This window comes from Phoenix dactylifera, unplaced genomic scaffold, assembly GCF_009389715.1.
Source record: "Phoenix dactylifera cultivar Barhee BC4 unplaced genomic scaffold, palm_55x_up_171113_PBpolish2nd_filt_p 000300F, whole genome shotgun sequence".
Taxonomy (NCBI): domain Eukaryota; kingdom Viridiplantae; phylum Streptophyta; class Magnoliopsida; order Arecales; family Arecaceae; genus Phoenix; species Phoenix dactylifera.
In genome coordinates, this window is record NW_024067777.1 from 403344 (window position 1) to 475432 (window position 72089).

Here is a 72089-nt window from a genome sequence, read left to right on the forward strand (position 1 = left end):
CGTCCGAGGATAGCATTGTAGGCCGAAGACAGGCGGACCACGAGAAAGTCCATCCTCATAGTACTTTCTCAGGGGGCGAGACCAACCGTGACTAGAAGGCTGACCTCACCCTCAACCGAGACTGAGTCCCCGGTGAATCCGACCAACGGGGCATTTATTTTCCGAAGCTGACTTTCCGCTAAACCCATTTTTTGGTAGGCTTGGTAATACAAAATATTTGCTAAGCTTCCATTATCAACTAAGACCTGCTTTACATGAAACTTGTTTACAACCATGGATATGACCACAGCGTCGTCGTGAGGAGTCTCAACTCCTTCTAAGTCCTCCTCCGAGAACGAGATGGCTTCGAAGGTGCGTGGGCGCTTCAGAGGGGTCCTTTCCTCGGTTAATTCTCCAGCCGAGCCTCCTCCTCCAATGACATTGATGGTTCCGGCGATGGGCCTGTTGTCATTTGGATTTTCGGGCGGCACGGCATTTTCCACCAGCCTCCTTTCCTCATGTCGGTTCCTTACAAACCGATTGAGTACCCCACGGTGAATAAGCACCTCGATCTCATCTCGGAGTTGGAAATAGTCTTCCGTGTCGTGGCCGTGGTCCCGATGGAAGCGGCAATACTTCCTGGGGTTGCGCGGGACTCCTAAATCCCGCATTGGAGCCAGAGGTCGGAAAAAGTTCCGACCCTCAATCTCCATTAGGATCTCGGTCCGAGGTGCGTTGATGGGTGTGTAGTTCTCGTACCTTTTCGAGTGCATTCGGGGGCCGCGGCGGGGACCTCGGTCAGGGCGGGGACCTTGGTCGAAGCTGTCCCCGCTGTCGGGGCGGACTTCTCAGCCGAGGGAGATTCTTCTCCCAGCGGGGGGATCGGCTCCTCTGGCGGCCACGCTCCTCGCGGCGCTTCTTTTGCTTCTTTGAGCCTGCTCGGTCGCACCCCGCCTGGAGGCGACTGCCTCCTCGGCCTTTGCATACTTCCGAGCCCGGCCAGTATTTCGGTGAAGTCAGCCGAAAAGCTCTTTTCAATTGAGAAAAGAAATCTGTAGGAGCGAGCCCCAGTCTTTAACGCCGACATGGCTATCGACTGGTCGAGCTCACGTATTTCCCAAGTTGCGGCGGTTAAAGCGGTCGAAATACTCTCTAAGAGATTTCCCCTCTTTCTACTTAACATCCAGGAGGGAGTCCGATGTTCACCGTTGGCGTCGGCTGGCAGCGAAATTGGTGGCGAACTGCCTGCCGAGCTGCTCGAAAGAGGATACCGTGCTCGGTTTCAGCCCAGAAAACCAAAGCCGAGCTGTCCCCCGGAGAGTCGCTGGGAAGGCTTTGCAGAGCACAGCCTCCGAGGACCTTTGTAGTGCCATGAGAGCTCGGTAACTCTCCAAATAATAGAGGGGTCGGTGGTCCCATTGTAGGGCTCCACTTGGGGCATTTTGAACCTTGGAGGAATCGGCTCGTCCTCGATCTGGCGAGAAAGGGGACTTGGTGGTAAACTCAAAGTCACCCACGCGCCTCGCCTTCCTGCTCTGAAGCGCCTCAATCTGGCGCTCGAGGTTCTTGACCTTCCTGTCGAGCTCCCCAGCCTGGGGAATTATTATAGTGGTTTACTCCGGTTCGTGGCGGTCTGGGGCCGACTCAATTTTAGAAGGCTGCAGCCTTCGGTCTATGCTTCTCCCCGGCATTTCTCTCCGGGGAGACGTCCGGATCGAGCCTTGGCGACAGCTCCGTTCCTCGTCATTAGCCCCCGAGGGCCGTGGGGATTCCGGCCCTAGGGCATCGGCCCATTTGGAGGATGCACTGGCTGAGCTTGGGCCTACAGAGGCGGTCCAGGCGCAGCTCCCTCATGTTGCAGGTCTTGGACGGCTGCGGCCAAGGCCTGGACCTGCTGTACCAGGATGTTGAACTGTTCCAGGTGAACTTGGGGGATCCGGTCAGCTAGAGGCGGCGAGTTCTGGACTGAGTGTCCAGGACTTGGTGGAAGATGCTGGGAAGCATTGGAGGCTCCCTTACTTCTCAACTTCATAGCCGCAACTCGGGCCCTTCCTCTAGCGCCAATTGTTGCTGGAATATGGACCCGGGGGCGACCACTGGGCCAAGAAGGTGGGGCTCCGATGAGAATCGGCGAGCTTCGGGTGGCGGCGGTCCGTCGGCGGGCGGCGTCCTCCGTAGGACCTACAAGAAACCGGTGGCTGGGGTTTACGGCGCCGGCTCTCCGATGCTTAAGTCAGAGGGAAGAAAAATAAGTAGAAGCAATAATCTGTCCAGAGTTTTCGCCCCCTCCTTTATGGTAGAGGGGTTCCCCTTTTATAGTGCTGGGTTACCTGTGATGCGACGGGACCAGGCTGCCGTATGGCTGAGCACGTCGCATGAATTAGCACACGATCATGTGAATTAATGCCTTGCCGTAGAGGATGAGGTCGGGGTCAGGGAGTTGTCGCGCTGACTAAATGCGGTCGAGCTGACTTACCGTGGAGGATTGGAGATCCGCAGACAGCGGGAGCCATGCGCATTAATTGTTGAGTAAGCCGGAGATCTGCAGAGACCATACGCATTAATTGTTGAGTAAGCTGGAGGTCTGCAGAGACCATGCGCATTAATTGTTGAGTAAGCTGGAGGTCTGCAGAGACCATGCGCATTAATTGTTGCGTAAGCCGCCCAAGGCGTGGTTCCGAACTGGGCCGTAGGAGGATGTGACAGTAGCGGGCAGTTGGTGAGGTCTGACTTCTAGGGATCGGATGCCTTCCGAGATCGGGCGCTTTTTAGGTCGGGCGTTCCGAGGTTGAGAGTCCAGGGTTGGGCGCCTGGTAGGGCGTCAGGTGGTCCGAGGTCGGGCGCTAGGTCGGTCGTCCGAGGTCGGGCGCTAGGCCGGTCGTCCGAGGTCGGTTGTCCGAGCTCGGGCGACCAGGTCGGTCGCCCGAGGTCAGTCGTTCGGATTAGGGCACTTCCGATCACGTGCTAGCGACGCGCCCATGTACTTGGGGGACTTGTATTTTCCCCAACACATCACAATATGCATAACAAAACCAATCCAAATGCATCTTTAACCCCATGACTGCACTCCTCCAACCTCAACCTTTCTTCATCATCCTAAAAGCTTAATCATAAGATAAAGATAATAACAAAAGAATGATTTTGATTGCATAGGAACAAAAACAATCACTACGTTCTTCAATCTACATAATAATAAATGCAAATAGTATGAGAGAAAATTATACGAGGGGTTCTAAAAATGTACCTCCTCCACCCAGGGCAGCATCATGCCATAAAGGATGGAAGAAGAGACGTTAAAACTCTGACACCCGAAACCTTTCCTTCTTAACATTTCTCTTCTTCTGTTTCTTAACGGAGTACAGGGTGGATTTTTTTGTCCTCCCATAAAATCTCAGGGCTAAATTTACCAACCGGTTGGCGGGCTAAACTACCACTACATTGTTCCCCAAATAACATCACCGATTTTGTGCTGCGGCCTCCGATTTGGGGGAAAACGGGTTGAGGGTATTTTGGGCATAGACTGGTTCCTCACCGTCTCGCAGTGGGTGACGCGTTCAACCGGCTGGAGAGCAGGGCTTGACGGTAACGGGTCACGGGCAACTCTGGAGACGTTACGGATCCCCGTTAGGCGAGGGTTTTTCAGTTACGGTTACCGTTACGTCTTCGATTTTGAATGTGCTGTAAATAGAAAGAGGTCTAAATTTTAATTATTGGGGTAATAAAAGGAAATAATTGGCGGGACTATTTATTTGATAATCACATCAGCTCTTTCAATTAATGCACGAGAGAAAAATTCATGATTCAACACATGACATGTGTCTCTCTCTTGCCATGTGGGTTAGCCTATCCACTCATAAAATTATGTTAATGCTAACAAGTTGCCACTAATATTGTATTAGAACATGGTTAGACAAAACTAAGGTTTTGTTGTTAGATATGATAACTGGTCAAGATACTTGTCGTTAGATATAATAATGGCAAATTAAAATTATAGCTATATTGTAAATAATGATGTCTATTTGGTTCATGGCGAATTCATATGCATTGATTATTATTATATAAATTGAGAACTAATTTGAACCAAAAATTATTAAAACTTTTGCTATTGTTGTTTTAATTGTACGTGCGAATTTCCACTGTTGGATTGACAATTTCCAGCCAAAAATTAAGAAATGATTTAGATTAAAAATCCAACAGTTTTTTTTTTGTTGTTTTTTAAAATTGAGTAAGCAATAACCAATCCAAACCAATCTAATTTGGCTTGGGTCGAGTTACCAAAAATTGGAGTCAACTCAAATTAAGAAAATCATGAAAAATTTATTACCTTTTTCAAAATTTCTTGGTAACTTGAGAATCAACCCAAACTAACCTAATCTGACTTCAATCAAGTTGATTCATGGTAAAAAAATTGAGAACCAATTGGGATTCAAGGAAAATCATGGTTCTCATTTTTTTAATATTTTTGTAATAAATAATTGGCCTGAACCAATCATATATTGATTTTAGTTTATTTCAACTACGAATTGTGGTTTCCAAATTTGAGAATCAATAGGACTTATATAAAAATAAAGAATCTTGATTGGTAAACCAAGAACCAGTTTGAACTAATCTAATCTTGATTGGTTTCGACTAAATTGGTTTCTCCTCATTAATCCGAATGCGATTCAAAAATTGAATTGGTTGGGATTAAAAAATGATCAAAAATCTTTTACTATTATTTTTGTTAATAATTGGGTAACCAAGAACCCATCCCAAGTCATCTTTGTTGTTTTCTCACTATGATGTGATCCAATTGCGGTTCCAAAAATTGAGAATAAATTACAATTATCAAAAATATCAGCAAATATCTATATCTAATATTTGGGGAAACTAGAAAGTTCAAAAAGAGATCAAATTTAAATGGTTAACCTAATTCACTTCTCCCCTCCTAACTTTCCCTATTTGTTAACAATGGATAAGTCTAAGAATGTTCTATATCACAAATATGTCCGTATCTTGGAAAGTCCAATAGCACATACATATAAGTATTTGTTGAAGTGAACACTCTTCATTGGAAACCAAGTTACAAAGGGAGTTTATTAACTTCAATTTTAAGTACCCATTCTACGATAGCTATTATACATATCATAATTACTCTTGGGCTTATAACAATAACATAGTTTTTTTTTATTAATTTGTAACATAGTTTAGATAATCTAAAATACATATTGAACAAGGTAGAATGAACAAAGGTATCTCAAATATATCTCAGGAACAACCAAATAATGATTTTCCATGAGATACTTAAGTAACCAAACCACATCCTATTATAGTTTATTTCCCTAAATTCAGTCATCAACTATTATTTGTGATTCATATATTCATTGATTGCATATCATGAGATAGTTTAGTACTAGAATATATGGAAATGTTAGTTGAAACCAATTTTAAGTTCCATACACTATATTATATTGATATGTTTATTTCTATGTAGGTGATAAAGCAATTGTTGGAAGAATTTACGGTTGATAAGGACTCTTTAAAAGCTAGGTATACTATTATTTCACCATAACAATTTAAAATAGCAATTAAATTATATGCATGTAAAATAGTTAGTAAATATATATAAGTAATTGTAATAATACACCTTCTTATATTACAATCATTTATAGTTGGAGATCCATGGAGGGGGATTCCACATATAGCATAGAGCAAACCAAATTAAGTTACATATATCATAACTTCATGAGGTAGGATCATTTAGAAAGCAACTTCTTGTATATATATAAGGTAGCTGTATTACTTTTTTTCCATTGTGTTATTGCATATTTAATAGATCCTATATAACACATGTACGATTACTTGTTTCATAGATGGTAAAATTTAAATATAAAAATTATTATGCTAGTTTTGAATTTCATATTTCTACTGGGATGAGGTAGCGTAAGTATCTTTTCATTTGCAACATAAAAGAATATTGGAGTGATAATTAGAGGATTTGTTATCTTAATTCTTGCCATGTCCACATATCACCAAATGTGGTATCTTTGGTAACATTTGAAAGATTGTGTTTATGGATAAAGGAGGTAAAAAATATACTTTAACAATTTCGATGAATAAGTGACTCTATGATTTCCTATATCTATATTTTTTTCATAAATAAGGGCTTGGAAATTTAAGCTTTTGTCATAACGACAATTTGCATAGATTTGAGTGCTTACAAAATGGAGAATTATATTGGATTCAAGAATGTTGTTGCAAATTAATGTAGAGTAAAGAAATGGAATTGTTGATAACAATTTTCAATTAAAAATTGAAAACCCAATATCCAAGTCATCAATACCAAAAGCAGATGAATTAAGTATTTAGCTTACAAAAATAATTTTGTGTCACTTTCTTCTTTAGCTACTTCATAGATTAAGATATAAATTTGATAAACAATTTCAATATAATAATGCTTTCATAATTTTGTAAAAAAAAAGAGAAAGTTTGCACAACCTTTGAATGCATGATAGCTATTACCATAATGTTCTTGGACTAGTCATACATGTTGGTGGAACAACCTCAACAGCTCTAGGCAAACTAAAAGAGATATCATTGTTTTTATGAAGGTATGATATCAAAAATATTTATATATCATTGTTTTATAAAAAGTATGATATCAAAAATATTTATATTCATAAATTTAAAGATATCATTAATAATGTCAAATATTCTTGTAACTTTTGCAACTTTATTCAATGACTATTACCTTATGGCATCATTTCAAATGCAGCTTCGAAAATACACTACAACTATGATAACCAACATACCAATCTTGCTAGGATTGTGTTAAAGGCAACAAAATATACAGGTATTACATTGATAATGAGATAATTGTTTTATAGAAAGTCAAAATATTAAACGTTGAAACATTTCTTTTCCAAGGGTGGTTTGTCAACAATTGACATCAAGAACTTGCAAGTAAACCCCTACATTAGCGAGTATTATGGACATTAGTCGTGGTAACTATTAATATACCAAATTCATTTTGTAAACATATTTTCTTATTTTAGTAAATCTACTTTTGATGTTTTATTTCAAACTGATAGTGGTTAGATAATTTATGGATTGCCGGCCAATATTTTGGCACGTGCAAAAATAATTACTCTATGGTCAATTCATAGTATACCTAACACATTCTCCATGTAACTAAACATTTCTCCTTATTTGCAGAGGATTGGGCTGAAAAGTTTCCTTTAGAGGAGAGATTGTGGTTTTATATATAGAGGGAGAGAGTGACATGCAAAGTTGAAAAGAGATTGGTGGAGACATTCTTTTGTGGTAAGGGAAGATAATTTTTTTTTATATGTGGAGCCTCTTTTGCGAGCGTCTTTGAGAGTGGAAGCCAAATCTATTGTTTGACCTTTGTTTTCTCTTAAATAAATTTATTTTCTCTCCAAATTTTTCCTCCACTATTATTTTCTCCTTGCAATTCTTTGTCAATATTTGTTTGGTGTTTGTTTGGATCTTCAGTCAGTATGGTCAATCTACTCTGGGGTAGCGATGCTGTTCTGCATGGTATTTAAAGCGAGATTGGAGAGTGTCAAATGGTTTGCGGCTTCGATCAGATTTAATTTGGAGCCACAATTTTTGGAGCGGCGACTTAATTTTTGGTGGTCATATGTTCGTAGCTCAATATGGTTTAAAAAGCTTTCAATAATTTCCTATGCAGTTGTGCAAGCATGTGGATTCTTGTTTTAATGATTTAAGAGCGTGAATCTTATAGCTGATGCTACTACCTTTTCCTCTCATAGGTTCCATATGCCTAACCTTACCAACATCAATATGGCTGCTTTTGCCACTATCGCTTTTCTCTATAAGTTGAACCATGCCCATTATCCAATTTGGAAGACTACTATCAAATCTTATTTGATCAGACAAGATTCATGGGATATTTTGGATGAGTCAAAGATGATACCAATAGATACTCTTGACGACGAGGTTGCAAGAAAAAAATCTGAAATATAGAAATGTGATGTGGATTATTCAAGTTTTTGTTGCTAGAAAAAATTATTTTTGTATCCAGGATATAAAGAGCCGAAGAAAGTATGGGATATTCTTGCAACCATCCACTCAAGTTCTAGCAAGGTAAACATAAGTAACCTGAAGAGTGGATCTTTGCGTTCTTAGGAACCTGAAAGAAAAATAGAATTGGTTTAAAGATAATTTGAATCAGTGAGAGCTTGATCAATTAGATATTGGTTCAACTTTGAAGACTCAAAGGATAGCAAAAATTGATCAACTCAAAAATCTACCAAGTCTAGAAGAAAATCTGGAGTAGAAGGTGCTTGATTAGGTGGATATTGTATCAAGTTTAAACGAGAGCATGATTGACGAACCAATTGATTCTGAAGTTTCTCAAGAAGAGTCAAAAATACTACAAACTAATCCAGTCGTAGAAATTTATATGATGAATCAAATCACACAAAAGAGTCTTAAATCGAAGCTATCCAAGATATAGTTGTAGATATTTAGTCAACTATGAGGATGAAAAGCTAACTAATTTGGAAGTAGTTTCCGAGATCAAGTAGGAAAAAGACATGCTTAGCGAAGATGATACATGTTGTGTATTGTATTCAATAAGTTTGTTGGTACATCAATCAATTTTTGAAGCTTCTCTAAAGTTCGAGCTGTTAGAAGATTCTTGGCATGAAGATTTGATTCCAAATGTAGGAGCAAGCTATATGCAAATGCTTGAAGCTACTCAAGTGGAGGCATTATGAATATAGCCAAAGTTTTACTGCTGATTTTATAGGTGTGCAAGTAATGAGTTAATGCGGCCTCTAAGTAAGCAATGATTATAGCAAGCAACTTGATGTTTGAAGATATGAGTTATATGCTCAACAAAATCTTGACATAGTAACATAGAGTCAATGCTGAGGAGAAGTGTAGAGAACATTATCGATTTCAACATACTCATTGAAAAGGACGAGCCAGCAAAGTAGTTATTTTCAAGCCAATGAAAGAGTTATACAATTCAATTGTTGGTTTGACAAGTTATTACATGTTGCTATTACTAGGCAAATATATTGGCAATGGTTAGTATCGCTTTTCACAATATCGACAAGTCCAATATGTCGACATGGACTTCATAATAAGGGGGAGTGTTGCCAAGGTGACAACCCAAGAGGAGGGTGAATTGGATTTTCTAAGAATTATGACCCCAAATTAACTTATAGATAAGTGCGCAATTAACCTATGTGAAAGGTATAAATGCAGTGGAAGCGAATGTAATTAAGCTCTAGGCAATCACAAGTAAATCAGTAAGAAATTAAGCTAGAGCAACTACACAATGCAAGGAGAAAAGTAAAGCAAGAAGCACAAAAGAACACAATGCAAACATAAGCAAGTATAGTGGTTTGGTGCACTCCAAGGCACTTACGTCTACTCCCCAAGCATCCCCTTGGAAATTCACTATAATCCTGCAAATTATAGTTGGATTGTTTTAACCGAACTCACAATCCAAAAATTCACACAGTTGGTTTTTCCAAGCTCACCAACAAAACCCTCACAGTTGGTTTTTTGGGCTACCAACAAAACCCTCACGGTTGGTTTTTAGGCTCACCATCAAAACAGAGAATAAGTAATTCAAAATTTAAAGCTCCTTAAATGAATAAACAAACAACTATGCACTAAAGAAAGAGAAAGAGAATTGATATCACTTGGAAGGCACTTTTTTTTTCTTCGCTGAGATTGCTTCACTCTTTAATGGGTTGGTTGAGCTCTTGAAAGCACTTAGGATTTCTGCTCAACACTCTTCTTTTGGGTTCGAACTAAAGCAATGAATGAACTCTCTTAGTTTTGCTCTTTCTCTTGAATGCATATCTAAATTCTCACAAGATGGTTTTTCTGATGAATAGTAGCTCTTAAATACTTCTCCAACCTCCAAATAGTAGTTACTAGCCGTTGGATTGAAGAAACTAGTCATTGGAGCCTTCAAAAGTACTTCAACAACTAGCCGTTAGGCTGTCGGTTGAGCTGGGGTCGACTCGAGCAGATCTGGGTTGACTCGAGTGGATCTGGGTCGACTCGAATCCATAATCCAACTTGTTTTACTGGTGTGTCATTCTTTTTTTTAAACCAAATATTGATGCAATTTGAAAACTAGACATTGCGAACAGCAATTATAAGATGGAATTTAATATCATACTACAATCTATACTTTATTAGAAAGTGCATTTGTTTGGATTTTTCAAATTCATCCACGAATAAAATATTTATTGGTTGATGAACAAAATTCAATTACAATGATCTATATTGGTAGTATTGAAAACAAAACAAGAACAAAAATTAATCTTTTTTGTATCCTAATCCTACATTCAATAGATGTTTCTACTCCAAATTTCCTTCTATCAATAATAAGCACTCTTAAATAATTTTATTTTTCATCTAACTCTATATCCGTCTCTAGCATTCTCATCCATCTTGAATCTCCATCTCACATTTTAATTTTTAATTTTAATTTTTATTTAATATTATTTTTAAATTTTTGTTACTAAATGTGTATTGTATGTACTTGTATTGTGTTGTAGTTGTTGTGAAAGTTAAAAAAGCATCTAATACAACATTTTCAGATAAAGTGTAAAATTCACTTAGATTAGTATACTTAAGAGAAGATTCACCTCGGTTACATAGTACATTAAATTGGGGGGGGGGGGGGGGGCGCCTGTTCATGTGTGTGTTATTTATGACTTTATGTAATGTAATGTTTATATAAGAGTAGGAGCTGAAAATTAATAAAAAAGAATAATGGATGCTTTTGCTAGATTGAAAATCAATGTTTGAAGCTCCTGAAGTGACATACATGTATATCTTATTTCCATCAAATTAAATATATATAGTTCATATATGGAACAGTAGCAATATGCTAATGAATAATCATTAGGATTGCGTTGGCTAATTTTTAAGAATTTTTTTCAGATTTTGTTTATAAGAATACAATTTATTATGATGAACATATAGTCGTACAAGAATGTAGCCTATGCTAGAGGAAGATAAAGATACACAAGATGCCCAAATAGAGACAGTTGCATGGTAAATATTTGGTGTGTAAAATGTTCATGATTAGAAACATGAATGGTTGTGATGAGAGTTGGAATTATATTGAATGTGACAAGCAAATGTCATTCAGATCCATTAGAATGGAAACCTGTTGTTCTTATAGCCAACTATATATTTAACCTTTCCCTCTGAGTAAATAAAGTGAATTATATTCTCTTACTATAGATATAAGCCTTCATTTGACTTTCTGAGAAAGGCATCAAGATTAAACAAGCAAACTCTATGATAGACTCCCTTCCCTAAATAACAAGTCAGACATTGATTGGCCTCTCGATCTATCTAAGAGGAAACATAGCATCTAGTGGAATGTTCAAAAGTATAGATCCTGTGGATAAGAAACTTGACCAATAGTCTAGATGCTTTTATATAACAAAAATCATGCCTAAAGGCCCTTTTTCCATCAAAACCCTATATCCATGCCTCTTATCTATGATGTCAGCATGTTGTAATGCTGGCATTATTGGTCAGACTGGCCGATCGAATTGGTTCAATCAGTGAACCGCTGAATCGACGAGGCACTGAGTCACCTTTTGGTTCGTTTTATAATTCCTTGGACTTCTCAATAGCCACCACAACATTTTCACAATTTGGACCCAAGAATCAAAAATATTCTCAAGGCAATTTGATCCTCACCATTTCTTTTCATTTGGCTTAATTGTCAAAATTATGGTTTTTTCAATTACAATCCCTAGTGATCTTAAACCTAAGCTCTGATACCACCAAAATGTCACGCTTTGATCCCGGAGCGCGGCAGACCCGCACGCCCGCCACGCGACCGCACATGTGTGCAAGGCAGCTTCATATCGAAGCAATACAAATACTTAAAATTGACATAAATAATAAAAATTCAAAGCAATCTTATAAAGTTTCAAATAACAAAACAACATAATTCAAATGTCCAAGCTAATCTAAATGTAATAACTAATAAATCATCAGAAAATCTAACGCACTCCCCAATCCCGTGCGATCAAGCCTCTAGATTGGGATCGACGGAGCGGCGATCCGACTCAGGCTTAGTCCGGCGGTCAAGCGCGGACGATGCTTCTGGCAAAGAAAGGGGATGATCTCGAACAGGAGAACGGAGAAACCAAAATCCAAAGAAAGAAGATGACCCAGGGTGGAGAAGCCGGTGGGGTGGCGCACGCAGTCACCGGAGGAGAAGAGGAGAAAAGGGAGGAGAGGGTCAGTGGTGATCTCAGGAATGGGTTTTTTTATCACCCCATTGTAACGGCTCTCCACTGCGGGAATCGCGCGTCGAGCGAAATCCGCAGCCATGGATTGGCTGCAGATTGCCTGGAGGAGGTGCCGTGGTATGCCTGTGCCTTCGCCGCGATGCCCCCAGAGGGATGAAGAGGATCGCAATCACGATCCTCTGTTCCGACTCCTTCCAAAATAGAATGTGAAGTCAGCCGGGCAAACTGACTTCAGCCCCGTATCTCACAAAAGTTTGGCGCGAACTTCTTTTAACCTTTTCTACTCACTTGAAGTTTGAAGAATCCAATGCTTTCTTGGAGTGTGGCATTAGCCACCTTCTCAAACATGTCATCATCCATGCCTTGCTGGATGATTAAAAACATTTTGATCCTTCTTTCTATTCCTCTCCAAGGCACTCTTTTTGGCTGATTTAACAAGCTTTATCTTGAGGGCTCTTTATAGTCTTTGCCGATAACTTCCATGTCCTCTTTATCTAAGTAAGCTACATTCGAATTGCCCAGTCATCAAATTTCATTGGTGAGTGTGAGTATTGGAATGGAAGTCTACTCTTTGTATATCTATCTTCTCCACCAAACTCACAAGCTCTAGTACCACTTGTTGGAAATGTCGTAGGCTCTACTTGCACGTGGAATAATGAAGCGGATACTGCAACTCACAAATGCTTTAATGGGATCAGAGTACTACAGAGATACTTGTAGAGCATTTTTATATTCATAAAATAAAACCCATGTTTTAATTCCATTTTATGACTATTTAATTCCCATACATGTATGAAAATGAAACGTGAAGAGACAAACAAGATTCTGGAACTTCATGAACCTGTATTTACCCAGAATTAATATAAAATTCATGATTATATTCCAACAGAAAAGCCCATCAAAACAAAAAAAGAATCATCAAGCATGCATCGAAGGATGAAAGATCAACTTATGGCAAGAGACTGAAGCATCACCAATGATTATAGCTAATGACAGAATAACAGATCTGTGTGAAGCTGGGAATGAGGTAGGACCGCAGGCCACCATAGGCTCAACCATGACTGAGACATCATGAGCTTTAGATCAGCATACCACCTTGTCCATCTATTCCATTTGCTGTTTGGTATCTATTCACGTCAACAAGTATTGTGATCCAAACGTCGACTTACGAACTTCAGCCCTTGGACTCAACTTGCTGAAGAAAAGCCGCATCCCTGCTGGTGGTAGGCTGTTCAACAGAATCCCACTCCTTTCAAGCAGATTCGCATCATCTCGGTCTTTATCAGACATTCATGTGTCACGCCCCCGGCCCGAGATCCGAGCCGGGGTCGCGCCAACCGCCGCCACACCTGTAGGAAAACTCTCCCCCACAAGCATGCAAGGCATCTAAACAAAACACCTCATTATGAAATTCTAAAATATTTAACTGAATAAATCATCTTATTTCCATTGACTAACTCAAGTCATAAGGTCTCACAAGTCTAAATACGCAGCGATAATCATTTACCAACATGCAGAAATCTAGTTCTTAAAATAACAAAAGTCACTAATTATAATAAATGTCCATAATAAAAATCAACTTAAATAACCCTAATCTAAGATAACTTTGTGCCACAATCCTTCTAGTCCTCTCCCATTTTGAATCCCAATAGACTAGTTCTCGAAATCTGTAAAACAACAAAAGATGGTATATAGCTAGACAACCCAGTAAGTAATGAACATTCTAGCTAGATAAATCAACAATAATATGTGGAAAATAAATAATATGCAGTTCCAAGTATAAGTCAAATATTTTTAAATTCATAAGATTCTTTTCCGGTTTCAATTTTTCATATTCAATTCATCTTGTCGATCCTGACTATGACCACATGTTCCTGTGCAGGTCATCAACACCGACTAATCTTCTTACGGTGAGTCCTCAGGACAGTCAATTGCCAACGTATCTGCCCCATGGCAGGGTCCTCAACATAGCCAGGTCGAAGTTTAGTTTGTTCTCTATTTCATATTTCAGTTATATAAAAAAAATATACAGTGTCAAAACCAAATGTCGTTCATATCTTAATTCTTTCAATTATTAATTCAACTCAACAGCCAGAACTATGACCACATGTCCCTGTGGTAGGTCATATCCTCCGACTATTCTTCTTGCGTACCAATGATACCACCATGTAGGTCCTCAACATAGCCCAGACTGCAAGTCTGATCTATTTCAATCATAATCTTTTCTTATATTATGTTCGATGATTCCAATCGAAAAGGTATTAATATCCGAGCAATTAAATACAATTCAAATCAGAAGCAAATACGTTCAATCAGAATCATACAATATTCTAAATATAATATATATATAATCCATGCATCAAATTCGAAATCATGAATAATTCGATTCGCAAAATAATATTTCGATCAAGCCTACATACACCAAACCGACCCTGTTATGAAGGTGCAACTCTATTTCCTTAAATCCCACCAAAGCAGCGCCACGAGTCGACTCTCGACCAAGGCCTCGCCCAACCCCGGACTCCGACCTGGCCTCGCATGGTTCAGGACCCCTCAGATAACCCACCTACTAAACCAGGCCATCGCCTTGGGCAGCGCAGACATCTGACATGACCCCTCCCTTGCTGCTCAGGACCCGCGTGTATGGCCCGCACACACGCGAGTATGTCCAACATTCCCCCCCCAACGCGATGCCTGGTTTCGAAACTCGAGACCTCTGCCTGATACCAGTTTCAGGATTCAAGCCTACCATTACACCAAAACCGACGGTGAGTGAGCAACTCTATTCCTTAAACCCCACCAAAGGCAGCGCCACGAGTCGACTCCGACCAAGGCCTCGCCCAAACCCCGGACTCCGACCTGCCTCGCCATGGGTTCAGGGACCCCTCAGGTATAACCACCTACTAACCAGGCCATCGCCGTTGGTAGGCGCAGACATCTGACAGTGACCCTCCCTGTGCTGCTCAGGGACCCCGGTATGCCCGCACAGCGGCGAGTATGTCCAACAGATATATAGTTTGCCGATAAATCTAGAAAAGATTTTACATCACTTACCTTGCGAGACGCGATCCACAACAAATCCAATTTAATTCCGCAAATCCCTCGCAGAACCTAATATTTAAAAACCATATTCTTCTTTTAAAATTCATTCATAATATATATATATATAAAGACTTAAATTTTTAGTATCCTCCCATGGTTGGCCCTGCTGGAGTGCCTAGCACTCCGAGTTTGGGTTCATGGCCCGTAAACCACCTCCTCTCTTTATTATATTATATTATTATTATTCTTTTTTTTCTTTCTTCTTTTCTCTTTTCTTTTCTTCTTTCTTCTTTTCTCTTTCCGACTCCCTTCTTCTCCTTCGGTGAAACAGGGGACCCCATGACCCCCTGTCGCCGCCCCCTCTTCTCTCCTCTCGATCGAACCCAAGGCGGCCGCGGTGGCCGGCCTTGGCAGCGGCAGGCAGGTGGCGGAGCAAGCCCCGGCCACCTCCGGCGACTGGCGGCGGCGAACACGCCGACGGCTAGAGCAAGCCGTTTTGGATCCAAATCCGGCGATCGGCCGGCTCAAAAACCCCCATACACCAAGGCTAAACATCAAAAAGAGGAGGAGAAGAAGGCGAGGACTCTTACCTCAGCCCCGACGAAGACCGGTGGTTCTCCCCCTCTTCGACGGCAATGAAGAAGAAGACCCCTGTACGAACTCCAATAGCCCTCTCTCTCCTCTCACTTTCGGCGGCAACGCGAAGAAGACCCTCCCCCTTTCTTCCTTGCATGCGGCGGCTCTCTTCGGTGGGCTCAAAGGAGAAGGAGAAGGAGAAGGAAGCCCTAAAACATGGCTCTTCCTTCTTCTTCGGGATGGAAAGAATCCATCCCGTTGCTGCCTCACGTGTGTTGCACGTGAGGCCAAGTATTGAGATTGGGCCGGTCAAGTGGACCGGGCCAGTTCCAGGGTCTCACATTCCCCCATCCTAAAAGAAATTTCTTCTCCGAAATTTTCGTACCTATAGTTTCAAAAAGTTGAGGGTATTTCTGCTTCATCTCATCTTCCAGTTTCCAGGTAGCTTCTCTTCCTGAAATGATGGCTCCATTGCACCTTGACATAAGGTATGACACGGTGTCTCAAAACTTGATCTTTTCTGTCCACTATCCGCACTGGATGATCCTTATATGATAGATCTTCTCTAACTTGTAAAGGCTCAAGCTCCGTGACATTACTTGGGTCTGGTATATATTTCTTCAACATTGAGATATGGAAAACATCGTGTACACCAGCCAGAGAAGGCGGCAAGGCAAGTTTATAAGCCACCTTACCAATTCTTTCTAAGATCTCGAACGGACCAACAAATCTGGGATTCAATTTTTCTCGAATACCAAATCTTGCAACTCCCTTTGTAGGTGATATTTTAAGAAATACATGGTCACCAACTTGAAATTCTAATTCTCGTCTTCTATTATCTGCATAATTTTTCGGTCTACTTTGTGCAGTCCGAAGGCGGTCTCTGATTAGCTGAATTTTCTCAACTATTTGTTGTACAAGTTCAGGGCCCAACAATCTTCGTTCACCAATATCATCCCAACAAATTGGCGAACGACATTTTCTTCCGTATAAAGCTTCATAAGGCGGCCATCTGTACGCTACTCTGATAACTGTTATTATATGCAAATTCTATCAGAGGTAGATACTCATCCCAAGAACCCTTCATATCTATGACGCAAGCTCTCAACATGTCCTCGAGTATCTGAATGGTCCTCTCAGACTGACCATCGGTCTGAGGGTGAAAGGCAGTACTAAAACATAACTTTGTCCCCAAAGCCTTATGCAAGCTTTTCCAAAATTGTGATACAAATCTAGTATCTCGATCAGACACAATGGATACTGGAATACCGTGCAGTCTCACAATCTTTTAATATATAATTTAGCTAGCCTTTCCAGACGAACCCAACTTTGATAGGCAAAAAGTGTGCCGATTTGGTTAGCCTATCCACTATCACCCACACGGTATCGTTAGAACTGGGAGTCTTTGGCAAGTCCTGTTACAAAGTCCATGAAAATTTGTTCCACTTCCATATTGGAATGTCAAAAGGCTGAAGTGGCCCTGCTGGTCTTTGGTGTTCGGCCTTAATCTGCTGACATACTAGACATTGTGCCACGAATTGAGCAATTTCCTTTTTTATGTTGTTCCACCAATACAATTCCTTTAAATCTCTACATATCTTAGTTCCTCCCGGGTGGCACTGTATATCCAGACTGATGAGCTTTTTTAAGAATTTTCTGTTTAATTTCCAAATCCATAGGTACACAAATTCTATTCCGATACCTCAAAGATCCATCCTCTTGTATCCCGAATCAGATATATCTCCTGCTCTACTGACTCCCGAATCTTCCATAACTGCTGGTCATTACCCTGAGCTGTCTTGATCCTCTCTATGAGTGTCGGCTGAACATGCATATAAGCCAATTGAGTCCCCGAGCCAAGTACTCGGATCTCTAATTCAAGTTTCCTCACATCTTTCAAAATATGTCGTTGGCTAGTAATCAAAGTGGCCATATTTACTATTGACTTTCTGCTTAAAGCATCTGCAAACAACATTAGCTTTTCCAGGGTGATAATTAATCATTAGATCATAGTCCTTCAACAATTCCAGCCATCATCTTTGTCTCAAATTTAGTTCCTTCTGGATAAATATATATTTCAAACTCTTGTGATCTGTAAACACCTCGCATCGTACTCCGTAAAGATGATGTCTCCAAATCTTGAGAGCAAAAATCACAGTTGCTAACTCCAAATCATGAGTAGATAATTTTGCTCATAAGATTTTAATTGTCTAGAAGCATAGGCTACTACTTTACCATGCTGCATCAAAACACAGCCAAGTTCCTTCCTTGAAGCATCACTATAAATTATGAATCCATCATCACCTGTAGGTATAGTAAGAATAGGTGTTGTAACCAATCGCCTCTTTAATTCCTGAAAGCCTCGTTCACAATCTTCAGTCCATTCAAACTTAACTCCTTTTTGAGTTAAGCGAGTCAAAGGTATAGCTATAGAGAAAAATCCTTCCATAAATCGTCTGTAATAGCCTGCCATTCCTAGAAAGCTGCGAATCTCAGGAACATTAGTTGGCCTGTTCCATTGCACTACAGCTTCCACTTTTGCTGGATCCACAGAAATCCCATCTCCGGATATGATATGCCCCAAAAACGATATCTCATTCAACCAAAACTCATATTTCTTTAATTTAGCATAGAGCTTCTCCCTCCTTAAGAGTGGAAGTACGCATCGTAAATGTCCTCATGTTCTTCTTTTCCTTTTGAATAAATTAAAATATCATCAATGAATACCACCACAAATCGATCTAGAAAGGATTTAAATATTCTGTTCATTAAGTCCATAAAAGCTGCTGGGGCATTCGTCAATCCAAAAGGCATCACCAAGAATTCATAATGTCCATAATGAGTTCTGAATGCAGTCTTGGGTAATCTTCCGCTTTGATCTTTAGCTGATGATATCCTGTGCGAAGATCAATCTTAGAGAAAACATGTGCCCCTTGCAACTGGTCAAATAAATCATCTATTCGAGGCAAAGGGTACTTGTTCTTTATAGTGACTTTATTCAATTCTCTATAGTCAATGCAGAGTCTCATGCTTCCATCTTTCTTTTTCACAAAGAGCACTGGAGCTCCCCAAGGTGACACACTAGGTCGTATAAAACCTTTGTCCAGTAAATCTTGCAACTGATCTTTCAATTCTTTTAATTCAGCTGGGGTCATTCAATAAGGAGTTTTAGAAATCGGACCTGAACCAGGTACAAGATCAATAGTGAATTCAATTTCTCTGTCCGGTGGCAATCCTGATAACTCCTCGGAAAAAGACGTCCGAAAATTCATTCACTATAGGAATATCCTCTATCTTTAGTTCATCTTGTTGTATATCAATTACTGAGGCCAGATAACTTGTACATCCTTTCCTTAACATTCGTCCAGCTTGCAAAGCCGAGATAATATGAGGAAAAGCAGTTCCCTGGTTTCCACAGAAATTGAATGCCGGTTCCACCGAAATTTAAAAGTTTACCCTCTTGCCATGACAGTCTACTGAGGCATGATAGGTAGCAAGCCAATTCATCCCAGAATGACATCAAAATCATGCATATCAAGTACAATCAGATCTATAGGTAACTCCCTATCTATTATTTCAATTTTACATGACTTGCATATAACATTAGTGCTCAACATACCGCCTACTGGTGTCTCCACATAGAACTTAGTGGTCATGGATTCACACAATATGTCATGTATTTTGACAAAGTTTGAGGATATGAATGAATATGTGGCACCAGGATTAAATAAGACATAAGCATAAATATCAGATACAGGAATAGTACCTGTCACCACTGCATTAGAAGCTTGTATATCTTGCTGTGTAAGTGCAAATACTCTTCCTTGAGTCTTTGGCCTCTGGCTTCCTTCCATTGCCTGCGTAGATTTATTCTCGTTTCTTTGTGGGCAGTCTGCAATTTTATGACCTTTCTGTCCGCAATGAAAACAAGAATCTGTAACCTAGGGACAACTTGCAAATTCATGATTACCGCCACATCTTGAACACTTCCCACTCTCATTTTTGAGATTTCTATCTTTATTTGGCTTCTGAGCTGGATTCTTGAAATTCTTGTTTCCCCCTTTAAATTCAGCAGGTCTGTTTCTTTTCTTTTGGTTTCTTTCCCTTTTAGCAAAAGCTTCGTTGACTTTCCTTTCAATGATTAAAGCTTTATTCACTACAGCAGCGTAGGTAGTCAACTCATAGGGTACCACTTGCTTCCTAATTTCAGTCTTCAATCCCATTTCAAACTTGTGCACTCGGTCTTGCTCATCCTCTACCAATTTCGGAACAAATTTGGCTAGTTCTGTGAATTTGGCTTCATATTCGGCCACTGTCATGCCCTTTGCTTCAAATGGATAAATTCTTGTTCCTTCTGTGTCCTTACACTCCGAGGAAAATATTTATCATAGAATGCTTTTTGAAATTTATCCCAAGTGAGAGGTTCCCCATCATGCTCAAATTTATGCTCCAACATCTGTCACCAATTAAATGCTTCTCCCTGCAACATGTATGATGCAAACAGAAGTTTTTCATTGTCCGGGCATCTTAAGACAGCAAATATTTTTTCCATCTCTGTAAGTCAATTGTCTGCTTCCAAAGGTTCTGTAGTCCCCTGAAAAGCTGGAGGAGCCAGCCTCTTAAATTCAGCTATGCTGCTACGATGTTCACACTGTTCCCTCGTCCTTGCTGTGGCTGTGTTTGGAGCAACTGCGCTTGTTGTTGGAGCAACTGCTGTTGCATTTGCATGAGGCCCACTATGGTCTGCATAACCTGGCTTAAGCCCGGTTCCTGTCCCGTTTGAGGGCTCATGACTCCCTCCTGCTGAGGGATTGATGGGGACATCAGAGCCCTTCATCCAGATGATCCTGAGCCCCCGGATTGAGCTAGACCCGAATTTGGTCCATTATTTTTCCACCCGGGAGGAGTTGATGGGGACATCAGCTAGGCCCACCATTTTATTTACATATTTATTTTACTTTATTTCTAGGCTTATTTGCATTTTAGGGCTTATTTGTGGTTTATTTGTGTTATTTGTGGGCTTATTAGGATTTATTTCTGTGTAAGGGGTTTATGCAAATTGTGTATTTGGGCCCTATATATAGGGAACTATTTTCATGATTAGGATTTAATGAAGTGATTTGGAATTTTCTTCCACCTACATTCTTTCTTCTCTTTTCTCCTCTCCTCCTCTATTCTTCCTGCGTCTCTACAACCTCTTATTCCTTCTCCTTCTCTTGTTCTTCCTTCTTCTCCTTTTTCCCCGCACTGGTGCTGCATCAGGAATACTCCCAACCCGTTGGGTGTGCTGTCAGCATGCCGGTTCGGTGTCTCGTCTGCAGCACTAATAGTAGTCTTTTTCACCCGACGTTGAGGCATCCTGACCTATATGCATCAAATAACAGCAGACTCATAAAAAGAAAGCTCACCGAATTAAATTAATTTTTTTTATATATAAGAATAATCATTCACATTCTTCACACCTAACGTCCTAATGTCCCTAGTGTCTACCCACCTACACTCATATCGTGTATGATTCTTTGTCTTAGATTCTATCCATGTATGCTCTGATACCACTTAAGTTGTCAAGTCCCCGGCCCGAGATCGCGAGCCGGGGGTCGCGCCAACTGCCGCACACCCGTAGGAAAACTCTCCCCCATGAGCATGCAAGGCATCTAAACCAAACACCTCAATTATGAAATTCTAAAATAATTTAACTGAATAAATGCCAATCTTATTCCATTGACTAACTCAAGTCATAAGGTCTCACAAGTCTAAATACGCAGCGGAATAATCATTTACCAACATGCAGAAACCTAGTTCTTAAAATAACAAAAGTCCACCAATCATAATAAATGTCCAGAATAACAAATCAACTTAAATAACCCTAATCTAAGATAACTTGTGCCACAATCCTTCTAGTCGCTCTCCCATTTTGAATCCCCAATAGACTAGTTCTCGAAATCTGTAAAACAATAAGAGATGGTATAATGAGCTAGACAGCCCCAGTAAGTAATGAACACTCTAGCTAGATAAATCAAGCAATAATATGTGAAAAATAAATAAATATGCAGTTCCAAAGTATAAGTCAAATATTCTTAAATTCATAAGATTTTTTTTGCAGTTTCAAGATTCTTTCACATATTCAATTCATCTTGTCGATCCTGCACTATGACCACATGTTTCCTGCACTCCCCTCTTCTCCTTCGGTGAAACAGGGGACCCCATGACCCCCTGTCGCCGCCCCCTCTTCTCTCCTCTCGATCGAACCCAAGGCGGCCGGCCTTGGCAGCAGCAGGAGGTGGTGGAGCAAGCCCGGCCACCCCCCGGCGACTGGCGGCGGCGAACACGCCGACGGCTAGAGCAAGCCGTTTTGGACCCAAATCCGGAGATCGGCCGGCTCAAAAACCCCATACACCAAGGCTAAACATCAAAAGAGGAGAGAAGAAGGCGAGGGACTCTTACCTCAGCCCCGACGAAGACCGGTGGTTCTCCCCCTCTCCGACGGCAATGAAGAAGAAGAAGACCCCCGTACGAACCCAATAGCCCTCTCTCTCCCTCTCACTTTCGGCGGCAACGCAAAGAAGACCCTCCCCCTTTCTTCCTTGCGTGTGGCGGCTCTCCTTGGTGGGCTCAAAGGAGAAGGAGAAGGAAGCCCTAAAACAGGGCTCTTCCTTCTTCTTCAGGATGGAAAGAATCCATCCCGTTGCTGCCTCGCGTGTGTTGCACATGAGGCCAAATATTGGGACTGGGCCGGTCAAGTGGACCGGGCCCAGTTTCAGGGTCTCACACCATGAATGCTGCATAGGATGTGACACCAGGTTCGACTTGGGGGCAACATTGCTCAAAGGCGATGAGATCACGGAGAATTGTAATGTTGCCATCATTGAGTTCTAGGAACGGGATCTTCATCACCCCGTTGTGGAATCTTATGTCCAGGACGCTGTGCGAATATCTCGTGTTGAACTCAATAGCAGATCGATCCTGAAGCTTCTGTCACGCTAGGAACATATCTTGGGCTGGAGCCCATGAAGTGTATCCTGCGTTGGGGCGGAAGTGTGGATTTGTTCCCGGAAGGACCCAAGGACAAGCGAAACAGGTGCAACAGCTGGAGGACTTGCTCGGGGAGGATAGAGTCATCCCAAGTGCTACCCATATTGCAACGAGTAAAGGAATTGACGGCATAATGAATGATAGTGCCAGCGTAAGCCCCAGCGAACTTCCTGAATTCTTGTTCCCCACCGAGCCCACAGTATAGTTGGACTAAGACGAAGAAAGGGATCTGGTTCTCGAGCATCAGCAAGTCAAGCTTGATTTGGTCTGACGGCCATCCCGGGTAGAGCAACGGGCAAATTATCAATCTGAAAGCATGAAAAATGAAGCAGCTATCGAGCAGTAACATCTCCAAAAAGCTATGGCTGTCCATGGACACGTCTTCTGAGTAGTAGCTGCGAGCCTCTTCCTCCCTCGAGCTCATATCACATAGCCATTTTTCGAGGTTGAGCGAATGCTCGGAGAGAAAGTATTTCACGCACCACCACTTGTCTTTGTCCTTGATCAGCAGCTCTGACTTGCCCCTGTGGTAGGGGCCGATGGCGACCGCGCGCCTTCGGCTGATAATGCTCGTGGCTTTGTCCCCGGAGGCTTTCGGAGACCCTGAAGATGCTGGCTGATTTCCTCGGCTCCTTCTCCCCATATGGCTTGGCGGCCTCCATTTTGTGCCGCACCTCTATGATCCATGCGGCATTTGAGCAGTCAAGGCTAGTGGTCTGGCTCCCTTCCATGATTTCTACCCTCCTTCTTCCTGTTGACATCTTGGGCAAGCAAGGTGCTCCGTCTCTCATCCATCAATTGCTTTCTTAAAGAACGCAGACGGAGACAGACAGAGAACAACCGAAGCAGTGGCAGGGCAAGGCATTTGTTCTTATATATGGATCTTACAGTTATTGTTGATGGAGGGCAAGTTCAGCGACGGTAGATATATAAGCACAAGGAGTACCCGTCCCACTGTATAGTTCGACTAAGGCGAAGAAAAGGGATCTGGTTCTCGAGCATCAGCAAGTCAAGTATGATTTGTTGGGACGTCATTCCATGTTCCTTCCCATGTAAATAATCTTGAGAGCTAGCGAAATAAGCAGCCATCGAGCAGTAAAACAATCCCACTGTATAGTTGGACTAAGACGAAGAAAGTGATCAGGTTCTCGAGCATCAGCAAGTATGATTTGTTGTGACGCCATTCCATGTTCTTTTCTGCGTAAACAATCTTGAGAATAAGCAAATGGAAGAAGCCATCGAGCGAGCAACGGGGTTATTTATTTCATTGACTAACTCAACTTAGGCCCTGTTTGGGAAAACTTTTAGAGGGCCAAAAAACACTTTCTGACTCTCCAAAAGTACTTTTAGATAAAAAATGGTGTTTGGTAAAAATTTTGAAAAGCTGTTTCAGCTTTTGCGGGAAGCTGAAAACAGCTTTTGGGAAGAAGCTCCAATTTGGAGCTTTCCGAAAATGCTGTTTTCAGCTTTGTCGGAAAGCTGTTTTTTAGATCAAAATACCCTCATTTAAATCACACTTTTTCCCCCCAAAACCCTTATCACGCATTTTCCTTTCCCTCTCAATCTTTTTCCTTTCCCTCTATTTGTTAAAGAGATAAATGATCATTAGAAGAATGAAAAATTAATTTACACTAATAATTATAATATTTTATATATTTATTATTGTATTATACTATAAATATAATATATAATTATATTATATCATAATACATTGATATAATATTTAAATAATTTATTATTATATTAAATTATTATTCTATAATACATAATGTTATAGTACTATATTATAATAATATTATATTACATTACATTAATATTATACTATATCATATATTTATGTATTAATACATATTATATTCTATTATACTCTGTTATATAATATTGGTAATGTCCTTTATGGTCATTTTGTCACACAAAAGTACTACACAAAAGTACTTTCTTAGTTTGTTTACCAAACATATGTTAAAGTGCCACAGCACTTTAGAAATGTAGTTACCAAACAGCAAACAGCTTTTATAAATGCTCTGCTTCAAACAGCTCTACTTCTAATAGCTCTACTTCCAAAAGCTCTACTACAAACAGCTCTCCCAAACAGGGCCTTATAATGTCTCACTAACTCAACGGGGTTGTGTTTCTGATATCCACCTTACGCAATTCTATTCTTTTGCAGCCTTCTACCGGTGTATATGTCACGCCTCGTGCTCGGAGCATGCTGCATGCTTGTACGGCAGACCGTACAGACATACAAGACTATGTACAAATTATATCAAAAAAATGACAAATTCTTAAAATTGATTTAAGCATTAATTTATTGAGATAGTTCTTATAATAGTTTCAAAGAAACATGTGCTAACATAAATCAAGTAATTTAACTAATCTGACTAAAATGCCAGTAACTGAAAAATCTTTAGAAAATCTAGTGCATACCCAAATTTCGTGCAATCATACTTCTAGATTTAAAAAAAAAAAAATTGGTAATGAGCTACACTAGCCCACTAAGCAACATAATACCCTAGAGTAGGGTCGAAGTATGCCAGATATTTAATTAAAACATAAAATAATGACTAAAAAAAATAAATCATAAATAAACATATATTTTTTTGAAATTTATTAAGCATTTTCATAAAAATTGATACTAGGATCGCAACAGCAATAGGCTATGGCGATGTAATTAACCCAGTGGCATGGGTCGCACAAAGTGCCAAACACTACTATTATTAACCACTGGTGGTACGGTATCCAAATACCACTACTCTAATCACCGGTGGTGTGGTATTGAAACCAGCTTTTCATAGATTATATGTCCACAGGGCCAACGAATAATCTTCCTTGGTGAGGTCAGATTATAGCCATACTGTGAATATATACATATAAAACAAATTTCATAAATTGCCTAGTCATATTTTTCAGATTTCATAATAGAACATAACATATTTTAAAATAATCATAATATTAACATACTTGACTCGTTTATCTAAGTATAAAACATATATCATAATTAATTTAATCAAATAGTTATCATTTTGCCAAAAATTCGAAAAACTCACTTTGAAGTATTAAATTACTTACCTTTTTTTGCTTTAAATCCCACTTCATACAAACGTATCAGATACACCTATATAATATCATTAAAATATTGTTAATTTAATACCATTCTAGAAGTCAAAATTAAACACTACTGTCTCATGCTCCAAGATCAGGTTGGTCGAGTGATAGTGCACGACTGCTCAGGTCAGTTCGAGTTAGGAGGATTCAATGGGTTGGGTAAAGATCAAAAGTGGTCAAATCTAACTAGGGCTAAAGTAATGGCCAGTCTACTGCCCGAGTACCGAGGTGGTTTAGGGTCTCCAACTAGGTCAACTTGGATCTGAGCAACAAGAAGAATAGAGCTAACACTAGAATCCCTGAGCATGTCTTGAGAGAAAAAGAGAGGAGAGAGAATCTTAGCTTGGCTTTATATTTGGTCTGATCCTAGTCTTGCGCTTGGTCTAAGTAGTTCGGATTGAACATTAGGGAAAAAGGTCTAGATCTAGTCAGAATGTGGCTTGCTTAGAGAGAAAAAGAGAAACATGATCTAAGGCTAGTTGAGCTTTTGGGTTTGATCCACTTAGTTAGGTCCGATTGGAGGCTTCGCCTGTTCAGTCCGGTTTGACCAAAATTGAAAAAAAAGATATTTGGCCTGAACCGACCTAGATCAATCAATGTATCCGATCCAAAATGAACGGACTCATCCCACAATGGATGAACAAGGCCTAAAAAAAATACAGCTCATAATAGATGAGCAGGGCCCAAAATGAATAGTCATGGCCTTTAATGGGTGAATAGGGCCCAAAAATGAATACGACCCACAATGAACACGGCCCACAATGGGTGAATAGAATTTCAAATGAATACGATCCATAATGGACAAGACCCCAGCAGGATGAGCAGGGCTCGAAACTCGGCCTACGATGGACACGTCCCAATAGGGTGAATTGGACTCAATAAGGCCCAAAAGGTATACGACCCACAATAGACATGGTCCAGCATAATGAATAGGGCCCGAATCGGCCTATGATATACACACCCCAACATAGTGAATAGAGCCCGATAGGGCCCAAAAGGTATATGGCCCACAATAGATACGGCCCAACAAGATGAATAGGGCCCGAACTCGGCCCACGATGGATACTACCCAACAGGGTGAATCGGGCTTGTGCTCGGCCCACAATGGTCACAACCCAATATGATGAATAGGGCCCGAGCTCGACCCACAATAGGCACGGCCCAATAGGGCCCAAAATGACTAAAATGGGCCCAAATTTGGCCAAAATGGGCACGGCCCAATAGGGCCCAAAATGACTGAATTGGGCCCAATTTTGGCCCACAATGGGAACGACCCAATGAGGCCCAAAAGAACTGAACTGGGTTGAAATTTGGCTCACAATGGGTACATCCCAATAGGGCCCAAAATGACTAAATTGGGCCTAAGTTTGGCCCACAATGGGCATGGCCCAACGGGGCCCAAAATGATTGAACTGGGCCAAGATTTGGCCCACAATCGGCATGGCTCAATAAGGCCTAAGATGGCCGAACTAGGCCCAAGTTTGGTCGACAATGGGCACGGCCCAACAGGGAGCAATCTCGGCCCAACTCGGCCCACAATGGGGTTCTTCTTCCCGATAAGCAAGGAGAAAGAAGAAAAAGAAGGAAGAGAGGACAAAGGGAGATGGTGGGGTGGCCAAGCCTTGGTGGCCGAAGGTTGTCGTCCGATCGACGACTAGCCGACAATAGTGGCAGTCGGCGAGAAGGAATAAACCGAGAACTATCTTAATTTTTGCCCGAACAGAGATGGCAGATTGGCTTCAATTTGACCTAGAATATAAGAACGGAGGGGAGGAAGCTTACTGGTGGTGGCAGAGGTGGTGGGTCTCTGCCGAGGGTGGCTCGGTCTAGCGGCTAGCGGCAACACTTCTGATGGAATGATGGATCTCGAAGCAAGGGAAGCAGGGGAAACCAAAGAAAATCCAGAGAAAGAAAGGAGATCCGAGGTGGCGAGGTTTGATCGGGGTGGCACGCCGGCCACCGAAGAAGGAGGAGAAGGAGGAAGAAGAGGGATCTCAAAAGTGGTGGCCGATCACAAGGGAAGAGGTGGATTTATATGCGGTTTTTGAATGGTTGTGGCTCTTTCACCGCCATGATTCTCGTGACGGTTGAGCAGGATTGATGGCCGTTCAGGAGGCTATGGGGTTGCCGCGGAGCTACTGCAGCAACTCCGCCCCCGTAATGCATGAGCAGAGGATCGCAATCGCAATCCTCTATTCTATATTTTTTTGGAGCCCTAGGCTGAGTCAGTTGGGCCTGCCTGCTTCAGCCCGTTTTGAGGCCTATTCTCATATTTTTTCCTCCTTAAAAAATTTGTCCTTAAAATTTAAAAAAACTAGGACTTCCAAATTTAGGGATGCTCCCAAACTAGGCTTAAATTTGGCCCACAATGGGCACGGCCCAATAGGGCCTAAGATGGCTGAACTGAGCCCAAGTTTGGCCCACAATGGGCATGGCCCAATAGGGCCCAAACTCAGCCCAACTTAGCCCACAATGGGGTTCTTCTTCCTGATGAGCAAGGAGGGAGAAGGAAAAGAAGAAAGAGAGGAAAGAGGGGGATGGCGGGGAGGCCGAGCTTGGGTGGCCAGAGGTCATCGTCCAATCGACGGCAGGTAGCACTAGTAGTCGGCAGCTGCTATGGCGGCCAGCGAGAAAGAAGAAATCGAGAACTGTCTCGATTTTTGCCCAAACAGAGATGGTAGATTGCCTTCAGTTTGACCCAAAATAGAAGAACAGAGGGGAGGAAGCTTACTGGCAAGCGGCAGAGGTGGCGGGTCTCAACCGAAGGTGGCTCGATCCGACAGCTAGCGGCAGGTCTTTCGACATAAAGAGGGATCTCGATTCAGGGGAAGCATAAAATCCAAAGAAAGGAAGGAGATCCTAGGTAGCGGGGCTCGGCCAGGGTGCCACGTCGACCACCAGAGGAGGAGGAGGAAGAAGAGGGATTTCAAAAGTGGTGGCTCGATCACAAGGGAAGAGGAGGATTTAAAGGTGGTTTTCAGGCATGACGGGAGCGGAGGCACCACGGTTGTTCCATGGCAGCCCTGTAGCTATTTGAACGGCCACCAATCATGCTCAACCGCCATGAGAATCGCGACAGTGAACGTGCCACGAGCCCACTCTGGTTTACAAAATAAGTTTTGAAAAAAAAATGATGTTATTTGTGATTTATTCCCAGTCATTATTTGTATTTTGATCTGATATGCTGTGACCCCACTCTGGAGTATTTTGTTGCTTACTGGGCTAGTGTAGCTTATTATCTTATTTTTTCTGTTTTCAGATCCAGAGGCTTGTCGCACGGGATTGGGGAGTGCATTAGATGATTCCTTCAGTTATTAGCATTTTAGATTAGCTTGGACATTTGAATTATGTTGTTTTGCTATTCTGAATCTTTATAAGACTGCTTTGAATATTTTAATTATTTATGTCAATTTTAAGTATTTGCATTCATTTCGATATGATCAGCTGCCTTGCATGCATGTGCGGTCCGTCGTGCGGGCGTGCGGCGTCTGCCACGATCCGGGCTCCGGGTGTGACACCTTTAGAGCCGAAGCACTCCATGTGAAAGAGTTCGAATCCATCTTCGATTATTTCACAAAAGTTTTGACAATTATCAGCCAATGTGAGGATCTGCAAGATGTTCATCTAATTGAGAAGATTTTTCGATTCTTGGGTCCAATTTGTGAAAATGTTGTGGTGGCTATTGACAAGTCCAAGGAATTATAAAACGAACCAAAAGGTGACTCAGTGCCTTGGTCAATTCAGCAGTTCCTTGATCGGACCAGTTCGATCGGCGAGTCTGACCAATAAAGCCAACATTACAACATGCTGACATCGTAGATAAGGGGCATGGATATAGGGTTTTGATGGAAAAGGGGCTTTAGGCATGATTTTTCTTATATAAAAGCAATCTAGACTATTGGTCAAGTTTCTTATCTGTAGGATCTGTACTTTTGAACCATTCCACTAGATTGCTATGTTTCCTCTTAGATAGATTGAGAGGCCAATCAATGTGTGACTTGTTATTTGGGGAAGGGAGTCTATCATAGAGTTATGCTTGTTTAATCTTGATGCCTTTCTCAGAGGGCAAGGTCTAAATATATAGTTTGGCTATAAGAACAACAGGTTTCCGTTCTAATGGTTCTGAATGGCATTTGCTTGTCACCATTCAATATAATTCCAAGTCTCATCACAACCATTCATGTTTCTAATCATGAGCATTTTACGCACCAAATATTTACCATGTAACTGTCTCTATTTGGGCATCTTGTGTATCTTTATCTTCCTCTAGTATAGGCTACATTTCTTGTACAACTATACGTTCATCATCATTAAATTGTATTCTTATAAACAAAATCTGAAAAAAATTCTTAAAAATTAGCCAATGCAATCCTAATGATCTATTCACACTAGCATATTGCTACTGTTCCATATATGAACTATATATGTTTAATTTGATTGAAATAAGATATATAATGTATGTCACTTCAGGAGCTTCAAACATTGATTTTTCAATCTAGCAAAAAGCATCCATTATTCTTTTTTATTAATTTTCAGCTCCTACTCTTATATAAACATTACATTACATAAAGTCATTAAACAACACACACATGCGCAGGCACCCCCCCCCCCCCCAAGCACGCACATATATACGAATGTATGCATATGTGTTTGTATATATGTATATGTATGTATATATGTATGTGTATATATATATATATATATATATATATATATATATATATATATATATATATATATATGTAGATGTATATATGTATATGTATTTGTATGTATGAAAATTTATGCATATTAGTAGCCCCCATTTTGTGTTTTTTTCCCACCTTTTAGATAAATAAGCTCATTGGTGTTGCTTGTTCAAAGTTTATCCATAATATCCATGCTAGCTTTTCTAATGGCTACGCCTAGGAATGATGAATCAGAGAATAGCATTCTAAGACCCATTGGTTAGATAATTATCAGAATAAAGTATTTAGATATTGCAAAGGATAGTAACTCCATAGTCCAACAAGTAATTTCAACAAGGATAAAAAGTATTAATTAAAAGTTTAAATAATAAATTCATAAAATTTTAATTTTCAGAATTTGTAATTAGTATAGTAAAGTTTATCCTACAAAATAAAAGTAAACAAAAACATATATTGTGGGTGCTCTCCACTTATCTTAGAAGCTAGATAGATGACGAAGACAATGTTGACTAGAAAGAGGGTATTTTCATCACCAAAATAGTTTGTATGTTGCTAGTAACCAATTCCATGGCCACCATAGCTGTAATAAACTAGCCTAGGAGAGTAAATGTAACTAAAGATAGAGAATATCCATCCCACGAGTAAATGGGCTAAAATTAGGGGCATTGATTCCATCTCAATATGAATGGGGTAGAGCATGACCAACCAAAACAAAATTACAGGCTTGGGTTGGGTTACTAGATTGGATGATTCAATTTAATGCACTATGTAACCGGGGTGAACCTTCTTTTAAGTAAACTAATCGATGTGAATTTTACACTTTATCTGAAAATGTTATATTAGATGCTTATTTAACTTTTCACAACAACTACAACACAATACAAGTACATACAATGCACATTTAGTAACAAAAATTTAAAAATAATATTAAATAAAAATTAATAATTAAAAATTAAAATGTGAGATGGAGATTCAAGATGGATAAGAATGCTAGAGACGGATATAGAGTTAGATAAAAAATAAAATTATTGTAGAGTACTTATTATTGATAGAAGAAAATTTGGAGTAGAAACATCTATTGAATGTAGGATTGAGATACAAAAAAGATTAATTTTTGTTCTTGTTTTGTTTTCAATACTGCCAATATAGATCATTGTAATAGAATTTTGTTCATCAACCAAAAAATATTTTATTCGTGGATGAATTTGACAAATGCAAACAAATGCACTTTCTAATAAAGTATAGATTGTAGTATGATATTAAATTCCATCTTATAATTGTTGTTCGCAATGTCTAGTTTTCAAATTGCATCAATATTTGGTTTTAAAAAAAGAATGACACAACCCAGTAAAAACAAGTTGGATTATGGAACACACCTCTTCCTTTTGCTTCTTTTTTGGGTTGAAAGTTCAGTGATTCTTTGATTTCATCAAAACTTTCAAAATTTATCAAACAAAAAGTATAGACCTTTATAAAATATTGAAACAAAAAAAGTTATGTGAAGAGAAAAGGCTAAAAATTACATAAGGTCTATTAGAAAATGTATGAACATGAATTTACAATTAAGGGTAGCAAACCAAGGCTCGACATGCCGAAATTCAACCTGAGATAAGCATATATGGATTTAGCATAATTAGTTCATGTCATAAGCAGGTTGATCCGGCCAACCCATTTATTAAACAGTTTAGATTTGGGTCAAGAGTCCTAATCAGTTTAACCTAGTTTGACCTATTCCATAATTAGATTTTGTTGGCAAGACTATGGTTGGGCCCATTGAAAATCTATTTAACTATTAAAAGGATAACTTTGGGGCCTTGGATTAGAGGTGATGATCTAGGATCCAAGCTACCAACCCGATATGGACACAACATTAGATAATCGGGCACATGGGGTTAGCATGAGTATGGTTGGACCCATTTATAATGCATTTGACTAACATAAAGATAAGATTAAAGGTTCGAGAGCCTTGGATTAGAGGTGATAATCAATGACCCGACCTTAAAACCCAATATGGACAAAAGATAAGATAATCAGGTTACCCTTGTCAAATTGAATTAACAAGTATTAGATCAGAGCAGATTAAATTGGGCGACTACTCTTCACAACTGTGCTTGTGATAGGAGGCTTCATGATATAGGCAAGAACTAGGTCAGGCCTAAAACAAAGTACTATGGCCCAAAACCCTACTAACAATGAACAAAGCATTATTAGAACGTTGTAGGACCCAGTTGTACATATTTTCACTTTGGAACGGAGGTTTGCCACTAGATTCAATACTCGATCTAACCATAGGATCCCACACTAGAGAGGCATACCTGTACAAATGAAAGAGCCCAAACTCTTTGGGTTGATGGGCCGGCTTAAAGAGGCCAGCCCATTAACCACCGATTAGTGTCGACCGATCATGGGGGAGGTGGAGAAGTAAGGGTGGCAATCGGGACGGGTCGGGTCACATGCAGGTTGGGTTAGAAAATCATAAACCTGAACCCGACCTGTTTATTAAATAGGTCAGAAATTACAGCCTGAACCTGTCATGTTTAATAAACAGGTAACCCGACCCGACCCGTTTAACCTATTTAATAAACAGGTAACTTGTTTGCCCAATCCGACCCGACCTGTTTAACTTGTTTGCCCAGCCCAATCCGTTTAACCTGTTTAGACTTGTTTAACCTGCCCAACCCGACCCGACCTGTTTAACCTGTTTGCCCAGCCCAACCCGTTTAACCTGTTTAATCTGCCCAACCCGACTGTTTAGACCTGTTTAGACCCGTTTAACCTGTTTAACCCGTTTAACCTGTTTAGACCTGTTTAGCCTGCCCAACAGTTAAACGGATTAAACGGTTTAAACAGATCAGACATCTAAAACCCGTATCCAACCCAATTAATAAACAGGTTAAATGGGTCAACCTGTTTACGACCGAAACCTGTTTAGGCCAAACCCAAACCTGTTTATGGCGAGTTGAACACGGATCGGGTTAGCAGGTCGGGTCATATTTTGCCACCCCTATGGAGAAGAAGACTTCAACTTTCCAGAACATTGGTATTTGGACACTTTATCATTGATGGTTAATAATAGTGATGTTTGTTATCTTGTGGAACCCATGCCGCTACGTTACGTCGTCATAGCCTATTTATGTTGGGATCCTAGTATTAGTTTTTATAAAAATGCTTAATAAATTTCAAAAGAAAAAAAATTATATGTTTATTTTTGATTTATTTTTTTTGGTCATTATTTTGTATTTTAATTAAATATCTGACATGCTTTAACCCTACTGTGAGGTATTATGTTGTTTACTAGGTTAGTGTAGCTCATTATTATATTTTTTCTGTTTTTCATATCCACAAGCATGATCGCACGAGATTGAAGTGTGCACTAGATTTCTTGAAAATTCTTTTATTATTAGTATTTTAGTTAGATTAGTTAAATTACTTGATTTATATTCGCACATGTTACTTCAAAATTATTGTAAATATTATTTTAATAAATTAATGCTTAAATAAATTTTTAGAATTTGTGATCTATAGCCGTACAGACAATATGCATCTGTCGCGCTCGGGGCGGGACATATACACTCGCAGAAAGCTGCAAAGGAATAGAATGACGTAAAGCGGACATCAGAAACACAACCCCGTTGCTCGATGGCTTCTTCCTTTTGCTTGCTCTCAAGATTGTTTACGCAGAAAGGAATATGGAATGGCGTCACAACAGATCATACTTGCTGATACTCGAGAACCTGGTCGCTTTCTTCGTCTTAGTCTAACTATACAGTGGGATCGTTTTACTGCTCGATGGCTGCTTCGTTTTGCTAGCTCTCAAAATTAATTACATGGAATGGAACATGGAATGACGTCTCAACAAATCATACTTGACTTGCTGATGCTCGAGACCAGATCCTTTTCTTCGCCTTAGTCGAACTATACAGTGGGACGGGTACTCCTTGTGCTTATATATCTACCGTCACTGAACTTGCCCTCCATCAACAATAACTGTAAGATCCATATATAAGAACAAGTGCCTTGCCCTGCCACTGCTTCGGTTGTTCTCTGTCTCTCTCCGTCTGTGTTCTTTTAGAAAGCAATTGATGGATGAGAGACATGGAGCACCGCCCAAGATGTCAAGAGGAAGGAGGGTAGAAATCATGGAAGGGAGCCAGACCACTTGCCTTGACTGTTCAAATGCCGCATGGATCATAGAGATGCGGCACAAAATTGAGGCCGCCAAGCCATATGGGGAGAAGGAGCCAAGGAAATCAGCCAGCATCTTCAGGGTCTCCGAAAGCCTCCGGGGACAAAGCCACGAGCATTATCAGCCGAAGGCGGTCGCCATCGGCCCCCACCACAGGGGCAAGTCCGAGCTGTTGAATTAAATTAAATATTTTAAAATTTTGAAAACTAAATTAATCAACGGTCAAGTAACAAGCATCCGTGCACAAGCAAAGGAGCAAACATGGAAAAATTTCCAAAGAAAGCAAACCATGATAAGTGTCATGCATCCAGCACAAAAGCAAGAATGGAAAGACCCCTCGAAGAAGGAAGGAAGCATGAACGGCCAAGATGCAATAAGTCGAAGAATCAAAGAAGCACAAGAAGACACATCATCAATCCGCGGGAGGGGAATCTTCTTCTTTTGACATGCCTGAGCCTATATAAAGGGCTCTAGGGATCATTTCAAAAAACAATCAAAATTTTCTCTTCTCCCTATTCCAAGAGTCTAGATAAAAAGGGCTCTAGGGACCATTGGGGAGAAAAGAAATAAAGAAAAATTTTCTTCTCCTCCTAATTTTTCTAAGTTTCTTTTGAGGTATCTGCAAGGGTGAACGTGCTCTTCTTTCTTCCCTGGAGGCGCACTGACGGGGAAGACGTGGTTCTGTATTGGGTCGTCGTATCTCTGGGAGATCTGTGCCAGCAGACCCATGCGTGGGGAGCATAAACTTTTCTAGGACAACGTATCAGCGTGCTTCGATCCATAGGCCATCTTCTCTCTCTTTCTTCATTTTATTATTATATTATCAAGCTAATTATTTGCTAGTTTATTTTTCTTAATTATTATTTTTGAATATTAGAAATATTTAATTTATCAATTATATTTGTGCATCTAGGTTAACAATCCAGGAAAGTTTATATACTGTTAGCACTAGATTTTAAATTGCGACATTTATTATATATTTTGTTGCATAATTATAAATTGTTCTATTTTAGCTGTTACACATTTATGCTAGCTTTACTTTAGTACTTAATTTTTCAAGCAAAATATTAGATTGCTTAACCTCCAAGAGGTTTATTAATACATCCATTTGGACTCCTTACGGAGTAATTTTTAGATTCCATTCAAACGAAAATTCAAAAATTGGTTAATTAATAGGAGCTAGCTTAATATTGCACTTAGGATAAAATTGAACGATATCTAGTGAAATTATCTATTGAATAACGGTGTCTAAGAAAAGCTTGTCAAAAAGGCATACGTGCGTAAGAAAGGCTGGTACTTAAGTGAGCCAAGTGCTCCACCACCGATCTAAAGCTGATCTGGCTATTATTCTTTGAATTTTTCAATTAGACATCTAAAGTTCAAATTAGATATCAGTGCAATAATTTGACATAAACCTTCTCATTTCCACAGGTGTCAAAACTGTGTTAAGCTACAAATTAATGGCTTCCCACATATCTGAAAATCTTAGTGCTAAATCTGAAAAGTTTGATGGTCAAAACTTTAGAAGGTGGCAGAATCAAATGCGGTTCTGGCTCACCACCCTAGGCTTGATCTCCGCCATTGGTGGGTCTAGCTCATCTGCTTCACGACCTTCCACTCGCAACAACCCAAACCCTGCTCCTTCTGATGCTGCCTCCTCCACTAGGACTCCAGAAGAAACCAACTACCACTATCTTCATAGAATCCTAGGAGCCCTTTCTAATAGACTTTATGATATTTATTATATAGCTAAGAGTGCAAAGGATCTCTGAGATACCCTAGAAAATAAATATGGACTTGATGATGCCGGGGTAAAGAGATTCAAAGCTTCTGACTTTAGCAAGTTTAAATTTATTGATTCCAAACCTATGAATGATCAAATCCATAAATATGAAACATTGATTCTTCAACTCCAGGCAAATAGAACCCACTTAGATGAGTCTTTCCAAGTTGCCTGTATTATAGACAAACTTCCCTCTACCTGGTCAGACTTTGCCAAGACTTTGAGCCACACCCAAGATGATCTGTCTCTAACCCAAGTCCTAAATTCTATTAGGATTGAAGAACAACATCGCCTTAGAGAAAAGTCCCACTCCTCCAATCCTTTTCCCAAAGTCAACAATGTTGAATCCAAGCCCACATCCAAAAATCAGAATCATTCTTTTCGACCCAACCACAACAAGTCCTTCAAGAAGAAATCATTCAACCATAGGAACTCCTTTCAGCCCAACAACAGAAAACCCAACTTCTCTCAGAACCAGAAGAAAGAGAAAGAAGGAGAATCTGTTCGTTGCTGTTTTGTCTGGGGTCGGACCAACCATATGGCCCACCAATGCTTCTACAAGATCACTACTCCTCATCAACCTAGAAGTAAGGGTCCTGCCACTTCTGGCGCCCAGGCCAACATGGTGACCTGTGGGGCTGACTCCTTTGAGACTGCTATCAGGTCAGTTTCCTTCATACCTGAAGTTAACATGACATAATTAGCACTTGACTGGTAGATTGATACCGGAGCTAGTATACATGTTTGTTCTGATCGCTCCTGATTTTTATCTTATCAGATCTCATGTAGAGGAACTGTGACCATGGGTAATAATGCTTTGGCGCGTGTGCTTGGAGTGGGACGAGTGGATCTAACACTTACCTCTAGAAAGATCCTTACTCTGCAAGGCGTGCACCACGTTCCAGACATCCGTAGAAATCTAGTTAGTGGATCCTTGCTTGTCCAGCAAGGATACCGAATTGTTTTTGAATCAAATAAAGTTGTAGTAACCCATGGTGTCTCTTTCATCGAAAAAGGTTTTCTTTGTGATGGATTGTTTAAACTCAATGTAATTATTCCATCTATGAATGAAAATTCTATTGTTCTTCATATTGACTCTCCTATTGTCTGGCATAGTAGGCTAGGACATGTAAACTATAGTTCAATTAAAAGATTAATGCACTTGAATTTAATCCCAAAATCAGAACTTAAGAATAATGATAAATGTGAGATATGTGTAGAGGCCAAATTACCTAAAAGACCCTTTCACACTGTAAGTAGAGATTCTGATCTCCTTGAACTCATACATAGTGATGTATGTGACTCAGGGAGAACCTCAAGGGGTGGAAACAAATATTTGTAACTTTTATAGATGATCTTTCTAGATACTGTCACCTCTATCTTATCAAAGCTAAAAATGAGGTCTTAAATAAATTTAAAGTCTATAAAGCAGAGGCTGAAAACTAGGGGTGGCAATCGGGTCGGGTCGGGTCATAAACGGGTCGGGTCACATGGTTGTCGGGTCAGAAAATTATTAACCTAAATTCGATCTGTTTATTAAACAGGTCAGAAATTACAACCTGAACCTGACCTGTTTATTAAACAGGTAACCCGACCTGACCCGTTTAACCTGTTTAATAAACAGGTAACCTGTTTACCCAACCCGACCTGTTTAACCTGTTTGTCCAACCTGACCTATTTAACCTGTTTAGACCTATTTAACCTGTCCAACCCGACCCGTTTAACCTGCCCAACCCGGCTTTAACCTGCCCAACCAAACTTGTTTAACCTGTTTAATAAATAGGTCACCTCTTAGGCTCTTAGCCTTAGGCCTTAGCCCGACCCAACCTGACCCAACCTGACCTAACCTGTTTTGTACATTAAGATTTAAGCATTTAAGCAGCACAAGAAAAAAGAAGATAAATATAGAAAATATTACAAAAATCTTGTCCCAGCATCATCGACATTAAAAAAGTATTCAATCTTTACAAAAAGCTAAACATAAGGAATACAAGTTATTTGTTCATTCATCTAATACCAGCAATATTCAAAAAGCATTTAATCTTTACAAAGACAAGAAATACAAGTCAAATCATCCAAATTTATATATGGAATAGCCTGAAAATACTATCTGCTTGACATAGAACAAATGTCAATATACATAATCGCTTCTGATGCTAGGCAAGAATGGTACTTTTTAGCAAGCTTTTTGTCCAGCTTCTTGTTTTTGTTCATTTTTTTAGTGCTTCAACATTCATATAGTCAAGCCCTATTTTCTCTGCTTGCAGAAGACATAATCAAGCATTAGTATAATATTTTGTTGCTGCAAATTGCGTCTCCCCTGTTCATTAAGCAGGGTCCAAGTTCCTTTTTGCATACCTTTTTGCAAGTCTCCTGTTAAAGTAAGCAAGGTCCAAGTTCCTCTGCCTCTCCAAAGCCAAGAACAACCAGGCCCTGAATTCAAATTCATTAGACTAGGCCAACACCAAAAAATAAAAGAGATAATAGGAAATGAGATACTATGTCAATTTTCAGATTCCAGCACAATTCTGAGTTTGGATGATTTGCACTTTTGCAGTTGCACGTGCCAGCAATTCAATGGCTAATATCATTAGATGGCGGTGAAGACAATACTCTCAGGGCAACAGCGCAAAACAACCATGCAAGATAATATCAATAGGTGACTTTTCATCTTTGATAAACATGATGGTCCAAATATCAGTGATTTTTCATCTTTGATAAACATGTTGGTCCAACTAATCAGCATATCTATATTGGAAAACAAACCTTTGCTTCATCCATCTCAGTGCTAGCATCTTCTAGTCCATCCAGCATAGAAGAGTCTTTACTAACCAGTGAATCCTAAAGGACAGAAAAAGATAGATAAAAGTAAAACTAATAAACTATTATCAATAATTTACAATGAAAAATACAAAAAAAAACTGAAAACGAACCAGAATTGGAGTTAACTGACCCTCCAAATCAAGAAGGCCTTTGGCAAATGCTGCTGCAGACATCTACCAGAAAATTGGTTTTGATAAGTACTATATATTTCTGAAACTTATGCATACAAGCATCAACATTTTTTACCTGCACAACATGCTGAGCATACAAGCATACAAGAGAGGTACTAACTCACCACACTGCAATGTCTGAAAAACTTACAATCTCTTCACTTCTGGTCAGATCTTCTACTTTCAAGGAATTCAGAAAACTTACCCCAAGAAGAGTTAGACTATTATTGAATAAAAATAAAAACAGCATTGCATAGAATCTAGCAAAAGAAACTACCAAATAGCTATAAATATCAAAGGAAACCACATTGGCCATAAGGTCCATAACTCCATAAGTCCAATGACAACAAAAAAATCAAAAAAGGAGTATCCATAGTCAAAGCAAAACTAAAAAAAGTCCCAAACTATAACAACATCCATATTTAAACCAAAACCAAAAAGTAGTATCTATGATCATGATTCATCTCACTATGAATTGGATTCAACATTGGCCGAGCATTGAGTTGATTGAGTTTCATTGTAGGAACTTGAGTTTATGACATCTTCTAGAGTCTCATCTAACTCGGCCTCCTCAACATCTACATTGAAATATTGCAATAATTAATAATAAATTCATTCAAAAAATAATAGAAATATAATTGATAAAACATATACCTTTCTTTTCAAACACCCAATCTCAAGTACAAATCAAGGCCTCAGCAATATCCGGTTTAAGAGCACTACGATACTTATCAAGTACTCGCCCACCAATACTAAAAGCAGATTCAGAGGCGACCGTAGATATTGGAATAGTTAGAATATCACGTGCCATAAGAGAAAGTTGAGGATAATGAGACTGTTTGGTTTTCCAAAAATCAAGGATATCCAAATTGGACATCCTATCAACTCTAGGCTCATCCAAATATAATTTCAATTGAGATTTCTGTGCAGTAGTCACAAAATCAAATCTTTCAAATGTATCAAAATCCTACATTATTGAAAAAATGGAATGAGTTATTTATAAGAAACAATGCCATATACAAGTACAATACATTTATTTTAGATTAAAAAAATTATATTACCTTAAAAGCATCTGCTTTTCTAAATGCTTCGAAAGTTTCAGAAGAAGTACCGGTCTCTACACCTCCTTGAGTTGATGTGCTAGCAGTTGGAGTTTTAGAAGAAGCAAGCATATACTGATTAAAGAGAGAAAACATACAATCACGGATGTACATGCTCTCAGTAGAACCATACCCATTCAACTTCTTATAACAGTAATCCACAAACTGAAATTTGTACCGAGGATCCAAAATAACTGCCATGGCTAAGATTAAGCTATGATCCGACCAATACTTTTCAAATTTTTGATACATCTACCGTGTCATTCTTTGTATGAAAGCATCTGCACTCTGAATCTCTTGCTTTAAAGTAAGCTCAATCAAGAAAACTTGAGGAAAATATAAGTTTGATGTAGGATATTTAGCTCCGGAGAATACTAAAGTAGCATCATAGAATACACTCAACAACTTGCTAATCTTCCCAACTTTATCCCACTCCTCTTCAGATGGACAATGCTTGTAATTAGAGTCACTTAATTTCAAATGAAGAAAGGCACGACGATAAAAAGAGCACTATCTAGCATCAAAAAAGTTGAATTCCATCTTGTAGGAACATCTTGCCTTAAGCCTTTTTTACTGTCCAAAGAAACTTGTCTAACACATTCCAAAAATTTTTGTTTTCGAACTTGTGAACCTCTCACATATTTAATACTTTCACAAACTTTAGAGATGGGTTCATCTATCTCCTTTAATCCCTCTTGTACAATTAAGTTAAGAATATGAGCACAACATCAGACATGAAAGAACTCACCATCTGAGTAAAGTGCATTATTCAAATTAAGTTGGATCTTTAGCATGTCAACAAAAACATCATTTACCGATGCATTATCTAAAGTCATGCAATACAATTTCTTTTCAATCCCCCAATCAATCAACAAACTATAAATTATTTCACATAAAGATATGCCATTATGTGGAGGAGGCATGAAGCGAAAGTTAAGAACTTTCTTTTGTAACACCCATTCATCATCAATAAAATGGGCAGTTAAACATAAATATCCATCGGTAGTAATGGAGGTCCACAAATCCGAAGTTAAACTTATTCTAGATGGAATTGAATGAAGCCACAATACTAATTTTTTCTTCTCCTTTTTATATAATTTCAACAAATCAGCCTTTACAGTATTCCTTGATACTAACTTGGCCTCCTCACGAACATAAGCAAATAAAGATCTAATGCCTTCATACTCAACAAACTGAAATGGTAGATCATGCTTAATAATTGCAAGTGTTAGCAATTCACGAAATTTGTCAAGATCAAACTTAGTAGAACACATTGATATGGACCCTTGAGCTTGTGATAAGATCATCAGTCCTATGTCACGGTTCTTTCTGCAATTCTCTATATGACGTTTCAGATTTTCGGTCCCAGCCTTACCACCAAATGAATATTCTGCACCACACTTTATACACCTGCATTTTTCAGTTGCTCCATTTATATGAAAATATTGATAAACAGGAGAAGTCAACTTTCTTTTACGTTTTCCATGTGTGGAGTCGCATACAACTGTATTAGAACCTAAGGGCGTCGATTCATTTGCCCTATCACCATCACTCTCTAACTCTATATTCACGAACTGTTTATCCATCTATATCATATAATTTAAAATTATATCAGAATACCAATTTAGAAAGAAAATAATTTGAAAAGAGAACGGAAACATAATTTGAAAAGCAGCCGATTCAAATGACACAACAGTTCTCAGATAATTGTCAGAGAAAATTGAATGAGTAGTGGGTTAGGAGGAATAATGATTGGTGTGTTATGCAAAGAACTATTGGTACATTATGATTAAACTGAACTTGTTATGTTTCAGGTGTTTGGTGCAGATAGGAAGGAGGTGAAAGCTGTTCTTCCATGAAGCACTGCAAGAACATTATCAAACACCCTATACTTCTGCAAGGAACTGACTCACTGATGTTCAGAAAAAAAATAAAGATGGATGGTTAGGATACTGTTAAATCTGAGTGTCCTCCATTCAAATTTATATTGAAAAATGTGATGGCTCTGTTTTGTATTTCAATAAGAACGCTAAAGTTTGTTTGTTAGAGGTCATCGCTGGCAAAGACATGTTGTGCTGAAATTCATGCTGATAAAATTGTCAGCATTGCATAATTATTACATTTTCATGGCATGCCTAGAAGGACACAGAAAGATCAACAGCAACATAGTTCACAATGTTTGAGAACTGACCAATATAAGTATATTAAGGTGGATATGTGCAATAAACATGACTGTAGATATGCAATAAAAAAAAACCCTCATAAAGATTCATCCATTTCCAGCTGAACACTAATAATGATAAGAAGGCACTGGCCTGGCACATTTACTGGTTCTGATCTATTATACAACTAACAACAAAGCATCAATACATGCTGCTTAATCTAGATGACAGAAAAACAAAAGGCTTTCTCATCTATTACCTTCTTTGGATGTGCCCTGAAGCTTGGTCACAAGCTCCTGCAACAAAAGAGGAATGCATTGCTAAGCAACAAATTCTAATTAACTAAAATGACTGAAAATCACAACCACGCAATCACGCATACAACATAAATATTCTGCCACATGAAGTAAACCCCAAACCCTAACATCATATTATAGTCGAAAGCCCACAAAAAAGGAAAAAAAAATAGATATCAGCATCTAGGTTCTAGGAGAACCAATGTCGGAAGAACAAAAAAATAATACTGAAATCATCAACTTCACCCAGAAAATAAAACCAGAAATTATACCAAAATGAATCACTTATAAAACCTGCATCGACCGATGACCTAGAACACAATAGAAAAGAGAACAACAAAAAAAAAACTTAGAAATCGAAGAAATAAACGAAGGAAGGGATGAATCTGTATCAGATCTGAGAAGAAAAGAGGAAAGATCAAGGGAAGAAAGAAGAAAAGATGGATCTTTCTTACCTCGGTAGAGCAGAGGATCCGACCTCGCACGCACGGAAGACTTCGAACGGAAGAGGGAGAGGGAAGGCGATGGGAGCCAAAAAAATCCCAAGACCCGTTGAGCCGCCGCGGTCGCCGTCGACGGGGAGGCCGAAGTTGTCGGCACGGGGGAGGAGAGGGCGAAGGCGAAGGTCCGGAGGAGAGGGCTTGGGAGACGAAGAGTCCGGACTCTGGAGGAGAGTTGGAGAGGAGATGGGAGACACTCGAGAGGGACGCTGAGGGAGGGAATAGAGCTTGGGCGGCGCCGACGCACAAACCCTAAGTCCTCACTCCTCAGTCCTCACCCTAACAACGGAGAAGTCTCAATTAAAAGATCCATCTAATTCTAAAGTCGCGGACGGGGGATGGGTGGAGCAGTGAAGCCAGTGCTGCAGTGGACGGCTGGTGGCCCTCGCATTGAGATTGGGCCAAGCGGGGAGTTGGGCCGAGGCAAAGAAAATGGGATGAGGCGGGGAGTTGGGTCGGCCCTGGGCTTTATGGATTGTGGCCCTTATCTTAGTTATTTATCAGCCCAATAGTTAAACGAGTTACACGGGTTAAACGGGTCAGTCATCTAAAATCCGTATCCGACCCAATTAATAAACAGGTTAAACGGATCAACCTGTTTACGACCCGAACCCATTTAAGCCAAATTCAAACCTGTTTATGGCGGGTCGAACACGGGTCGGATTGGCGGGTCGGATCATATTTTGCCACCCCTACTGAAAACCAACTAGATAAAAAGATTAAAATCTTAAGGTCTGATAGAGGAGGTGAATATACCTCATTTGAGCTGACCCAGTTCTGTGAAGAATATGGGATAATTCATGACGTGACAGCTCCTTATTCACCCCAATCTAATGGAATAGCTGAAAGAAAGAATAGAACCTTAATGGATATGGTTAACTCTATGTTAATTAGTTCAGGAGCACCAAAAAATCTTTGGGAGGAAGAACTAGTAACTGCATCTTATATCTTGAATAGAATTCCATTCAAACATAATGATAAAACTCCATATGAAATCTGGAAACATAGAAAACCTAACTTAAAATACTTAAAAGTGTGGGGGTGCTTAGCTAAAGTAAAAATTTCAGAAAATAAAAGAAAGAAAATTGGACCCAAAATAGTAGATGCAATATTTATAGGATATGCAATTGAGAGTAATGCTAATAGATTTTTAGTGTTTAACTCTCAAATAAATGAAATTAATAACAACACCATAATGGAAGCAAGAGATGCAATCTACTTTGAAAGTATATTTTCTTTTAAAACAAGGATAAATGATCAAATAAATACCAATAATAATTTAGGGACTAGTTCTAGCAGAACCAGATTTAGAGAAGAAGAAGAAGAAACTAAACCTAGAAGAAGTAAAAGAACTAGAGTTGAAAAGAACTTTGGAGAAGACTACTACACATTCCTAATAGAAGACTCTCCTACTTCTTTAGAGGATGCCTTGAAATCTCTAGATGCCCCCTTCTGGAAAGAAGCAATAGATAATGAAATGCAATCCATAATCCAAAACCACACTTAGAAATTGGCAGATCTACCCCCAGGAAGTAAACCCATAGGGTGTAAATGGATCTTTAAGAAGAAACTTAGGCCAGATGGAACTGTAGACAAATATAAGGCCAGGTTAGTAGCCAAAGGTTTTACTCAAAAATCTGGGATTGACTTCTTTGATGTTTATGCCCCTATAGCTAGAATCACTACCATTAGGATTCTTATTGTCTTGGCTTCCATTCATAAGCTGGTTATACATCAAATGGATGTTAAAACTGCTTTCTTGAACGAGGACCTAGATGAAGAGATCTACATGAACCAACCCGAAGGTTTCATTGTTCCGGGTCAAGAGAAAAAGGTATATAGGTTGATTAGATCTCTTTATGGTCTAAAACAAGCCCCCAAACAATGGCACCTTAAATTTGATGAAATAATCCTAACTAATGGATTTAAAATTAATAACACAGATGAATGTGTATATTATAAAAAGAAGAATAACAAAATTATAATCTTATGTTTATATGTAGATGATATCCTAATTTTTTGGAACAGACTTAGAAATTATTAATGAAGTAAAACAATTTTTATCTCTAAAATTTGACATGAAAGATTTAGGAGAAGCAGACCTAATCCTTAATACTAAAATCATGAGGAATGAAAATGGAATAACTTTGTCCCAAAGCCACTATGTGGAGAAAATTCTTAAAAAGTTTCACTACTCTGATTGTCATCCTGTATCTACTCCTTATAATCCATCTCTTCATCTAAAGAAGAACTTAGGTGATCCAGTCAATCAAAGCTTGTATGCCCAGATCATTGGTTCTTTAGATTTCTTGCAAATTATACCAGACCTGATATTGCATACTCTGTGAACCGACTGAGTAGATATACTCACAATCCTAATAATGATCATTGGACTGCTCTAGAAAGAATTCTCAGATACCTTAAGGGTACCATATCTCTAGGATTATACTATTGTGGTTATCCTGCTGTTCTGGAAGGCTATAGTGATGCCAACTGGATCAGTGATACAGTTGACACCAAATCCACCACTGGTTTTGTCTTCCTTTTAGGAGGTGCAGCTGTATCATGGAAGTCTACCAAACAAACTGTAGTGGCTAGGAGCACCATGGAATCTGAAATGATTGCCCTAGATACCACTAGCATTGAGGCTGAGTGGCTTAGAGACTTCACCATTACCTTCTATATCTATTCATTGTGACTGCAGATCTGCTATAAATAAATGCAATCAAGAAAATGCAAATGTGAAAATGAATAGGCACTTGAAAGTGTCCCATAAATCATTGAGATATAAATTAAAGAATAACTTGATTGCACTAAATTTTGTAAGATCCGAAAGGAATCTCACTGATCAGCTTACCAAAAGATTGTCTAGAACAGTGGTTCTAGAATTGTCGAGGGGGATGGGGCTAAGCCCATAAGTAAAGTCACCATGGTGGTAACCCAACCTGAAAAGGTTCAATGGGTAGAAACAAGCTAAATAGGTGACTAATGAGGAGCACTATTTATTTTTCCCATCCCTAGGGCAACCGTGCTCATAAAAAGCAAGAGTTAGGTTGAGTTTTTACTCTTAATGAATCCGAGACCCATAAGGCAGGATACCTACTTGCTTGTACCCTTTTTAGGATTCACCTATATGCGTGTAGTCGTGAGGCCGCGACTGTGGGAAGTGGGCTGTTCCCTAATAACACACATGAAGAGATACCTGCGCATGGCCGTAAAGCGCAAACCCGCTTCGAGCATGTTCACGCTATATTATGTGTGTTGTTGATGAAATCTGAGCCATGGACCAAGGTTCAAGGTATAGTCCATCTTGGCTCCACAGAGGTAATCAATTGTCACTAAGTGAAGGTTCAAACTGAAAGGTACCTACACTTATTACATAATATAAGATACTCAGCACTTTATTTTGATTTTTTTTAATTTTATTTTGATTTTAAATTTTTTTAAATATTTAATTTATGTGGGGGATTGTTGAATTAAATTAAATATTTTAAAATTTTGAAAACTAAATTAATCAATGGCCAAGTGGCAAGCATCCGTGCACAAGCAAGGGAGTAAACATGAAAAAATTTCTAAAAAAAGTAAACCATGACAAGTGTCATGCATTCAGCACAAGAGCAAGAATGGAAAGGCCCCTTGAAGAAGGAAAGAAGCATGAACGACCAAGATGCAATAAGCCGAAGAATCAAAGAAGCACAAGAAGACACATCATCAATCTACGGGAGGAGAATCTTCTTCTTTTGATATGCCTGAGCCTATATAAAGGGCCTCTAGGGATCATTTCAAAAAACAATCAAAATTTTCTCTTCTTCCTATTCCAAGAGTCTAGATAAAAAGGGCTCTAGGGATCATTGGGGAGAAAAGAAATAAAGAAAATTTTTCTTCTCCTCCTAATTTTTCTAAGTCTCTTTTTAGGTATCTGCAAGGGTGAACGTGCTCTTCTTTCTTCCCTGGAGGCGCACTGATGGGGAAGACGTGGTTTTGTATTGGGTCGTCGTATCTCTAGGAGATCTGTGCCAGCAGACCCGTGCGTGGGGGGCATAAACTTTTCTAGGACAACGCATCAGCGTGCTTCAATCCACAAGCCATCTTCTCTCTCTTTCTTCATTTTATTATTATATTGTCAAGCTAATTATTTGCTAGTTTATTTTTCTTAATTATTGTTTTTGAATATTAAAAATATTTAATTTATCAATTATATTTGTGCATCTAGGCTAACACGAGCTGCTGATCAAGGACAAAGACAAGTGGTGGTGCGTGAAATACTTTCTCTCCGAGCATTCGCTCAACCTCGAAAAATGGCTATGTGATATGAGCTCGAGGGCGGAAGAGGCTCGCAGCTACTACTCAGAAGACGTGTCCATGGACAGCCATAGCTTTTTGGAGATGTTACTGCTCGATAGCTGCTTCATTTTTCATGCTTTCAGATTGATAATTTGCCCGTTGCTCTACTCGGGATGGCCGTCAGACCAAATCATGCTGGACTTGCTGATGCTCGAGAACCAGATCCCTTTCTTCGTCTTAGTCCAACTATACTGTGGGCTCGGTGGGGAACAAGAATTCAGGAAGTTCGCTGGGGCTTACGCTGGCACTATCATTCATTATGCCGTCAATTCCTTTACTCGTTGCAATATGGGTAGCACTTGGGATGACTCTATCCTCCCCGAGCAAGTCCTCCAGCTGTTGCACCTGTTTCGCTTGTCCTTGGGTCCTTGCGGGATCAAATCCACACTTCCACCCCAACGCATGAACGACTTCATGGGCCCCAGTCCAAGATATGTTCCTAGCGTGACAGAGCTTCAGGATCGATCTGCTATTGAGTTCCACACGAGATATTCGCACAGCATCCTGGACATAAGATTCCACAGCGGGGTGATGAAGATCCCGTTCCTAGAACTCAATGATGGCAACATTACAATTCTCCGTAATCTCATCGCCTTTGAGCAATGTTGCCCCCAAGTCGAACCTGGTGTCACATCCTACGCAGCATTCATCGACTGCCTGATAAAGACCGAAGATGATGCGAATCTGCTTGAAAGGAGTGGGATTCTGTTGAACAGCCTACCCACCAGCAGTGATGCGGCCTTTTTCTTCAGCAAGTTGAGTCCAAGGGCTGAAGTTCGTAAGTCGACGTATCTGGATCACATACTTGTTGACGTGAATAGATACCACAACAGCAAATGGAATAGATGGATAAGGTGGTATGCTGATCTAAAGCTCAATTATTTCTCCAGTCCATGGTTGAGCCTCTTGATGGTGGCCGCTGCTGTCCTCCTCATTCTCAGCTTCACACAGATCTGTTATTCTGTCATTAGCTATTATCATTGGTGATGGCTTCAGTATCTTGCCATAAGTTGTCTTTTTCATCCTTCGATGCATGCTTGATGATTCTTTCTTTTGTTTTGATGGGTTTTCTTGTTGGAATATAAACAAGACTTTTATAATAATTATGGGTAAAAACAGGTTCATGAAGTTCCGGAGTCTTGTTTGTCTCTTCACCTTTCATTTTCATACACGTATGGGAATTACATAGTCATGAAAATAGGAATTAAATCAAGGGTTTGTTTCATGAATATAAAATGCCTCTAGAAGTATCTTTGGAGTCCTCTAAATACCCCATTACCAAGCCATTTGTGAGTTGTAGTATCCTCTTCATTATTTCCGCGTGCATGTAAGAGCCTACGACATTTCCAACAAAGTGGTATTACAGCCTTAATGAGTTTGGTGGAGAAGATAGCTATGCAAAGAGTAGACTTCCATTCCAATACTCACACCTCACCAATGACAACTTTGATGACTGGGCAATTCAAATGTAGCCATTCTTAGATCACAAGGAACATGGGAAGTTATCGACAAAGGCTATAAAGAGCCTCAAGATAAACCTTGTTAAATCAGCCAAAAGGATGCCTTGGAGAGGAATAGGAAGAAGGTGGCTAATGCAACCACTTCCAAGCACTACAAAAGAAAGGATATCTCCCGGCGCTTTTTGTGGTCTCTACCGACGCTTTTAAGCGTCGGCGAATTCCCAGCCCACGCACCGCAAAGCGTGGGTCAGACGTCGGGCAGGTGGGCGTGGGTCGGGTTTAACCCGACGCATCGAAAAAGCGTCGTCGCTCTATGCCGACGCGTTTAAACGTCGTTCATGTTGTAAAAACCCGACGCTTAAAAGCGTCGGCGTACTTAAACCGACGCTTGCCGCCGTAGTTTGTGTTGGACTATGCCGACGCTTAAAAGCATTGGCTTATGCTAAGCGTCGGCTTATGCTACTTGACCGACGCGATAAAGCGTCGTTAAGTATCAAACCTATGCAAGCTCCATACAGGAAGCAATGGGACTACGAGCAGCTGCACGTGATTGATTATATGCACAGGATTCCTTGCTGTCCAGCTTCACATCCACCCTTCATCAAGAGAATCTACTAGTTAAGAACCTACTCTCTACTACTCTTTATTGCCGGAGACCGTTCAAACTTTTGCTAACAGAGTTCACCCTCACAATGCTCTTATTCACACACTGAAGCTTCTCCTACCCTCCTGGCAAACAGAAATCTTGCTCAAATTCCAGTAATTTAGACAGCGTATAGGTTAACCGAACAATCGAAAAATTATGGGCTTGAAAAAAATATTGGATCGATAAATTTCCTCATGTAAATACAGACACAATGAGACAAGATGTACTGCATGTAACATGATTGTGCTGAGTTAATTTAATACAAAATTGTAGGCATGTGCTTCAAGAGATCTGCAATACTACTGGATCAAACTGCTCGACAGAGGCAGACTTACTCTCCGAAAAGAATATGAATACATCAATCAAAGAAAATGTTATCAGTTGGTTTAATTTCATCAGTCCATATAGCAGCGCTGAATGTACGGATTGTCAAACTTTACAAACTTGGAGATCCAGCCATGGCTTGTAGTTGCCATTGTAGTGAACGACAGCTGCATTCTCAATCTCTGAAGGGTTTACAGCAGGATCATAGCCGAGTCCTAGCACATGCCAACTCCGCTCTAGTGGATATGTCAGATTGTAAAATGTTATCAGTGGCAGTGAACCAAGCTTCCAGAGTTTCCTGTCTTCATTCTACAGAGATAAGGGAGAAAAAAAGAGGGGAAAATTCCCTGTCAACGAACTGAATAAAAGAAAAGGTATATTAGATATAACACTGCACAAGCATGCTGTCTGAATCTACCCATGTCAATCGCATCAGATATTCATAAAACAATAATACTAAACTTTAGTGCCTGTTCCGATGCATGAACCAGCTATTCCTGTATTATGCCGAGTGAAGTGAGAACCTGTATCTGAACAGGCATAGAAGATAAGCTGGAAGGGTCAGGAAGTCCACCAATCCCCCAATTTTGAAGAGGACTTTGTAGTAGTGCAACAACCCCCACACATACACCCCCGAAAAAAAAGGAACTATATGACACACCATAAAGAATGCAGAGTCTCAGGAAAAAAAGCATGGAGTTCATGAATCATCAAATCAGTGTCATTTTTCCAACACTGTGCTGTAGCTAACAAAAATGACAACTTTCTTCATAACATTCAGCACTCATCCCCATGACCCATCACCTAGCAACACATCCATCAACTAGCAGAATATATTTCACTTCCCAAATACCATGCAAACAAAGTCCCTGGAATTGAATTCTGCCCAGAAACCAAGCAGTGGTGTCCATCTATTGCACCAAATTTCTTAGTAATTGAATATGGTTGTTCTACAATGAAAAATTTTGAAGTAAATGAATTTTAGAAACTTACAATTAACACTACAAGAATAGTGGTCATTAGCGACGCTTTTTTTGGCCTTTAACGACGCTGTTAAGCGTCGCTAAAAACCATCCCGACGCTTTCGTAAGCGTCGGCAAAGCGTCGCCTATGCTACAGTGGAGAAAATGTTTTCCGACGCTTGCAAAAGCGTCGGAAATTAGCGACGCTTTTTAGCGACGCTTTAAAGCGTCATTAAATGTGATTTTAACGACGCTTTAAAGCGTCGTTAGAATATTATTTTTTTAAAAAAAAATTTCTTGATTTTAACGACGCTTTAAAGCGTCGTTAGAATATTATTTTTTAAAAAAAATTTCGTGATTTTAACGACGCTTTAAAGCGTCGTTAGAATATTATTTTTTTTAAAAAAATTTCGTGATTTTAACGACGCTTTAAAGCGTTGTTAGAATATTTTTTCGTTAAAAAAAAATTTATGGCATTAAATATTATGATTCTGCATTTATGGCATTAAAGATATTTAATGCCATAAATATTTAATGACTTATCAAGAGGCTCAAATATGTTCAAATATAGAAGTACTTTCGGGTGTTGAGGCCATTCTAATATCAATTAACCACCACAAACAAAGATTATACAGTCTGTTCTGGAATGCAACGGGGCCGAAAGAGAATGAAAGCTTCTGCTTTAAGGCGCGAATCTGGTGATGGCCAAAAACTCGGGGTTCCCTGGATTGAGGAAAGCTTCAGAATGTTGGTTCCTAGAAATCCACGTCATGTTTTCGTACCATGACACCTGCAAGTACTTGTTCTTTCGCTCACCAAGTGTTCATGCCTTTCATCAATGCAAGGTCCATACAGATGAGCCGGCCAAGAATACAGAATCATCCTGTCAAGGAAAAAACCTTGAATCAAAGAGCTCCATTGCGATAAGAAAAATGTGTGAACCAATATAGAAGAAAACCAACTAGTCTGTCAAAGATTTAAAGTATTAAACAGAACACATCCCTCTACATAGGAAATCTTGTTTTTGACTTGATCCAAGATTCCACACAACCATAGTACATAAATTAAGCAAGAGCAGAATACTTCGATTGTAATCCTACCCTACCATGACAAGTAAACATTCAGATAGAACTCTACATGTCCCAGATCAAAATTGTGTGGTTTCATCTTCATCTGCCTCCCTCAGCACTTCATTGAACATATACTGGCTCTGGTACTCCATTAAATACTGTGCCGATCTTTTCACATCAAGAAACAGCTGATACACCCTATATTTAAAGGTTAGAATAACACAAATGCAGCAGCTATGATTCTGGCACTTGAGGCTTAAACTCTCATGTAAGCTTTATATACCAAAATTCAAACATATCATATTGACCATAAAGTATCATAATAACCTTATAATAACCTTATAAGGTTATTATAGTGATGTATATTTCTAGGAAAATTCAGTTTGACCACCTAGTTCAAAACTAATTATAATAACCTTATAATTAACCAATCATTCATGAATCATTGTTTATAGTGTCTTTGTATTGGTTAATGCTCTTCCTTTAGTTTTTATAGCATAAGATGAAAGGGAAAATATTAATTAAATATTAAGCATAGCATATAAGTAGATAACAATCAACCAGTTCCACAAAAGCAAAGAATTCATTCGACAGGATTGGTCATAAGAAGCTTATAAGGTGAATCATAGGAAAAATGCTAGGAGGCAAAAAAAAATAATTACCTGCAAACTTGATACTGCAAGCTCTGAGGCTTTGTCCAGATTGTCTGGATATTTCTGAACAGCATAATGCAAAATAAATCACTGCTACTTTCTAAAATATGAATAGATGTCACAATATGGCGCTATTGAGCTGAAAATGGTAAGTAAAACCCTTACATTGCTCCATCCCAGCAAAAGTGCAGTCATCAAATCCCCAGTGCCCTGCAAGTTATATATCAGTAAATTTAATAGAAGCCAGATTAAATAGCATGATTGATAAACAAACAATAACAACAGGAGAAACCACTAGCAAAAACTAGGACACAACAACTACTTCTGCTAGCTGAAGTGCATGCAACACAAAAATATTGCAAGAAATGTGGTTACTTGGAACAATGATTCAGTGCAGTAAACAAAGATGTGGAGTGACAGAACAAACAGCATCCTAGATGGAACCATAAATAAAAGTCATGGGCATCCAATCATTCATAAAGCATGTGTTGAATGGACACTAAGTTCACACTAAAGTGATAGGGGTTAAAAAAATTGAGGATGATTACTTGTGCGAAGCACCCTCAATAGAAACTTTCCAGCTACCATGGTTGAAGAAACTCGAGAATTTTACTCTGGCCATTGTTATACATAAGGTCTGTCATACTGATTTGTACCACCCCATACTGACCGTACCATGCCGGTAAGATACCTATACGGTACCAAGGTTTAATTTAGTATATATGAATAAGAACATAAAGTTTCTGTTCTTATTCATATATAATTACGCATGTAACAGGCAAGGATAGCACCATTAGGCAAAAGAAACAGTTATTAGAAAGGAATAGCATTAGCAGATTATAACTATCTGTTTAATCAGTGATGATAATTCATTAGCAAATAGGAGAACAGATGAAACATGTACCAGATTTCTTATAATAGAAACATGTACCATAGTTACTAATTCTTTTTCCCTGACAACAGAAATAAAATTGTTTAGTAAAAGCAAAAGTGAAAATTCAAAGCAATTATATTTTCTCTGCTATTCTCTAATTCATCTACTTTTAAGACTTACAATGAGTAATAGACATCAATCATGCCTAACCAGTCCAAATTCAAAACCCCATGACTGTTAAAATGTTTTAAAAACATAACAATGCTGTGATAGTATATATGGAACTCCAGTAAACTGGTACAGGCATAGATCCAGAATGAAAGAATTGTGCCCATCTTGTAAACCTTTGCAGGAAGAAGAGCAGACACCGTGGTTCTACAGGATACATAAAAGTCGAAACATTAGTATAAGGAAAAGAGTTTTGCAGCTGTCGATAGCAATGAAATTGTATCAACTTTCAAGACTGTGGCACATATTGGCATGCTATAACATGTCCCTGCATGAGCTGGCATGGATTGGTACGGGTTATGGACCGGCCAATAAATGTTGAGTTTGAACCAAAACTAATATGACTAAAAATAATAAAATTATAAATCATAATACGGATTTAGAATGACGGGGTTGGGGGTTGGGACAGGGTCGCCGCCGCCGCTCGGGGTGCCGAGGGGCTTCTGGGGGAGGAGAAGGTGGAGCCCTCCGCCATCACGGAGTTTTTCTTCTTGGATTGGACTGGTCATCATGGCGGAGTGAAATTGACGGAGAACTCGGAGGGCATCGCGGAGGGAGGGAGGGAGAGATTGGGGAAAATATGGGAACGAGGGAATAGAGGGAAGGGCGAATGCCGTTCGGTCCGAGAAATGAGTTTGCGGAGCGGAGCGGTGGCTGTGCTGGCGGCCGGGGAGGGGTCGGGGGCGGAGACGATGGGGCAAGAAGGATGGAGGAGCGGTGCGAGTCCATGGTTCCATGGTTCTACGAGCGGATATCTATATTAGGAAGAAGAAGAGAAGAGGAGAAGAAATCTCACCTGAGCCGCGCAAGGGGTTGGAGGAGAAGGGAGGCGAGGGCGATCCCGAGCGGCGGAGCGGTAGGATATGAGGGCGGAGGGCGATCCCGAGCGGCGAGCACGAAAAGATTGGGAAGGCTACTGCATAGAAGAAATCCCAGTAACAATGTGAGCAAACCCATGAACCTGATGATGGAGGGTAGTATTCAGAATTCGGCATCCCAGGCGGCGGAGGAGGATAGCTACCCTCAGGCTCTGCCGGTGTGGATGGCGGTGGCAAGCACGGATTTAAAGATCCAGAACATCTAGAATTTAAAGATCGAAGCAAGAGAAGAAGATCCCAAACCTGGCCTTGTCCCTGTCCTTGCCGGCTCCAAACTTCAAACGCCGCGTGAGTGCTCTGCGGCGGAGGAGGCGGGAGATATCCACAGAGAGGAGGCCAACGGAGAGGGGGAGGAGGGGAAGGAGATGCGGCGGAGGAACGCGATTTGGGGTCGCTCGAAGGAGGGGAATGGCTGAGATCGGCGGAGGGAGGGGGGAGTCGGTCGGCGTGAGCGAGCTAGGGATAGTAGGGATTTAAGGCTGCGGAGGGAGAGGGTCGATCGGGTTTTGTTGTGGGAGAAATGAAGTCCGACGACGCTTATAAGCGTCGTCGCATTTATCCCTTATGCCGACGCTTATAAGCGTCGGTGATAACCTAACAAAGATGTCGGCGGAAGATTTTGTACCGACGCTTTCCAAAAGCGTCGGCATTTACTGTTGCAAGAAAAAATTTTGCCGACGCTTTTATCTAGCGTCGGCAATATAGGGTCGGCAAGCAGATTTTTTGTTGTAGTGATTGCTATAATATATATAGAATTGAACATACACATATAGATATTATACAAAGATAAAATATCTGGTATACTATATATAGAATTGAACATGTGATAGATTTAGGCAATTGTTATTGTAATCAATATAGAAGTCATATAGGAAATCTACCGAACAGAAAATAACAACAACTATTTTTTCTTACCAAGTCTTGCCTATAATGATATATTCCAGTGATATTTCGCTTCTTCCATTCCTTCAAGTCAAAGATGTTCATCCCAAATGCCCATCGACAAGCTTGTGGATCAAAATTTTCAGAGATTTTTGGGTTTGAGAAATTGAGGTAAGTATCAAACCTATGAAAGCTCTCTTTGCACGTCTCAACTGCTCCATTCACCATCCCCTTCAAATCTAAAGACCAGAGTGGTGTCAAATCCTTTTGAACAACAACATCATCATCAAGAAAAAGTATCTTATCAAGCCGTGGATAAATAGAATGAACAGTTTACTTGCATGAAGAAGATGTATTCCAGTTACCTCATCTAGTTCGTGGGAGTCAAGTTGTCCAGCCGGACTGCCTTTCCTGAAACCATGTTCCTGTCAAGTCAACATAGAGCCATTCCCCAAGTAAGATAAGGTGAAGTAGATAAAGTTGTGCATATTTGAAGAACATACTAATTTCACAAACAAGAACTTTTCATTCAAAATATTCATATTATCATATTTGATTACATTGTACTTCAAAAACATTCTTAAAGCATACAAGTCAAATTCCTAAGTACACAATCTACAATATTGTTGCCCAGTAGATACAACCCAAGAGGGGGGGTGAATTGGGTCTTTTAAAACTTTTATGCTACTTCTAAAACTTTATGAGTAACTATGCTAAGTTGTATAGATGCACAGTGAAAGTTAAACTTAGCAAGGGTTTGATGTATAGACTTCGACTTGATTAAATATGCTTGCAACTAAAGGATGTGCGGATAAGAATTAAGCAAGCAATTTATCTAAGTAAGTAAGTGTGTTAGTTAGACAATAACTAGAGGCATTACAAACACAAAGGACATATAGTGGTTCGGTGCACCCCAGCACCTACATCCACTCCCCAAGACCTCTTGGGAATTTCACTATAATCCTACCGATTACAGCCGGTTGTTTTACAAGCTCACAACCCAACTTGTTGTTTTTACGAGCGCACAACGAACTCGGTCGGTTTTTCCAGGCTCACCGACTAGAACCAACCCCGATTGTTTTCCCGGGCTCACAATCAAACCCTTACACGTTGGTTTTACCCTCGGCTCACCAACAAACCTATCTCCGTTGGTTTTCCCCTTTGGCTCACCAACAAACCTATCTCCGTTGGTTTTCCCTTTGGCTCACCAACAAACCTTACACCGTTGGTTTTCCCTTTGGCTCACCAACAAACCTTTAACCCCTTGATTCAATCCCTTGATTGAATCAAGTTACAAGATATTAAAACAAAGAATAAAAACAAATCAAAGCTTCTTAAACAAGCAGATATGACAATATAAACAAATAGAGTAAAGAGAAGCCCTCAAACGAGTTTTGAAGATGGAGGAGCTCGGCTTCTTCTTTACTTGATCCTCCTCTGATTTGGCATGAAGTAGAGGATCCCCGAGGCAGCACGCGGATGGAGAGGAAGCTTTCGGATTCACTTGGATGCTCTTCTTCTCTCTATTTCGTTTTGGATGGCCCTTTTGTGCTTGTGGGAGATTTCCTTTGTAATCTCTTTGAGATCTCTTTCCTAGATGATCTCTCCCACTTCCATGCCTTCTCCCCTAGCTCTCCTCTTGTTTTTATAGCTTTAGATGGCGTGGAAACAAGAATCTAGCCGTTAGAGACAAAAATAGAGCCGTTGGACACAGTCTGCACTTCCTGACAATATTACCGTTGGGATCGGAGTCGACTCGCGCGATCAGGAGTCGACTCGCCTGTTGCAGGAGTCGACTCGTGCTTTACTGGAGACGACTCGGCCACTGTTCCAAATTTGAATTATGGTGCATCCTCGACTGGGAGTCGACTCGTCTTAACCCGGAGTCGACTCGCCAACTTCTGGAGCTGACTTGGCAATTTCGGAGTCGGCTCATCCACTGAAGTCCGTGGATCCAATTTTGAATTTTGTCCTCTCGAGTCGACTCGACTGTCCTGGGAGTCGACTCGAATCTCAGACCCCGAACTCCCGATCCTCTGTCTTTTGGCTCGTCCAGTCTTGGAGTCGACTCGAACTTCCTTGGAGTCGACTCGGCTCTCAGTTTGTGAAACACAACCTTCTGCCATCTTGGTGTAGCGCTGCCTTGGAGTCGACTCGAGCTGTCTGGGAGTCGACTCGAATCTCAGAGGCAGTAACTTGGTTTTCTGTCTGTTGATGGTCGCGGAGTCTCGGAGTCGACTCGTGCAATGCGGGAGTCGACTCGAATCTCAGAGTCCCAAAAATGCTCTCTGACTTTTTCCTTGTGTTCCGCTGAGAGTCGACTCTTGCTTTCTTCGGAGTCGACCTACCAACCATCGGAGTCGACTCGCGTTCCACTGGAGTCGACTCGAATCTCAGACCCGAAAACTGCTCTCTGACTTTTCTGCCTGTGACTCCTAGGAGTCGACTCATACTTCTCCGGAGTCGACTCATACTTCTCTGGAGTCGACTCGAATTCCACTGGAGTCGACTCGAAGACTGTTCTTTTGAATTTTTCTTTTGATTTTACTCCTCCAATTTGAATCCTTTGAACTTTAAGCTTGGGCCAATAAATTGTAGCTTTCTTCCAACTTGAGAGCTTTGGAGGCCTTCTTGTGTTCTTCCAACTTGCTATGTTCCTTGCAAAATAAATATCTTTCTCCTTGCAACATAAACATTAGTATCTATACTTCAAGGTTTTGTGATCATCAAAATCAATCTATGAATCAATCTTTGGGTCATCAATCTCCCCCTTTTTGATGATGACAAAACTTGGAGTATATGCAATATAAAAGATATTGATTTCTAGAAGTAATACATAGCTAAGTTGCATGAAGTGGAAAACATATATATTTAAAAACATACTTCATGATAATGCTTTTAGATTTAATCAGCTTAACACAATCAACATATTTAAATTTTAAGCTGATTTGTATTCAATTCAAAGTAATAAAGCATTCTGAGGTATATAGCATATACTTAGATATTTCTCCCCCTTTTTGACAACATCAAAAAGATAGTGAAACATTAAGTACAAAGATCAGAGCAGAACACATCGAGTGTGAATTCAAGAGGTTTTTTTTTTAATTTGATAGTTTTCTAAACAAGTGTAGGTGGAATCTTCCTTAGGTTAATGATATTCAAGGAAAAACATGAGTGGAGATCTAACCTCTCTTCACTAAGTATGAAAGCTTGTTCATTTAAGACCTTTTGCCCAATCTATTAAGTATTTTATCAACCATGAGAGCAATTTAATTAATTTTCTTAATGACTTCAAAGTTCTTTTATGATAATAGGAGCATTGTGGCACAAATATCAAAATATACATTCATGCAATTTTTGATACATCTTAGAGCTCTTTTAAAGACTTTCTTTTATTTCTTTAGAAAATAAGCACAATTTGATACATAAAATAATGAATTTGCACAAAATTGAAGTTCCAAAAAGCAAGCCAATTTGAGCTCATTAGTGAAGTTCCAAAAATAGATTTTCTAAGAGATACTCAAGAATATTTAACACATTATTCTCCCCCTTTTTCATTAAATTAGAGGCTCTTAAGATTTGCAGTTTGGTTCAAGAGTGATGCATGAGATATACTAACCAAATAACACGCCTCAAGGTGTATCATACAGATTTTCAGATTTAAATTTCAGATGATACATATTGGAGAGTATTAGAATCACTTTTCATTTAGTGTTCTTTCTCTCTCCTTTAGTTATAGATTTATGCGATTAAGTTCCATAAGATCTTTCCTTCTGAAATTTTCTTTCTCCCCCTCAAATGATCATTCCATTTAAGAGTTTAGAATCCTAAGATAATGTTCAATAAGATTGTCAATCTCAAAAATATATTTCAGCTTATTTTCATAAGACTCAAGGTTTGAGATAAGACAACCTTTATAGAACTCATCTCAAGGAAATTAAAACATGTCTTGCAATATAAGGAGGTTCATCAAAATCAATCCATAAAATTCAATGTATGTATCAAAATAAAGTGTCTTTGGGATAGGATACTGAATATCTAAAGCTCCCCCTCAAAAGATGCATTCTTCTTTAATCATTTTAAATTGTTGAATTTCAGATTTTAGTAATAAACGTGAATAACACTGAAATTCTGTAATATCGAGAATGTAGAGTGATCTAGAATTATTCAGAATTTATAGTAATCACTCTTTCTAATCCTTTAAGAACAAGTTATGCTTTCTCCTAATCTTAGAGAAAATGTATAAAAGTATTAATCATAAAATGATTCAATTGAAGCTCAGTTTCTTTCAAACGCATTTACATTTTCTTTCTTTTAGAGTCATTTGAGTGAGGTGAAATGTTTCTAGCTTTAAGATCATTCACTCTATTGATGGAAGTCTTCAATAATGTAGAAGAGAAAAATATATAGATGATCATTGAGGTATATATATTTATAGAACTCAATTTCTTAATCATAGTTTTTCAGCAATGTATACATGAAGCACAATAAATATATTTTTTTTTTTATATCAAAATAGAATCATATATTTAGAAATTTTTGTTTGCAATCAAGATCATCGAAAGACACATCATTTGAACCAATATTAGTATACTTTGAAGATAAGAAATGATATGTTTCGGATGCGTATCGGAGCAATCATCAAAGGCATCAAAATTAATTCTGTTTTTCTTAAAGTAAGACTTTATTTTAAAAATCACATTTAGTTTAAGCTTTTATACAAAATCAGATTCGGAATTACATAGGATTTTCAATCATACTTTGAGATATGTATCTTCCACATTATAGCTCATCTTAAATGATTACGATTGAAAATACATATTTCAAACATATAAGAGCATATTCAGAATCTTTGTATTAAATGTTGAGTTTTGGTACGAATTTGAACATTATATACCAAATTTAGGCAAGTTGAAGGATAAAACAAAATCAATTTATTTTCCCTAAATAGAGATGTTCTTCTCTTCTCCTTTCTACAATTTTATTTAGCTTTCAGATTTTAACAATGATTGTGAATGACAAATCTGAAATTTCTTTTCAATAAAACTAGACAAAAGATGTTATGTAGCAATTCAAACATTCAATCAAATTGTCCAAGTATGAAACATTACAAAATATTGAGAATCCATAAATCAAGACATCATACCATATGCAAAATATACCATGTGTTAAGTCATGCATTAAAATACTAAGTACAAGAATGTCAAGGATCAAAATCAATTCTTTTCAAATAAACTCCCCCTATTTAAATATAATCTTGCAATAATTTCATCCTTAAAGTGTGTTTTCAAGTGATTAAAAATTTGACTTAATTCTACTTTCATTTACTTTGTTTTTCATTTATAACTTTCTTATGCTCTATACTCTATTTGCTCCCTATCCGGTGGAGTTGGGAAGGGGCACGAGGTACTACCACTAGCCTCCCTCTTGTGCCGTCCCTAATATGCCCTACACCGAATAGTTGGGTCAAATAGTGCCGGGTACTACCACTAGCCTCCCCATTGGCACCATCCCTATGATGAGCAATATAGAAAGGTTAAAATGTTTACTTCAAAACCTCCCTATTTAAGTGTAATTAATTATGGATTTTATCCCTTCCAAAAGAATGCTCACACAAGTCTCACAAATGTGTCGAATATATTAAGTTTGTTTTGCTTTTCCTTAAGGTTGAAGTGTTTGCCTCTACTTGGATTTTACTTCTCTTGAATAATATCCATTTTCTTTTCTTTATCTCTCTCTCTTTTTGTTATTCTCAAGTAATTTTCATGAGAGAGCAGAATAGAGAATTAATCTTACGTATCATATATATGTATATCATGCAAACAATATTTTCATTATGCTCAAGGTTTCATAACTTCTCACAAGTTATTTTACATCAACATTTTAAGCATATACTTGTGTATTTCATGGTTATGACATAGGCAAAGATATATTTTAGTTTGGGCAAACCATGAAATAATTTCTAAAAGTATAAGTCAGTCAATACACATATAGACATGATATCAAAAATTAATAATTAAAGAATTTAATCATGCCATAATAAGATTTAAGTTACTGACTTTGCTCAACTAATTTGTGAGAAAGGTATCTAAATTACCTATTCATTATATGTTCTTCAAGCCAAACTAGATTTCTTATGTGTGAACTTTTGGCTGAAGAAGATCCTCTCTCTTGTTTGCATGTAAATGTTTAGTGTATCTTACATGAAGATATCCTTCAAGTTGAAATCTCTCATTTTTCTTTCTTGAAGGAAGGTCATTAGTTTCTTTAAGATACAAAGCATTCATCCAACATATATATTTTTTAACTAGATGACTCAATATAAGATATGACAATAGTTGCATGTTGAGTCACTTTACTCAAGAGATTGCCTAAATATAAGCAAGCACATATCATTTGAACTAAAGAGATAGATTCATTAACCAAGATAGTTTAAGTCAATTTAGTTTAGATTCTATTTGCTTAAGATAATTATCAATAAGATATGTTAACTATGTTTTAATCAATTTATCTTAAACATTTGTTTCTATCAAAATTCAGATTATGATTTATTTGTTATCAATAAAATATGATTAATTAAAGTTAGATTGAAGTCTTGCACAAGGTCACATAATAAGCATACAATCTGGTCTACTAGCTGTAAAATAATTATTCTATCATGCTTCAATACAGCTTTAACACAATAGATCTACTTTGCTCATCCTTTTCAAATTCTACAAGATGGGGTCATAGATATACCTTCTTCATGCCAATCTTCTATAAGAGTTTTCTTGTGGACTAACGTTGGTCAATGAAGATCCCCTTTCCTGTTTGTCTTAATTTGGAGTTTGAGAGAAGATGTTAATTCATTCATCATATTTCAAACTCACTTTGCAATATAACTCTTCATTAGTAGAACCAAAAATGATGTCATCAATGCATACTTTGAGCAAATAAGATATCACAAATTCATCTTTTTGATGCATAGATTTATCACTATTACTTTCTATCAAAAAGGTTGCTTAAGCTTTTATATATCATGCTTTTGATGCTTGTTCTAAATCACATATTGCTTTATCATATATGTAATGTGTATTTTTAAATATGGTGGTTATTTTTCATAGATCTCCTTTTTAATGAAGTAACCACATAGGAGTGACTTCTACACATTCATTTGACAGAATATAAAGCTCATGAAGCAAGCACATGATAATGATGATCTTTACTTCTAATCATGCAAGAATCTTTATCAAGATCTATTTCCTCTTTTCTTGATTTAGTCTTTTAGTAGTCATCAATTTTTCTTCATTAAGTGCATATGTAAAAGATTAACCATATAATTTGATTTTAGTATTTTGATAATAAATCATTAGTCTCATAAAGAATAAAATGAATTGATACTTCTACAACTAGAATTTTTCATGAATGTTCTATATGCATTGCTTGATGAATGATATCCAAGGATAGAAGTATCTTTATCAGATTTGGCATTATTTTCATAATAACATGTACGACTGAAAAATATGAAAGATATGCAATGGTTCATTTTCCATTTTTCAGAAGATCAAAATTTTCATCAAAAATAGAAATCATATGTATGACAAGCAGTGATGATAGTCTTTTAAAAATTTATTTAAGTAGATGACTATCATACATAATTGTCTTTTTCATTTCTTCAAGAATTCTATTAATCCTATTTTGCTTATGGTGTCCTTGGTGCTGAAATCATTGGATTTAATATTATTTTCTGTATAACCTTTATCAGGATTTTGGTTTTCAACACTGTGCCATGATACTCTTTATCTTCACAGTTTGGAAACCTTTATCATTTGAACCACTTTTACAAGATTTAGTAAATACAGAAAAATACTTCAGTTTTATTTTTCAAGAATAAATTCAATGTAAGCTTTTGAAAAACTTGGAGATGGAAACAACATCTTAAGATTTAGAAATGATTTTTGTTTGTTTCCTTAGTTAGCATGCATAGCAAAACTTTGACCTTTAAGTAGATAATCTAAGTAAGCCTATGGCAAGGTCTTTTGAGATTAAGTACATACTAGCATGAGTTGATTTTATATGCCAAGGATGGTTTCTTGGTATTCATAGTGCATATATTCAAAAGCATACCAAGTACACATTATCATATCTATGATCAATAAACAATAATGCCATGGATAATAACTCTCAATCAAGCATATAGAGAATTCATAGAGTTATTCTTAATAAATTGATTAATCATTTAGCAACTTATCCAATAGTGAGTAAAGTATACTAAAAAATGAAGAGATTTGATTATATTTCCAAAAGTATTTTCTATATCACAAAATTGATCACTACTAGCAAATCATATCAAATACTAAAGCACAAATAATGATGAGATGCAAGAATTACTGATTTCATTATTTTTTGTTAATAACTTTTTAAGTTTCTTTATGTTCCATAGGTACCTTGGTACACCTATGTGTACATCCTCATTTTCTCATTTTGGGTACCCAAGCTTGCTTGAGTCCTTGAGAGTTAGGACATATGGTTCCTTTTGGAATCCATATCTGTTTAATAATAATAACTTTACCATTTGATTTAATTATACTAGAACGATAGGTAAAGTTGTTATTCCCATCCTTTTCATTTTTGAAATAAGTTATCTTATTTAATGGTTTGCTTGGTAAATTGATAACCTTTTTCTCTAGAGATTTATGGCTAAGTGAAGGAGTCAAGCTAAATTTTGATTTATCAAAATCAGCATATTGGCTTTCAAACATCATTTTTAATCTTTCTGAACTTACAGTGAATTTGTTAATAAAACATTTTAATTGGTTAATTTCTTTACTTAAGTTTTGATTTTCTTTAATTAAGCTATGATTTTTCTGAATCAATTCTTCTGAAAATGACCTTAAGCTTTCATTTTCAGAATTTAGTTTCTTAAGATTTTTATTCTTTACAGATAATTTTCTACAATCACTATACAACTCATGAAAAGCATTTAAAAGTTCATCATAAGAAAATTCTTCATGAGATTCGTTTGGTTTAAAATTAGATTCAGATTTTACTTTTTCTTCTAATGCCATAAAACATAAATTAGTTACCTTTTGTAGTTCACTGTTGCTCCTAACTTTCAATTCCTTGTCTGAATTTCTCTTGGTCAAGGCTTTCTTGCGTTTTACCTCTTTCTTCCTTTCTTCTTGCTTCCTCTTCTTCTTTGTCTTTAGGAAGCTGATTTGCCTTGGAGTCGACTCGGACCTTATTGGAGTCGACTCGGTTAACTTGAGGGTCGACTCTGAAATACTTGGGGTCGACTCGACTGAGATGGAAGTTTCAACACCTTTTTCTGCAGTCTCATTGTTAGTATGCAATTGAAGTACATGTGAGCTACTCTGAGATTTCTCATAAATATTTTCTAAAGTATCCCAGATCTCCTTTGCAGATAAGCATGCAGAAATTTCATTAAACATTGTTTCTTGAATCGCACAATATAATATGTTCATAGCTTTAGCATTTAATTGTGCTAAGTCTTTTTCATTAAAAGTTTGAGAGAGTGTGTGAGGGTCATTTATTATGATTTTCCAATAGTAATAGTTTTGTGATTGAATAAAGATGCGCATGCGTATTTTCCAATGTGCATAGTTTATGCCATTAAATAGTGGAGGTGTGTCAATTGCTTGTCCTTCTCCTAGAAAACTATCTATTTGAGTTGTCATGATCTTTGGCTCTAGTCGGTTAAGACTACAAATAATATTTGAGCACCTGCTCTGATACCACATGTTGCCCAGTAGATACAACCCAAGAGGGGGGGTGAATTGGGTCTTTTAAAACTTTTATGCTACTTCTAAAACTTTATGAGTAACTATGCTAAGTTGTATAGATGCACAGTGAAAGTTAAACTTAGCAAGGGTTTGATGTATAGACTTCGACTTGATTAAATATGCTTGCAACTAAAGGATGTGCGGATAAGAATTAAGCAAGCAATTTATCTAAGTAAGTAAGTGTGTTAGTTAGACAATAACTAGAGGCATTACAAACACAAAGGACATATAGTGGTTCGGTGCACCCCAGCACCTACATCCACTCCCCAAGACCTCTTGGGAATTTCACTATAATCCTACCGATTACAGCCGGTTGTTTTACAAGCTCACAACCCAACTTGTTGTTTTTACGAGCGCACAACGAACTCGGTCGGTTTTCCCAGGCTCACCGACTAGAACCAACCCCGATTGTTTTCCCGGGCTCACAATCAAACCCTTACACGTTGGTTTTACCCTCGGCTCACCAACAAACCTATCTCCGTTGGTTTTCCCCTTTGGCTCACCAACAAACCTATCTCCGTTGGTTTTCCCTTTGGCTCACCAACAAACCTTACACCGTTGGTTTTCCCTTTGGCTCACCAACAAACCTTTAACCCCTTGATTCAATCCCTTGATTGAATCAAGTTACAAGATATTAAAACAAAGAATAAAAACAAATCAAAGCTTCTTAAACAAGCAGATATGACAATATAAACAAATAGAGTAAAGAGAAGCCCTCAAACGAGTTTTGAAGATGGAGGAGCTCGGCTTCTTCTTTACTTGATCCTCCTCTGATTTGGCATGAAGTAGAGGATCCCCGAGGCAGCACGCGGATGGAGAGGAAGCTTTCGGATTCACTTGGATGCTCTTCTTCTCTCTATTTCGTTTTGGATGGCCCTTTTGTGCTTGTGGGAGATTTCCTTTGTAATCTCTTTGAGATCTCTTTCCTAGATGATCTCTCCCACTTCCATGCCTTCTCCCCTAGCTCTCCTCTTGTTTTTATAGCTTTAGATGGCGTGGAAACAAGAATCTAGCCGTTAGAGACAAAAATAGAGCCGTTGGACACAGTCTGCACTTCCTGACAATATTACCGTTGGGATCGGAGTCGACTCGCGCGATCAGGAGTCGACTCGCCTGTTGCAGGAGTCGACTCGTGCTTTACTGGAGACGACTCGGCCACTGTTCCAAATTTGAATTATGGTGCATCCTCGACTGGGAGTCGACTCGTCTTAACCCGGAGTCGACTCGCCAACTTCTGGAGCTGACTTGGCAATTTCGGAGTCGGCTCATCCACTGAAGTCCGTGGATCCAATTTTGAATTTTGTCCTCTCGAGTCGACTCGACTGTCCTGGGAGTCGACTCGAATCTCAGACCCCGAACTCCCGATCCTCTGTCTTTTGGCTCGTCCAGTCTTGGAGTCGACTCGAACTTCCTTGGAGTCGACTCGGCTCTCAGTTTGTGAAACACAACCTTCTGCCATCTTGGTGTAGCGCTGCCTTGGAGTCGACTCGAGCTGTCTGGGAGTCGACTCGAATCTCAGAGGCAGTAACTTGGTTTTCTGTCTGTTGATGGTCGCGGAGTCTCGGAGTCGACTCGTGCAATGCGGGAGTCGACTCGAATCTCAGAGTCCCAAAAATGCTCTCTGACTTTTTCCTTGTGTTCCGCTGAGAGTCGACTCTTGCTTTCTTCGGAGTCGACCTACCAACCATCGGAGTCGACTCGCGTTCCACTGGAGTCGACTAGAATCTCAGACCCGAAAACTGCTCTCTGACTTTTCTGCCTGTGACTCCTAGGAGTCGACTCATACTTCTCCGGAGTCGACTCATACTTCTCTGGAGTCGACTCGAATTCCACTGGAGTCGACTCGAAGACTGTTCTTTTGAATTTTTCTTTTGATTTTACTCCTCCAATTTGAATCCTTTGAACTTTAAGCTTGGGCCAATAAATTGTAGCTTTCTTCCAACTTGAGAGCTTTGGAGGCCTTCTTGTGTTCTTCCAACTTGCTATGTTCCTTGCAAAATAAATATCTTTCTCCTTGCAACATAAACATTAGTATCTATACTTCAAGGTTTTGTGATCATCAAAATCAATCTATGAATCAATCTTTGGGTCATCAAATATGTATCAAGGGTCGGCATCATCATCTCTACGAGTAGATGAAGTATCATCAACCTACAAGAAAAAAAAATATTTTAGAAACTAAAAATACGAAAGTCATCACGCTCATACAAGAATACATTATAATTACATAAAATATTCAAATAGATTTAGTTATGTACCGGAGGAGCAAATCTCTGCAAAAAGGATGAAATATGGTCAAGCTGGTCCTGCAAAGATTGTATCTTCAACTCTTGGCTTTGCTTCAACTCCGCCATATCAGTCATATGACTCTGCCTCATCTCCTCTATCCTTGTCTCATATGACTGCTTTATCTGTGCCATCTCTGTCTTCAAACTACAAACCTCTGCAGTGCTAGTACCTTGTCTGGCATCTTGGGTATATCGGCTCACTGCAGACAGCTGAGTGGGAGTAACTCCGACACCGTAACCCCTCACGCGACCATAACGTTCTGGGCCCATCAATTCAGCATAGACCTGAGCCTCGACGCGACTGGCCGCGTCGGATGATGATGACTCCCTGACGCGCTCTGAAATAAGAGTTGTAGCTCTTTCCTATATCTCTCTCAAGAAAAAAAAACAGTCACATTAATATTTTAAAAGAAGTAAAATTAATAAGAAAATTCTGAACAAATAAAAAATGAATACATACAACTATATCTCTCGACTCGTCCCGGACAAAGCTGCCATCTCGGTGAGTGTGGGTCATCTTATAAAACTCTACCTCACCAGGCTCCCTTCCATGCTCTACCATCTACACATACGGAAAGTATATTGGCAAACTATATATCATGATACGTGCTATATGTTAGTAAAATTTCAAATAGTTTCAAAAGAACTTACGGATTCATTTCTACGTCTCGCATAACTCTTCGAGCCTGAAGTATGAGGAACTGCTTGAGATGCTCGTGCAGCTCTGCCAATATTAGAATATGTCTGCCAAAATAAAAGCACACAGTATAATATGATTCAATGTATATATTCGCAATCTATATTAATAATAAATATAATATAAAATATTGAAACAATATACGTGACCTGTCCTTTTTCAGAAAACCATGAACAAGCTCCCTCCACTGTTGAGAGTATACATCAGGAGGAGTCACACGAGCAACCTCCTCCTCTGTCATACCCTCGCGCTTGAAGTCCGTCTTCATTTTTGCTTTATATTCTTTCCATTTGCGGTTGAGGGACTTTAGCACCCAATCATGGCTCTCTGGAGGGAGTACAAACTTACCCTACAACAAGATACAGAATGTTATAATAATATAGAACCTCAAAAGTAATATTATGGTAGTAAGCAAATTAACACACAGGAGGGGTCAAATTAAAAAGAACAAATTCAATTCATTACCTGTATAAATCTAAGAAGCTCAACCTTATACAAAGGAAGCATGTCATTCCACTTCGTATAGTTGAGCGGACACAGCTGACCCTTGCGTGCAACCGATCCTAAAAAGCTTGATAGAAGACTTCCAGCTCTATTGATGGGCTGCCCCAATTCGTTGCATCGGATGATGATCTTCTCACCCGGAGGAAGCTTCCACACATCCTTTGCTTGAGTGGGTCCCCGTCTCGTCCTCACCGTCCCTTGTCCATCTATTAAAATTAAAAAGTCTTAAAAAGTTGAAGACAAATATGAACATAAAATATGAACTTTAAATCGAATTACCCTGGATCCGGAGCTCATCCTCCGGACAATCAGCAGGAGGCTCGTGCTGAGATCCTGACTCGTGCTGCTGGTGCTCACATGGCTGCTAGGACTGCAGGGACTGCTCAGAAGTAGATTCCACCTGAGAATGCTGGAACTCCACATCTCTAAATCGTCTCCCTCGGGGCATATTGTTACCTGGTATGCACAAAAAAGAATCAATATTTGGTTAAATAATAAATTTATACTAAATAAAGGGCTAATAAAAGAGAATATAATACTTGGTTAAATGATAAATTTTACTTACCATTATGAAACTACATTCTCATTCAACATCCATCCTAATCAAACTCCTTGGCGCATTTACTTCATCAGTTGGCACAATAGTATAAGGCATACACTGAGTATAAGTATCATCGTCCTCCTCTTGCAACCTTTTTCCCATATCATACAAGTCCCTAGGTTTCGTCTTAATAACAAGAGACCAATTTTTATCTTTTGAGTCTTGCATAAAAAATACTTGTCGAGCTTGAGATGAAAAAACAAATGGATCATCTTTCAATAGCACACCTGTATGTATCAACCTTGAAAAATTTACTAGTGTGAAGCCATTTATATCTTGCCTCAAACCTCTAGGTGAGTTTATATCTACCCAATTACATCGAAATAATACTACCTTAAACTTTCCATAATAATCCAACTCATAAATATCTGTTAGAGCACCATAATAATTTTTCCCATCCACCTCAACTATTACTCCACTATTTTGGGTTTTTCTAAATTTCTCACGCTCTTGAGTATGAAATTTAAAACCATTTATAATAAACCCATCATATCTGTTGACAATATTATTCGGACCTCGAGCAATGACTATTAACTCCTCAGAACAATTCCTCTCCATCATCACCGGTACCTAAAAAAAATTATGAAAGTAATGATTAATTTCTCTCTAGAAAGATTTTAAAAAAAAGCTTAATATATTAGACATCTAACCTGTTTGAAAAGCCATTCTGGAAATAACTCAACCAACCATCGTTGCTCAATCCTTGGTGTAGGACAAATGTTATGGTTGAGACTTCCCTGAGCTATTAAAAATTCTCTGCACGATCAGAAAATCTTTAATTAAAAGCCAATATTACATTCTTCTGACATGACAGTAAATTTAGATTTTAAGTAACCGTACTAACCTGCGAGACTCGGATATTATATCACTATGAAGTAAGACATAGCGATGTGCCTGTGCCAACGATTTCTGGTCAAGAACAACACTTTCAACTTTTCCCAAAACTCTTCCACCAGATGAGAACTTGTAAACTTCTGCATTCTCTATGATATCACAATTCCTTTGAGGTCGATTGAAAACCGTTTCAATACCTTCAAGATATCTCGAACAAAATGTCAAACACTCCTCAGCAATATATCCTTCAGCAATCGATCCCTCGGGATAGGCTCGATTGCGTACATAATCTTTTAAGCGCACAAGAAACCTTCAACAATAAATTTTTAAAATAAATATCAAAATCAAACTGATTATTAAATATGGACATTAGAGTTTAGAAAAATCACCTCTCAATAGGATACATCCATCGGTAGTGAACCGATCCACCAAGTTTAGCTTCCGCCGCTAGGTGAATGAGTAGCTGAACCATAATAGTAAAAAATCCAGGAGGAAAGATCTTTTCCATATGGCATAGTGTAAGTGCAACATTAGACTCCAATTGATCAAGCTCCTTAGGATCAAGAACTTTGGAACATAATGCCTTAAAGAATGATGACAATTGAGAAACAATTGCATAAACTTGTTTCGGTGCTGACGATCTTAAAGCCAATGGAAAGATATCTTGCATCAAAATATGACAATCGTGACTTTTAAGATTTGAAGATTTTCGCTCTTTGAGATTTACGCATCGTGAAATATTCGATGAGTACCCATCAGGAACCTTCATAATTTTCAAAACTGTTAGAAAAAGATCTTTCTCTTGAGTAGACATTGTATAACATGCAGGAGGTATATAAAATTTATCATTGGCAAGCTCTGTCGGATGAAGCTCTTGTCTTATGCCCATATCTTTCAAATCAAGACGCGCTTTCAAGTTATCTTTGGTCTTTCCATCAAGATTTAACAATGTTCCAATCAGGTTATCGCAAACGTTCTTCTCTATATGCATCACATCAAGGTTATGTCGAAGAAGATTATACTCCCAATAAGGTAAATCAAAGAAAATACTCTTTTTTTCCATAGTTGTTTCTGTGTAGATGCTGTCATTGAGTCATCATCATTTTTCTGACCATATACGCTGTCTTCATTCTCAAAAAATTTGTCAACATCCTCAGCAACCTCTGCTATTAATCCTTCATTCATTGTGCTGCCAACATGCTCCCTTCCCCTCTTCTTTGAACATTTGGAGACCTTACCCGGTATATAATTGGTGCCATGCATTTGTTTAAAGACTTCAGTTCCAGTTAGTGGAATAGGGGCAGATCGCAACTCTATGGTATCATCAAACAAGTCTTTCTGAAAT

General features: G+C 38.9%; 3 protein-coding genes and 3 long non-coding RNA genes across 7 annotated transcripts in view; 1 reads left to right on the forward strand and 5 right to left on the reverse strand.

Moving 5' to 3' along the window:
• Positions 1–22818: 22818 nt before the first annotated feature.
• On the reverse strand, positions 22819–23547 carry LOC103713656 (UPF0481 protein At3g47200-like). Its single transcript, XM_008800660.2, has one exon. It carries the CDS (start codon positions 23545–23547, stop codon positions 22819–22821), a length of 729 nt encoding a protein of 242 aa, XP_008798882.2.
• Positions 23548–39023: 15476 nt separating this feature from the next.
• LOC103709444 lies at positions 39024–43201 on the reverse strand. 2 transcript variants are annotated; one of them, XR_005507900.1, is made up of 4 exons: positions 43181–43201; positions 39600–39662; positions 39433–39507; positions 39024–39099 (listed from the first exon to the last, which is right to left on the reverse strand). It is a non-coding gene; the product is annotated as an uncharacterized LOC103709444 (long non-coding RNA). The 2 variants fall into 2 exon arrangements; XR_005507899.1 differs by lacking the exon at positions 43181–43201 and having other exon boundaries at positions 39600–39822.
• On the reverse strand, positions 39840–40654 carry LOC120105498. Its single transcript, XR_005507901.1, has 2 exons — positions 40314–40654; positions 39840–40237 (listed from the first exon to the last, which is right to left on the reverse strand). It is a non-coding gene; the product is annotated as an uncharacterized LOC120105498 (long non-coding RNA).
• Positions 43202–48028: 4827 nt separating the features above from the next.
• Positions 48029–49048, forward strand: LOC103713655 (UPF0481 protein At3g47200-like). Its single transcript, XM_008800659.3, has one exon. The coding sequence runs from the start codon at positions 48029–48031 to the stop codon at positions 49046–49048; it is 1020 nt and encodes a 339-aa protein (XP_008798881.3).
• A 3342-nt stretch (positions 49049–52390) lies between these two features.
• On the reverse strand, positions 52391–54239 carry LOC120105499. The gene is made up of 2 exons (XR_005507902.1): positions 53342–54239; positions 52391–53239 (listed from the first exon to the last, which is right to left on the reverse strand). It is a non-coding gene; the product is annotated as an uncharacterized LOC120105499 (long non-coding RNA).
• Positions 54240–70209: 15970 nt separating this feature from the next.
• Positions 70210–72089, reverse strand: part of LOC120105500 — a 1921-nt gene continuing 41 nt past the window's right edge. Inside the window, exons 1-7 of the mRNA XM_039118054.1 lie at positions 71795–72089; positions 71497–71507; positions 71134–71385; positions 70755–71054; positions 70561–70666; positions 70313–70480; positions 70210–70215 (exon numbers count right to left, since the gene is read on the reverse strand). The exon at positions 71795–72089 is cut by the window's right edge and continues 41 nt beyond it. Of these exons, the coding sequence (XP_038973982.1) occupies positions 70210–70215; positions 70313–70480; positions 70561–70666; positions 70755–71054; positions 71134–71385; positions 71497–71507; positions 71795–72089 (1138 nt within the window). The remainder of the gene's footprint in view (positions 70216–70312; positions 70481–70560; positions 70667–70754; positions 71055–71133; positions 71386–71496; positions 71508–71794) is intronic.

Bases quoted from the DNA above. Each gene is read 5' to 3' on its own strand.
- LOC103713656 (XM_008800660.2), bottom strand. From the start codon at position 23,547: ATGGGGAGAAGGAGCCGAGGAAATCAGCCAGCATCTTCAGGGTCTCCG.
- LOC103713655 (XM_008800659.3), top strand. From the start codon at position 48,029: ATGAGCTCGAGGGCGGAAGAGGCTCGCAGCTACTACTCAGAAGACGTG.